The sequence below is a fragment of the Lactuca virosa genome, chromosome 6, assembly GCF_052849685.1.
Source record: "Lactuca virosa cultivar CGN04683 chromosome 6, Lactuca_virosa_CGN04683_v6, whole genome shotgun sequence".
NCBI lineage: Eukaryota > Viridiplantae > Streptophyta > Magnoliopsida > Asterales > Asteraceae > Lactuca > Lactuca virosa.
The window spans coordinates 196,399,061-196,471,149 of record NC_136431.1 but is presented as its reverse complement, the minus strand read 5'-3'; the positions used below and the strand labels follow the sequence as shown (position 1 = coordinate 196,471,149).

The following is a 72,089-nucleotide window of genomic DNA, read 5'->3' as shown; positions in this document are numbered from 1 at the left end:
ACTAGCACACAAAGGTGGGTAATTGTATAACAAAAACTAGTTAGAATACATACCTTTTCTTGTAGCTTGATTCCTTGGACCTTTAAGAGCCTAGCACCCCAAAAGTGATGCCTCAAATGCTTCACACAACACCACCAACAATGGAGGACTTTGAGAGAGAATACTTGCACTCAAAAATCGGCTATAGCTCTTCCAAGAACACTAGGGTGTCGATTTTAGGAGCTAATAGGTTTCTTATATAGTGTGGCAAAACTAGGGTTACATCATGTAAACCCTAATGTGCATGACCTTCCATATTCCTTATGCTCCATGGGTTTAACCCTCCATGGACCATCCATGGGTTGTGACATTGGTTTAGCCCAACTTAAAGAATAATGGATCATTGGCCCACATTATAAGAATCAATTATTTACACAATCAAACCCCATATATTTAATTAGTCTCTTTTGATCACAAAATTAATTCCAAATTAATTCTTGATCAATACTAATTAAATAATATGATTTCATATTAATATATTAGAACTTATAATATATTAATAAATCATAAATAAACTCTTCTCAAAAGTCCATCCTTCAGATTGTTCTAGTGCCCTGCAACCCAAATGGACCATGCTACTCTCGGGTAAAGTACATACCAAATATAGTTATGGACTTAGACACCTTATCCAACAATCTCCCACTTGGATAAGTCTAATAACTATAGTTGCAAGTATGACCTCAAACACCGACTAGCAATCGTAGCTATTAAAAGCCTATGTCAAACCATAACACGCCATTTTAGATAAGTGGTCATATAATCCTCTGTTCTCAAGATATCAGTCGGACAAATACATGGAACAACGTCGTACTTATTGTCCAGCGGTTTGTTTCCCAATTTCCGATTTGTTTGACATAGAACTTAATCGAACACATCAATTTAGTTCTGACCGGGCCCAGCACATAAGTCAAAACAAAATCATCGAGGGGCCCAAGATATCGCTTTTAATCCTCCAAGGACGAAACGGAACAGATAAACTTCGACTCATATGCTTGTACTAACTACTCATTAAACTGTACACAACAACACATTTTATAGCATCAAGTTACTGAAGCGGTTTCGTACTATCAATGTACAACCAACTCATAGTCAACAACTCATGCCTGTTGGCTTGAAGACTTATATGATATTAATGTCTCTCGATCAATCGAGATAAATTCCATGAAGTGATACAAGTGAGCGTGGGTTTAATCCAATACTCAGACCTTATGAGCACTCATGAATGTTGCAACAAACTTTGTTATGTCTAATACAATTCAGACAATCTACATGCCAAATTCATGACAGTCTTGCCTCAATACCTACTTCCAACGTATGATCGACTGTGGATAGTTTGAATAATGTAATTATTCTGGAAGTCAAAACATGCAAAGTGAAACAATAGTAAATGATTGACACAAGATAGTAACATTACTTATAAATAAAGAACACCTTTTATTTAATCATCAAAGGTCAATTAAATTTCAACTATTACAAGTTTCAAAAACTATCTAATCATTAAAACTAATATCGTCCTTCAGCCCGATGCGCCTCGCATGTTGTAAGGGCTTAACCCTACTCAGTCCCTTCGTGAGGGGATCTGCTAGGTTCTCCTCTGATAATACCCTCTTTGCTACGAGGAGTCCTTCTTATATTCGATGTCTAATGAAGTGATATTTTCTGTCGATGTGTTTGGATCTACCATGACCTCTTGGTTCCTTGGCTAAGGCAACTACACTCTCGCTGTCACAGAAAATCTCCATAGGCTCCTTTATAGCTGGTACAACTCCAAGGTCTCCGATGAAGTTCTTCAACCATATTGCCTCCTTCGCCGCCTCGCTTGCTGCTATGTACTCTGATTCGCACGTTAAATCAGCTACAGTCTCCTTCTTGGAACTTTTGCAAGTTATTGCTCCTCCATTCAGGGTAAATACCCAGCCCGACTGAGAGCGAAAATTATATATGTCGGTCTGAAAGCTGGCGTCACTATACCCCACCAATTTCAAGTCATCATTCCCACTGAGGGTAAGGACCCAGTCCTTAGTCCTTCGCAGGTACTTGAGAATGTTCTTTACGGCAGTCTAGTAAGCCTTTCCAGGATTCCCTTGATATCTGCTGACCATGCTCAAAGAAAATGCCACATCAGGGCGAGTACAAGTCATAGCATACATGATCGAGCCAACCGCGGAAGCATATGTTATTCGACTCATCTCAGCTATCTCAACCTCTGTACTCGGACTCTGATTTTTACTCAGTTTGGCATTGCACTGGATCGGTAAGTCACCTTTCTTGGAATCCATCATGCTGAATCTTTTCAACACCTTTTCCAAGTAGGTACTTTGACTAAGTCCAATTAGTCTCTTACTCCTGTCTCTCAATATCCTTATCCCAAGAATACAGGCAGCTTCTTCGAGTTCCTTCATAGCGAAACACTTCCCAAGCCATGACTTAACCTCCTACAAGGTTGGGATGTCATTTCCTATGAGTAGTATGTCATCCACATACAACACCAGAAAGCTAAGTATGCTCCCACTAGCCTTGACATATACAGAGGACTCATCCTCACTTCTCGAGAAACGAAACTCTTTGACTTTCTCATCGAAACAAAGATTCTATCTGCGAGATGCTTGTTTCAATCCATAAATGGATTTCTCAAGCTTACACACTCTATTAGGGTACTTTGCATCGACAAAACGCTCTGGCTGACTCATGTAAACATCCTCAGCCAACTTTCCATTAAGGAAAGCGGTTTTGACATCTATTTGTCATATTTCATAATCATGAAATGCAGCTATGGCTAGCATAACCCTAATAGACTTAATCTTTGCTACCGGCGAGAAGGTCTCATCATAATCAACTCCCAGAGTTTGAGTGAAGCCCTTCGCAACCAGTCGTGCCTTATAAGTGTGTACCTTTCCATCCACGTAGCTCTTCTTCTTGAAGATCCATTTGCACCCGACTGTCTTATGACCCAGTACATTGTCAACCAAGTTCCAAACTTGATTGTCATACATGGACTGAATCTCGCTGTCCATAGCCTCTTTCCATTTAGAAAACTCGGGGCCTGCCATGGCTTCCTTGTAGTTGTTAGCCTCATCCAAATTTACCAGTGTGCTATCACTGATAAATGTATCACCTTCAGTAGTAATATGGAAACCATAAAACTCAGGTGTATTTCTAACTCTACTGGAACGCCTCAGAGGTAAGGACTCGTCAATTGGATCGACAGGAGTTTCCTCCTCAGGTTGATCGCTAGTGTTTGAGGTTCCTTCACCACTTGACTCTTGAAGTTCTTCAAGGTCAATTTGCCTCCTACTGTCTCCTTGGCCTATGAGCTCTCTCTCGCGAAAGAATCATCTACTCGCAACGAAGACAACATTGTCACTTGGTCTGTAGAAGAGATAACCAAAGGATTTCCGAGGTTCGAGCTTATCGTGAGTCTCACGGCTCACGAAAGCCTCACAACCCCAAACCTTGATGTGTGCTAACGAGGCAACCTTCCATGCCCACATCTCGTGAGGTGTTTTGGCAACCTTCTTAGTTGGGACTAGATTAAGGATATGGGCGGCAGTCTCTAAGGCATACCCCCAAAATGAGATAGGTAACGAAGCTCGACTCATCATGGAACGAACCATGTCCAACAATGTTCGATTGCGCCTCTCAGCCACACCATTAAGCTGTGGTGTCCTAGGTGGCGTCAATTATGAAACAATCCCACATTCCTTAAGATAGTCTAGGAACTCGATACTAAGATACTCACCACCCCGATCGGATCGGAGCATCTTTATCTTCCTGCCCAGCTGATTCTCCACTTCTTGTTTAAACTCTTTGAATTTCTCAAAGGTTTCTGACTTATGCTTGATTAACTAGACATAGCCATATCTACTGTAATCATCACTAAAAGTCACATAGAAGCGGTTAGCATCCCTTGTGGCGGTTCTGAAGGGCCCACACACATCGGTGTGTATGAGATCCAAGAAACCTTCACCCCTTTTATAAGTACCAGTGAAGGGTGACTGGGTCATCTTTTCAAGCAAACAAGTTTCGCAAGTGTCATCCGTCCTTAAGTCGAATGACTCCAAAACTCCAGCCTTTTGGAGTTGGCCTATGCGCTTCTTGCTGACATGTCCAAGACGACAATGCCACAAGCATGCCTTATCCAATTCATTGGAAGAATCAATGTACAACACATTGTTTCCTAAGTTGTCTACAACCATCACAGTTTCATATACACCATTACAAGGTAATGCTTTAAAATAAAACAACACCATTATAAAAAGTATTAATAGCACCACATTCATTATCAAATGAAAAACTAAAACCTTGTTTGTACAAACCATGAAAGGAAATAACATTTTTCGCAATTTCAAACGAGTAGCAACAATTATTCAAATCTAATTCTAACCCACTACTAAGAAATAAAGAGTAAACTACAATCTTGGTAACAGGTGAAACCTTCCTATTCCCCATGATCAAGTTTATCTTCCCATGCTCCACATCCTTACTTCTTTTTAGGCCCTGCAAATCAGAACAAATGTGAATTCCACAACTTGTATCAAGGACCCAAGAACAAGAATGTGATGATTTATTAGATAGAATAGTATAAATACCTGCATGGGTGGCCTTAACCTTCCCATCTTTCACATCCTGCACGTATTTGGGGCAGCTTTGCTTCCAGTGCCCTTTGTCATGGCAGTAGAAACACTCTACTTCCTTAGGAATGGAAGAGGGAGCAGCAGAACCAGCCTTGGTCCCACTTGAAGAGGATCCATCAAGAGACTTTCCCTTGTGGCTCTTGGAAGGAGCCTTCCTCTTCTTCCCTTTCCCTTGTCCAATTTCCAGAACAGGGACAGTAGTTGTAGGAGTGGTTACAACAGATTTTCCTTTAAGACCACTTTCGGCAGTCCTCAAAAGGCCTTGAAGTTTGCTCATAGTGACCTCCTCCTTGTTCATATGATAAGTCATACGAAACCAATCATAACATGGACGTAGAGAATGTAGAATGATATTTATGGCCAACTCTTCATCGAAGTTAACATTCCATTTGAGCAAACGGTCCACAAACCTTTTCATTTTCTGAAAGTGGGTCGTGATGGGTTCACCATCCTTCATCTTTGTTGTAATCATGGAGTAGATGAATTCATACCTCTCTTGACGAGCACTCTAATGGTATCTTTCCATCAGGTCCTGGTGCATATCAAAAGGGCAAAAGTCCTCATAGGACTTTTGGAGTTCAGCTGACATAGTGGCAAGCATGATACAAGCTACCTTGGTGGCATCCTTCTCATGCGCCATAAACTCAACAATCTCCTCAGGAGTAGCAGAAGACTCATCGATTTCCTTAAGCTCCTTATCGAGGACATATTCCTTGTCCTAATAGCGAGTGACCATCCTAATGTTCCTAATCCAGTCATTGAAGTTGGAACCATCAAAGATGACTCTCCCACAAAGGTTCATGAGAGAGAAGGAGCCAGTAGGGTTTGATCTAGAAGCAGTGTTGGAAGACATCTGAAAAGAAAGAAAGACAAAGTTTAGATTAGATAAGAGTCCTTAATATAACACCCAAATGAAATATTAAGGCTAGGACCCAACATAATATTTTACAATTTGGAAGAGGGATGTCGTAATCCAACTTGCAAAATATTTGAAGGTAGGTAAATGACGATTTACCAATTTCCACCATGAAAAACGAAATTGATTATTTAGTTTTAATTGGATTGAAGTTCTTAGATTCCTTTGAGATTCATTGAACTTTTCAATGGCATGTTTAAACCTCGATTATGCCCTTCAAGTTTGTGACTGGGATACCGAGGATCACAAACAAGGTGTGAATAACCATGCAAATTAACTTGGTACACTTGATGTCATTGATCACCTAATCGATGTGCCGGTTAACCACACACACTCCACCGATCTATGATAAACACCAAGCAACCCTTTTCCACCCTTACTAGTCCATGTTAGTGTGTCGGTTAACCACACACGCTCCACTAACGACTTGGTAAGGTGCAAAGTGCAATTTCATGCATTAGCATCAAATCCACATTTTCCTAAAGTAACTAAGATTGGGAATTTAATAAAAGTTTAGTTACTTTATAATTTTCATTATACTTTTAATGAGAATTAATGTCCTATCCTACCCGTTCGGCTAACGACCCCCCACCAGTCAAGGAATCGGTGGGTGAGAGTGGACACCCATTAAACTACCATTTTATAGGCAGTAACCTTATACCCCCCTTATAGACCGGCTTCGTGAATGAGGCCTACTAACGGTAAGACTGACTTTTCTTATACATATATATAATTATTAAACTTATAACATTATTGTAAGTCCCCAATCTGCTTGTGTATCAATCAGATCCGTTTGATGGTGCGGAATCCCAATCAAACGGATGATGCCAGATCACAATAAAAAGAGAAGGAGAAGAAGAAGATGATGAATCTTGTATTATTTGATGATTAGAATGTAGATCCAAATACAAGATTCACACACACTCTTCTTCTCTCTAGTTTCTCTCTCTACAATATGCTCTCTTCTCTCTCTCTTCTGGTCGTCCACTTGCATGCACTCCTCACCCTATATATATGAGACACCAGCCGTACACCCGTGTACGGCCGTACACAGGTGTGCGGCCGTACACACGAGTACGGCCGTACACAGCCACAAAATTACATATTACATTATAGAAAAATATATTTTCCTAGAAAAGCAAAGTATAAACCATATTTTTGACCCAACAATCTCCCCCTTGGTTTATAGCTTTCTTTTCTAATTGACCCAACAAGCTCCCCCTAAAAAGTAGCTGGCTCTTCTTGTCAATCTTCATTGGGAGCTTGGCTTCAGCGTTTATCTTCGATTTCTTCACAGCTTCAAGATGAACTTGATGAATCTTCAATAAATGACTTCATATTGAGCAGTTGGGCTTTTCTTCAGAATTTTACATTGAACACACATTTGGGTGAGGAGGCTTCTTGTACTAATTCTTGAAAGATAGCGCTTTCAGCTTGAGAATCTTCAGAGAGAACATCAGAGAGAACTAATCTTCTAGATCACTTTAGCAGGTTTATAAATAGCAGCAAATTGATTGAGGAGGCTTCAATGCAATCTGTCACATAATCTTCAAGTCAGCTTCACCTTGCTTATGGGGTTGAAGGATTGAATGTTGAAAGAATAATCTTCATTTCTTGCTCCTTCGAATGAGAATTCTTCGATGCTCACAGATGAAGCCTTAGCTCAGAAATTTTCGATTCAAACTCCACGAGTCTGATCTACACATGAATTCACCTTTCAAGACAAAACAAAACTAAAAGAAAACTTAGCACACAATATTTTTGGATTTTTCATATTTTCTGAAAAAGAAATAAAACAGAAATAACACTATTTTTGGATTTTTTTTTAATTTTCTGATTTTTGTTTGGTTTATTTTTAAAATTTTTAATTCTCCCCTGATATTTAAATTAGAAGAAAACTATGAACAAATTTAACAAAAATAAAAATGATATCTAACTTTAAGAGAGATTTGGGATCAAAGTTTTTAGACAGCCTTTATCTGTTTATCAGTACCTCTCCCTTCATGAATAGATCTGGTCAATCGTCGGTATTGTGGTCCACTTAAACACGAGAGATTGTGACAAAATTAGGACATACTATAAGTGACAAGACAATGTGATCCTAAGTTCCTAGATAATATTCCTTAAGGACCATTCAGCTGACGATGACCAAAGATATTGCTGTCCACCTAAATTGAGCAGCGAGATCTACAGACAACCTAGTGATTGTTCAATTTTAAATGTACTATAACATGTTTCCCGCTTCCTGACATACCCTAATAATCAGGAACTTCCAAATTACTCCTTACTTTAGGTGAGCGGACAATTATTATGAGAGAAGTCAGATTTAGAATGCATATGCTATACACCCAGGTCGGATCTCTTCCAATCTCGTAGAGGGTGAAACATATGACTAACCAGATTTAGAGGGATTTAGAAGTAGAATGGTGCATATGCTGTGTACCAGGTCGGATGGTTAATCACGCAAAGGAAAAAATCATATGGCTAACAGATAGAAAGAATTGCATAGATAGAAGATGCATAGAAATAGAGTTGCATATGTTGCAGTCCAGGTCGGATGTATTTCAATCACGCAGAGGAGGCAACATATGACTAACAGAAAGAAAGCAAGAAAATAATTTCCTACAGACCTACTTTATCGGAATTCCCCAGTCGCCCCATCAATACCAGAATTAAGGACAGAGTCCGTACATCGAGGAAGAGTTAAACCACAGTTCTAGATACGGATTACTTTAATGTGACCGGTGGATTATCATGTATATCTCCCTGCTCAACCTATCTGAGCGTCGTATTGTCAGGCTAAATGGATCTATCTAGGTCAAGATTTTTCAAGTCTCTATATTCCTTAAGTTCATTAATGCCTAGTCAAGTCCATTTTAATCTTTCGTGCCTACCAGCGCATCGAACACAGAGCCTAGACAATTCAGATTCAAACCCTTACACAAATTCAGATTGCCTATTATCACATGATTATATCACTTCCCATCACATCACTTGCAAGCACATTCCATAACCAACATATTTTTGGATTTTTTTTTTTTTAAAAATTTTCAAATTTTTGTTTTGTTTTTATTTCTCCCCCTAAATTTGTGCATAGGAGAGAAACGAAAGTAAATGCACAAATTTAAACTATCCTAACACAAAAATTAGTCTTTAAAGTGAATCAGCTTAAGAAAAACTCAGGAGTATCGAGAAGAATACTCAAACCGTAAGTCACCAATTGAATTTTTATCCAGAAGGTCTGAGAACAGCACGCGTAATCTCAGAACAGATCCGAAAATTCTTCATGTCATTAAGCACTAACCCCATGAGTGATCCCTTCCTTTCTTCCCTTCCCGCAAAGGACACATACTCTCAAATAATGTTCTGAGTGTTGTACAGTTGAGAGATGTCCCCTATCATGTGCCTGGAACAACCACTACCAACAAACCGAAGTATGATGATATGCCTCCATAGCTGCTCCGACACAGAGCGGGATTAGTTGGTCTTTGGAACCTAATCCAGTTTGAAACTGGGTCGACCTTTGTCATCTACGCAAGATACATTCTCCCATGACATGTCCTGTTTATCACAAACAGAAGATGTAGAAATATTAGAGTCATTAGTTGATTTGGGAGATTGAGCTTTCGGAACCCATTTGTAGTTGGGTTTGACCCATTTCTTTTTCGATCCGATGGGTGGCTCAGTACTTGCTTTTGATTTTGATGTCGGCCGTTGAGATGACTTTGACCTAACCGGTCTTTGTTTCACTGGAGCATCTCTTGGATTGGGCTTCTTGGCTGACATTCCCTTCTTGCCCTTGGGATTCGGATTCTTGGCCTTCTGCGCGTTCCAGTCACCATTGTCTGAACGTGACCTTGAGGGGTTTCTTTTGGAGTATCTCCCTCTTGGCGCGTTCTGCCAACCTTGTACATAGTAGGGAACGTATGCGCGATTAGGACAATTTCTGGCAATGTGTCCAGGTGTTCCACAATGAAAACATGTCTTTTTCTTCACTGTGAAGTTGTTTCTTCCTACCCCTGGTGGCGTATCCTTGCCTCTTCTCTTATTTTTCCCACAAGCACAATTACAACAGGCACTCTGTTTCACTGAAATTGGTGGCCTGTATTTCTCAACAGCAGGTTGATCAGAAGCAGCTGAGTTCGAAGCAACAAATTCAGAGTTCAAGGAGATGTTGGTTTGTTCAATGGTGTTCTCCTTGTTCTCATCCTCTGCTACTTTACCTGCACATGAAGTAGATGTGCTAGAAACAGGAACATCAGTATTTTCAAACAAATCATCAAATATGTCAAAAAAATTTAACTCAACATGATCCGGAGCAGAAGCATCACAAGATGTATCATTGATTTTAACATCGGAATTACAAGATTTTTCATGGGAAACAAAAACATTAGGTTCAGACTCAGTTTTATTATCAGAAACAGATCCTTCAACTTCGTGCTTTGACTGATCTAAGGATTGATCTGCATGGGAAGTAGAAACGTTAGTATTTTCAACATTAATAAATCCTCCTGAAACAAAACCAGATGGCTTGCCATACACCATGAATGGTTCGTTGGCAATCTCCTCTTTAGATAAGGGTTGATACTGATATGTATGATTAAAAGGAGGAGGTACATTATCGTATCCTAAACCCTTTTGCTGGTTTCGTTTGAACTGCAGGCAATGGTCAATCATGTTGGCAACTACCTCGCTTGATACATCAAACCTTTTAAAATCAAAATTTGCAGTTTCAAATTGTCTCTTTAATGTATCAAGCTCAGTAATTAACTCATCATTATGTCTCTTGATATAATCATAATTTTCACATTTTTCACTGTAGTCTTCCTGAATTCTCTTAAAGTCCTTTATTTTTTATTCTAACTGGGCCTTTAGGGGTTTCTGTCCTTTCCTGAGTTGATATCCTTCATATCTCAGGTCCTCAACTTCTCTTTTTAATAAATCAATTTGTTCCCGAAAAAACTTAATCGTAGTTTCACAAGATGGAGTACATGAAACTTCATTGACTGGGATGTTTGCGGAACTCATTGTTTTTCCACACTTAAAAGCGCCAAGTTCTTCAATTACAGCAGCAAGACTAAGATGATTGAGATCTTTTGTCTTCTTGATGACAGCCACGTTCATATCCCACGATTTCGGAAGTGAATTCAGCAGCTTTTTGTTTATCTCAGATTTAGTCAAGAAAATCCCAGCTATATTCATCTCAGTAGTAAGTGTAGTAAATCGCTACAACTGAGCTTCCAGGGTTTCTCCAGGGATATAATCGAACATGTTGAAATTTTGTCTTAACATATCCTGACGACTCTCTTTCATGTCTTTAATTCCCTCGTAGACCTCAAAAACCATTAAAAGCACAACTAGAAGCCAAAATCAAACTTAAAAGTCAAATTTAAAAATGCCCTTTGACTATAAACCTCAAAAGTCAACCTTAAAAGTCAAATTTAAAAAGTCAAATTTAAAAAGTCAAACTCAAAAGTCAACCCGAAAAGCTAAATTTGAAAATTTAAAAGTCAAACGAGAAAGTCAAAGTTTAAAGTCAAAGGTCAAACTTGAAAGTCAAAGTCAATTTTTGAAGTCAAAAGTCAAAAATAAAAGTCAAAAATTAAAACCTAAAATTTTTGGAAGAAAAAGGAATTTAAAAATAAAAGAAATTGATTTTTGGGTTAAAAATGTAAAAAATTCGAAATTAGAACCGAGAAGGACGCCTTATGAATTAAATGTGAGAGGAGTGACACAAGGAATCAGCTAGCCGAGTTGGGTAACGCGCTGGGTTTATGAACTAGAGGTCCCGGGTTCGATACCCCGCACCCTCAATTACGCTTGCTTTTTTTAGTGAACGCTGCTGCGAGGCTGTTGCTGAACGAGACGAGGTGGGAAGCGAGGATCGGACCGTACACGAGACCGAGCCGCACACCGAGACCGCACACGTCCGAGCGGCACACGTCCGAACCGCACACTCCGATCCGCACACCGAGCCGTACACTCCGAGCCGTACACCTTCAACTGGCCGCACACCTTCAATCAGATCGCGAAAAAAACGACATTTTTCACCATTTTTGCTCCAAAACTCGATCCAGAACTCGTTTTTATGAAAAACGCGAAGAACAAACCCCCCCTAATTTTCAGAGATCTATCCAAAAACGCAAAAATCTTTTCAAAATAAGATCAAATAAGCTCCAGATCTGACAAAATTGATTGATACAATCCAAGCTCTAATACCAATTGTAAGTCCCCAATCTGCTTGTGTATCAATCAGATCCGTTTGATGGTACGGAATCTCAATCAAACGGATGATGCCAGATCACAATAAGAATAGAAGGAGAAGAAGAAGATGATGAATCTTGTATTATTTGATGATTAGAATGTAGATCCAAATACAAGATTCACACACACTAACACACACTCTTCTTCTCTCTAGTTTCTCTCTCTACAATATGCTCTCTTCTCTCTCTCTTCTGGCCGTGCACTTGCATGCACTCCTCACCCTAGATATATGAGACACCAGCCGTACACCCGTGTACGGGCGTACACAGGTGTGCAGCCGTACACACGAGTATGGCCGTACACAGCCACAAAATTACATATTACATTATAGAAAAATATATTTTCCTAGAAAAGCAAAGTATAAACCATATTTTTGACCCAACAATTATAATAGTATAAGGGTGTAATTTTAAACTTTTAAAATTCTAGGGTTTGGAATTAAAGTATTCTTAAGTGTGACTTTACAAATTCCAAAACTTGAGGGCAAGTTTTGACACGATTCAAAACTTTTCATTTTCTTAACTTATGAGTTTAATGACTTTTATGAAAAAGACTTTTGGTTTTCCATAACTTGAGGACAAGTTATGGAATCCATTAAAAGGCATTTAGATCAACATTTAAACTAACAAGAAGTGTCAGATAATATCTATGATCTAGCAAAACTCATAAGCAAAGATAATTCACATCAACAATTTTCAAGAAATCATATAAACTTATAAAAATCTTGAAAGTTTGACAATTATCTTTTAATTGGACAAGCATGATCATTACCTTATGAAAAATAGGTTTCATAGTTCAAAAAACAGTTTAGGGTGATGATCCTAATCCAATTTCTGGCCAAAAGTCGAAAATCTGCCCACTGGAGCACCAACTCGGCGAGTACATGAACTGGACTCGTCGAGTTGGTCATTTACAAAGGGACTCGGCGAGTCACCCAGTGGACTCGGCGAGTTCACCGGGCAGAAGGCAGAAATTCGATTTTTTTCACTTTGAAAATCAATATAACATCAAGTATAATAGAAAACAATCCTAGGCTCTGATACCGCTGATGGGTTTTGAGCATCCTAACAACCTTAAGGTGCACATACAACCCTAAATGCTTTGGATCTATGTTTTCTCTAATTATACATGAAAAATTATTTTCCAAAGCATTTCCCTAACTAGCATACAATGGTGGATACTTGTATAACAAAAACTAGTTAGAATACATACCTTTTCTTGTACCTTGATTCCTTGGACCTTTAACAGCCTAGCACCCCAAAATTGATGCCTCAAATGCTTCACACAACACCACCAACAATGGAATACTTTGAGAGAGAATAATTGCACTCAAAAATCGGCTATAGATCTTCCAAGAACACTAGGGTGTCGATTTTAGGAGCTAATGGGTTTTTTATATAGTGTGGCAAAACTAGGGTTACATCATGTAAACCCTAATGTGCATGACCTTCCATATTCCTTATGCTCCATGGGTTTAACCCTCCATGGAACATCCATGGGTTGTGACATTGGTTTAGCCCAACTTAAAAAATATTGGATCATTGGCCCACATTATAAGAATCAATGATTTACACAATCAATCCCCATATATTTAATTAGTCTCTATTGATCACAAAATTAATTCCAAATTAATTCTTGATCAATACTAATTAAATAATATGATTTCATATTAATATATTAGAACTTATAATATATTAATAAATCATAAATAACCTCTTCTCAAAAGTTCATCCTTCAGATTGTTCTGGTGCCATGCAACCCAAATAGACCATGCTACTCTCGGGTCAAGTACATACCAAATATAGTTATGGACTTAGACACCTTATCCAACACTAAGAAACTACTAAGCAAGTTAGAGACTTGATTACCAGAAAATGATGAGGATGAAAGGAAGTCTCTGGATCTACTATCTTCTACTTGAAACCTCAAGCTTCTCCTCTTCTTCACAAGCTTCAAAACACACAAGGTTCACTCAAAAATGGCTCACAAGCTCACAACTGCATTAGGGTTTCTAAAACTAGGGTTTGGGACTTGGAGGCTGGAAATGAGGCCAACAAGTAGGGATTAGGATGCTTAAATAGGGTGCAAAACCCCGAAATTAGGGTTTCATCCTGGCAGCCCTACTCGTCGAGTTGAGGCTATTAACTCGTCGAGTAGGCGACTTAGAACCCTAGGTCATATCTGGTTCGTACTCGACATGTTTAGGGCTCCCAACTCGTCGAGTTTCTCCATAAAAGTGAATAATTTATAATTAAATGTGTACCAGGAACCAGCTATTACATGAAGAAGACACCATCTCTGAGTTCCTAGAAGCCCTTGACGTAGAGCCACATCGGCCCGGACCACAGCCGAAGAAGACAAAAATCAAAGAAAAAAGTAATGATGAATTCACGAGCTCACGACGTGAGCATCTCAAGCTCACGACGTGGGGTGGGTCTGATCAGAATATTTTTTCTGATGTCGGAACTTATCATCCTCCGCTTCCATTTCCTTCTCGAGCTAATATGCACCCACTAGAGCAGGAACATTTGAAAATTTTAAAGCAAGTGAAGGATATTCCAATAAACACTCCTTTTATTGAATCAGTATCCCAAGTTCCTGAATATGCTAAGTTTTTGCAAGACTTACTCGATACTCGCCATCATTTAGAGAAGAATTCCAAGGTGAACCTTAGTGAGCAGAGTTCTAAAGTGATAATAGGCGAATTACCAAAGAAAACGGGAGATCCTGGACGCCTCACTCTTCCATGTGAATTTGGAAATAACATGAAGACTTATGCTTTAGCCAATTCCGGAGCAAACATAAATCTAATGCCTTACTTGTTCTATAAAAAACTAAATCTCCCGGATTTGAAGGCTATTAGAATGACGATTCACATGGATAATCGTTCAGTGACTCATCATCGAGGCATAGTTGAGGATATATTGGTCAAAATTGGGAAAAAAAATTTCCAATTGATTTTGTTGTATTGGATGTGAAAGAAGATACCAATGTCCCAATAATTCTTGGTCGACCTTTACTCAATACTGCTAGAGCCTTGCTAGACATTCGTGAGTCTAAACTTACATTACGAGTTGGAGATGAAGAAGTTAATTTTGGAGTGGCGGACGGATTTCAGAATAATAATGCTCAAGGTGAAGTTTTCAACATAGATGAAGAAAATGAAGTTGAAGAATTGGAAAAGCTAATGGAAGAAGAAATTCAATCAGTTCAACAAGTCAAACGTACGAAGCCGAGAGCCTCCATTCCAACAGTTTTTGAAGCGTTTTCCTACAAAACTCCAACACCTTTGGTAAGTAAAGAGAATAAAGAAGATTTAGTGTCCAGTGATGAGGAAGAGGGTACTTAGGAAGTAAAACAACTAACTTTGGAAAAGAAGGTTGAACCTATGGAATTAAAAAGTGGAGAAAAAGCGGAACCTAAACTTGTGGCAAATAAGGGAGTGAAAAGAAAGCTTGAAGAGGGTGATGCTAAGGGTAAAAAGGAGAACTCTAAAAAAGCTTATCTTAGAAGAATTCAGGCTTACAAGAAATGATGGAAGGAGCATAAGGTGCAATTGGTGATGGAAATTCCTGAAAATTCAACGTGAGGCAGCACAAAGTCCGACTCATGACTCTAACAAAAAGAAGCGCTTCTCGGGAGGCAACCCAAGCTCGGTTTGCAAAATTTTCTTTTCGTCTATTTGCATTTCTTAATTTTTGCATTTTTAATTGAATTTTAGGATATTAATCATCAAGTCATCTAAATTATTTTAGAACATAATAAAAATCAAGTGTGGGATTCATAAATATTGAGTGGTAAATTTTTATTGAAGTTTTAAGAAAAAAATGGACTTTTTGACAAAAAAAAAACCAGGATAACACGTCGTGGTCCAAAGCCCACTTCGTGGATAATTGAATTGGCCCGATTATTTAGCCTAGATGGACACTCACGTCGTGAGCCCGAAATCTCACGATGTGAGCTTTACAGAACACGGGACCACACCTTTAAACACTTCAGATGAACATTTTAAACATTTTTTCTTCTTAACCTACGACGTGAGCTCATCTTTTGGTCCCCCCACTTCGATTTCGGCTGTTTCATTTGCAAAACTCCTTCTCTCTTACGTAATCTTCACAGAAAGTAAACACTTCATGTTCTTAACTCCTTTTATTGACCAATTTTATAGATTTAGGAGTTAGGGTTTATGTTCATGCTTGAAATTACCCCCGATTTTGTGTGAAATTCGACTTGCATGTTCCTGATTTATGCTTAGAATAACTATAAGAAAAAACCCTATGTGTCAATTGGATTTATTTTGCCCTGAAAATGGTTCAATTTTGAGCACACGACGAACTATCTTCGAACAGAACGCACGACGTGAGTTTTAATACTCACAAAGTGAGAACTGAATTACATGATTTTTAATTTTCTGTTGAGGTTTAATGGCTGTTTGTGGTTGGGTTTTTGTTGTTTAACACTTTTTACAGGAATATGGGTCCAAGAAGAAATGTACAGGGAGCATATGGAGACGTTTTTAATCTACATCCGTTCTATGCGTTTCCTACTAACATCTCTAGAGAGGTGCATAATCGGTATATCAACATATTGGGGTGGCTGCATAGTCGCGAGTTTGTTGTAGCCCCAACAATAAATTGGAACAAGTTGCGGGAGGTTGGATTACTTGACCGGTTGAGCCCATTTCTCACTAAAACATTTGTGGGGAACGGGATAACTTTCACGTGCAAGGGATGGAGCAATTTATTTTCTATTCAGGAGCGGGTTTACAAAGAGCTATGTGTTGAGTTTTTCTCTACCGTGGCATTTAAAGATAATGTGGAAGACCCAATTTTTCCAAAAGCTCTAGTTTTTTGTTTAGGAGGGGAATACCAGGAATGTAGCCTTTCCGAATTTGCATGGAGGATGGGTTTGTATGAGTCACATGAAACAATGACTCTGGTATTTTCTGCATTTTTACGGGCTGTTGTAAGGGAGTACTCTAAGGGTGTATCCCGATATGAATTTTGGAGTAACATTGTTGCAGGGAACTTCAATTCTGGCGTTTCACCCGAAAGCAACATTAGATCCCCGATCCATCACCTTATCCACCGCCTCATCACATTTTCTATTCACCACAAGAAACACGGGGATAAAGTCACAAAAATTAATTTGTTCTTTTTATGGACAATCTTGGCACCCGGAGTTTGTTGCAACATACCTTACTTTCTGGCAAGGTACTTAGCAGAGCATGCGGTCAGTTCTCAGGCCGGGAGCCCGATATGTGGTAGACATTTTGTGACCCGTTTGGCATGTTCTTATGGAATCATCATTCCCGGGATCACTAGGACTCTTAAATGTAAGGATGGTAATGAGTTTTCTTTGGGTTATTTGGAAACAATGCTTGTGGTGGTTAATATGGGTACACATTTGAGTATACCGGATGATGATGAGGATTGATGAAGATGTTAAGCAATAAGAGGAATAGCTGCGGCAATGGGGAAGGCACAATGTTAGAGCTCGAGGAGAAGGGAGCCAACCACAACAACACCCTCCATCATTTGAGGGTGGAGTACCAACAAATCCTTTTCAAAGTCGGGTCGGTACTTATTTGGATAATATCCAAGGGGGTGTCAACTACTACAACCAAGCTATCGATGTTTTGTTTACGCATCTGCATGTGGAGCGGCCGCCAACAATGCCACCTCAATATCCTTACATTCCGACTTGGGAGGAGTTATGGACAAGGCGAGGAGATGGGGTCGGAACAAGCGGAACACGCGAAGAGGATGACGAATGATGAAATTATCCTTTTTATTTTTATTTTTTGTCATTTTTTGTCTTTGTTATTTTTGGTGTGTTTTTGTTTTATTTGGTTTGATTTTGTAACAAAACTTTGTGATTGTTATGTTTCTTCCATCCACGCTTTGGTTGTTTGTTTGCAGAAAATCGTGAGAGAAAAGCGAGAATAAGAGATAAGAGAGTATACGAGTTAATCCGTGTTGTATAGAATCGAGAGTCGAGACCCATAATTTTTAATAAGTGTGGGGTTAATCGTGAGAGAAACAAGATTCGCAGTGAGGGAAGAGTCAGTAATTATAGAAGTTTTAGAAGGGTCTTAATCTAGTAAGACATTCAGTTGCATGATGCTTGATAAAAGAAGTTTTTACACAACTGCATTCTGGATGACTCAGTTCTCACAACGTGAGTCTTATTTCATCATGTCGTGAGCTCGTTATCATCATTATTCCGAGCCTGATTTCATACCACGGCACGTCGTGAGTTTTATTCCTCATGTCGTGGGCTCAATTTTTCTACAATATTGGAAACCTTTTATTCCATATTCATGTCATGGCTCACTATTATCATGACCAGAGAGATCATAAAGCTAGATATGACTCTTTCTTTCAACCATAAGATGTGGCGTATGCTTTCCCACATTGATGAATTGTGCTTTGAAGATTTTCTACACTACATTTGTTGAAGATTCAAGTCTCGGATTCACATTTTGCCGGCACATTCACATATCTCTAAAGGTCGAAGTTCCATTCTGTTATTCAAGATGTTCAAGTTATCCACACGCGTTCAGAATCGATCTCTCCACCACTACCCCACGGGAGTCTGTTCCTTTTTCTCCCTTTTCTTGTTTTCAAATTATTTTATGCATACAATGAGGGCATTGTATGTGATAAGTGTGGGGTAAGGGGTTGAAAAAGTAATTGCAAGAAAATGTTAAAATTAATTTTTTTAAAAAAAAAAATTTAGAAATAGATTTGAAATAATAATCTAAAAATTGAACCTAATGAAATTAAAAAACTTTAAATTTAATTTTTTTTTCAAATTTAGAAATAGATTTGAAATAATAATCTAAAAATTGAACCTAGTGAAATTAAAAAACTTAAGTTGCTAGTGTTGTGTACGATGATCCGATGCGAGCTCAAATGTTTAATTGAGCCAACATATGTTATAGTATATTTGTGGCTTCCTAATTCCTAGTGAAAAGCCATGAGATATGAAAGATAATCTGGTAGTTTATATGGCATAATATGTTTTGCAGCCTGAACTTGAAATCTATCCAGGAGAGCTTATGTAGTCATTGCACTTAGACTAATACCTCTAACCAATAAAGGTTGAAGTTAAGCTCCCATGTAGGATTTGAGCGAAAAAAGTGTCACAACTAACATTCTAGCTAGGAAATTCTATACTCTTGTAAACATTATCTACTGTAAACTCGTAAACCCTAATTCATGTTATGCTTGAAGTTCAACCTATGGAAACACATTCAAACCTAGGTTCATCAAGTAAAGTTGAAAGCCCTAGAAATCCCGGTTTAAGCCCATTATGGATTAGGATTTCCTTATTGGGCCTAATGGGCCAATAAACTTCCAATGTGACTATTTGGGCTTAGAACTCGTAATTGGGCTCTATTTCAACCCACTTTCATGAAACTTAACTTTTTGGGCCTTATAAGCCTAAAATGGACTAGTTTATCTCTAATGGGCCTTATTGGGCCATAACAAATTCAATTAGCTTTAATGGACTCAAATCCATTCTCTTATACAAAAATTGGGCCGTGACCTACTCTAAAGACCCAATGGGCCAAAAACCATCAAATTGGGCTTCATATTATGGACTCAAGCATAAAAGGCCCAAGTCATTCTCTTCTTTCCCTCTCTCTCGGCCCAAGTAGAAAACAGAAAAAAAGAGGGGAAATGAGGGTTGACATTTGTAGTGTCACCTCCTTATTACACTTCATACTTCCATGCATGGACCAACATACATCTATAAGCGTCACCTCACTCTCTCTCTTCTTCTTCTTAATACTTGCGGCCGAGAATCAACACACATCTCCGGCAAATCTTGGAAACCCTACGGACCGAAAAGTTATACGCAAAACTCTCTAAGTGTGAGTTCTGGCTCCGTAGCGTAAACTTTTTGGGTCATGTTGTCAGTCAAGAAGGGATACATGTGGACCCTTCTAAGATCAAAGCCATTGAAGGATGGGCAGTCCCAGCGACACCCACATAAATTCGTCAATTTTTAGGTCTCGCAGGCTATTACAGGAGATTCATTCAGAACTTCTCCAAAACAGCCAAGCCACTTACCATGCTTACACAAAAGGGGGTACCATTTGAATGGACAGAAAAGCATGAGGTTGCCTTCCGAACTCTGAAGCAAGCTCTATGTAGTGCACCAGTACTATCACTACCAGAGGGAACAGAGGACTTCGTAGTTTACTGTGATGCTTCGAATCAGGGTTTAGGCTGTGTACTCATACAGCGTGGTAAGGTGATAGCTTATGCATCCCGACAACTAAAGACACATGAGGTGAATTATACCACCCATGATCTCGAATTGGGAGCTGTGGTCTTCGCCTTGAAAATTTGGAGGCACTACCTTTATGGTACCAAGTGCACCATTTTCACTGACCACAAGAGTCTCCAGCACATTTTAAATCAAAAGGAGTTAAACATGAGGTAGCGAAGATGGGTTGAGTTGCTAAACGATTATGAGTGCGAAATCAAGTACCACCCAGGCAAGGCTAACGTGGTAGCTGATGCCTTGAGTCGGAAAGAATACTCAAATCGTCGTGTGAAGTCTCTTTCAATAACCATCCAATCCCATTTGTCCTCACAAATCAAAGCAGCCCAGTTCGACGCAATGAAGACAGAAAACAGAACGAGCGAAGCGTTACGTGGAATGGAAAAGAACTTCGAAGTCAAGGAGGACGGAACATATTATTTCATGAACCGAATTTGGGTCCCTAAACTTGGGGGATTCAAAGAAGTAGTCATGAATGAAGCTCATAAGACAAGATACTCCATCCATCCAGGGTCAGATAAAATGTACCTGGATGTCAAGCAATGCTATTGGTAGCCTAACATGAAGGCAGAGATTGCCACATACGTTAGCAAGTGCCTCACTTGTGCTAAAGTGAAGGTAGAGTATCAAAAGCCCTCGGGACTATTACAACAGCCGGTAATACCCGAGTAGAAATGGGAGAGGATTACTATGGACTTTGTGACCAAATTACCCAAGACAACATATGGATTGGATACCATATGGGTAATAGTCGACATGTTGACAAAATCCGTTCATTTCCTGCCAATAAAGGAGACATACAAGATGGAGCGACTAACAAGAATCTACATCAAGGAAATTAAGAGACTCCATGGAGTACCAATATCTATCATCTCAGATCGAGATAGTAGGTTCACTTCACTCTTTTGGCAATCGCTACAGAAGGCTATGGGGACACAACTCGACATGAGCACTGCTTACCACCCACAGACGGATGGTCAAAGTGAGCGAACCATTCAAACGCTTGAGGATATGCTTCGAGCGTGTGTGATAGACTTTGGAAGGTCGTGGGATACCCGCTTACCTTTAATTGAGTTTTCGTACGACAACAGTTATCACACAAGCATCAAAGTTGCTCCTTTCGAAGCATTATATGGTCGTAAATGTAGATCACCGTTGTGTTGGACAGAGGTAGGCGACACTCAACTGGCAAGAGGGCAGACACCAAACAATGCATTAACAGGACCAGAAATCATACGCGAAACGACAGAGAAAATAGTTCAAATCAAAAATTCGACTTCAAGCATCACGCGACCGACAGAAGAGCTACGCTGATAAACGGTGAAAGCCCTTGGAATTTCAAGTCGGGGATCGGGTGTTATTAAAAGTCTCTCCCTGGAAAAGGGGTGATCCGTTTCAGGAAACGGAGAAAACTAAACCCACGGTATATTGGACCATTCGAGATTCTTGCTCGAATCGGTCCCGTGGCCTATAGACTGCAGCTACCTACCGAACTCAGCAGTGTACACCCCGTGTTCCATGTTTCCAATTTGAAGAAGTGCCTGTCCGACGAAACTCTCGTCATTCCATTGGAAGAAATCGAAATCAACGAGAATCTCCTGTTCGTGGAAGAACCCGTCAAGATCATGGACAGGGAGGTGAAGCGTACTAAGCAAAGTCACATTCCAATAGTGAAGGTTCGGTGGAACGCGAAACGTGGACCAGAATTCACGTGGGAACGCGAAGACTAGATGAAGCAAAAGTACCCTCACCTACTCTCGCATTCTCAAATCTAGCTTCAAAAAGAATTTCGGGACGAAATTCCCTCTAACAGGGGGATGATGTCACAACTAGCATTCTAGCTAGGAAATTCTATACTCTTGTAAACATTATCTACTGTAAACTCGTAAACCCTAATTCATGTTATGCTTGAAGTTCAACCTATGGAAACACATTCAAACCTAGGTTCATCAAGTAAAGTTGAAAGCCCTAGAAATCCCGGTTTAAGCCCATTATGGATTAGGATTTCCTTATTGGGCCTAATGGGCCAATAAACTTCCAATGTGACTATTTTGGGCTTAGAACTCGTAATTGGGCTCTATTTCAACCCACTTTCATGAAACTTAACTTTTTGGGCCTTATAAGCCTAAAATGGACTAGTTTATCTCTAATGGGCCTTATTGGGCCATAACAAATTCAATTAGCTTTAATGGACTCAAATCCATTCTCTTATACAAAAATTGGGCCGTGACCTACTCTAAAGACCCAATGGGCCAAAAACCATCAAATTGGGCTTCATATTATGGACTTAAGCATAAAAGGCCCAAGTCATTCTCTTCCTTCCCTCTCTCTCGGCCCAAGTAGAAAACAAAAAAAAAAGAGGGGAAATGAGGGTTGACATTTGTAGTGCCACCTCCTTATTACACTTCATACTTCCATGCATGGACCAACATACATCTATAAGGGTCACCTCACTCTCTCTTTTCTTCTTCTTAATACTTGCGGCCGAGAATCAACACACACACACAAAACATTTCATACTCTCTCTAAGTAAAACATTCAAGAACATCCCTTCCCTCTCATCAAGACTTTAAAGAATTAGAAGCATTTCAAGGAGATTTCATCCAAAAATCACTTCAAGCTACACTCTAGTGGTAAGATCTTGCAAACATAGTTCCTTTCTACACTCATTCACTCTTCTTACCACCTTAAATTCTTGATCATACTCCTAGAAACATACTAAGTTCGAGATCCACCCAAGAAAGCTTGCTAGGGCCGAAAGTAGCATCAAACTCCTCCATTTCTTTCTTCAAATCGAAAACAACAAGCAAAGGTGAGTTCATACCCCTCTATTTTCGGTTTTCATATGATTTATGGGGGAGAATACAAGTAAAATGTGAAGATCTATGTGTATATGTATGTTATGTGTGATTTCTTGTGTTTTTGTGGTAAATATGTGCTAAAAATGAAAGATATTTCGAGATCTATAGTTCAAGAAGGAAAAATATGTGATCTAGGTCATATTTCACTTAACATGTCAAGATAAACTACTATACAAGCTTTAAAATAACACACTACAACATATAACTCATTATTGGACTATTTTTGTCAAATAAATAAAAGTTTGGGAAAAAGTTGTCATTTACGGTTTTTACAAGGTTCAAAATGTCAAAACAGTTAAAATGGAAGTTTCTATGAACATTATGTTTTTCAAAGGACTAAAAATGAAATTTGTAGCTTATTGGGCTAAAATTTTGGGCTTTTCGACCCATAGGCCCAAAGTTGCGAAAAAAATGGTTTTAAGGGGCTGAAATGGTAAATTTCTCAAAACAGTGGGTAGAAAAGTAAATGAATCTATTTCTGCGGTTAAAATGACCTTATTTGCCAAAAAGGATTGAAAATGCAAAGATTTTGGATTTTGGGTAAAAAGTGTAAAAATTGCGAAAAATGTGAATTAAAATGCAAGTCTTTTAACTAAAGGGTTGAAACTTTCCAAAAATTTACTTTTGGGCTTAAAACATTATTTAAATAAGTGTTTGGGTCAAAAATGTCAAGAAAAATAGTTCAAGGACCTAATATGTCATTTTTTTAAGGACTAAAACTGCCAACTTTACAAAATAAGGGGCTGAATAGGTCAAACTAATGTTTTTGGTCAATTATGTTAATAATAATAATAATGGGGTCATAATATACAAAACTTTATAACTTATGGGTTTTAAATAGAAAAATAACTATTTTTATAAATCTATGAATCGTTATAAAACAAATTCGTGATTTTTACGACATATCGATTAAAAAACTCGTAACATTAATACTATACAAAACAAGTAAGCATTCAAATGGTTGGGCTTGAGAGATTCTAATCATGCTTAATGGGCCTTCGTACTCATTAACATGACTTTTGGGCCCACCATAAATAATACATGTTATTGGGCCTCCTGTGACCCAATTACATGCTTAAGGGACCCTCAATGGTTTTTACATGCTATTGGGCCTCAGTGGCCCATTTGCATTACTAGTAAGGTCCAAATAAACCTTATGCGAAATGGGCCAACGCGCCTTTCGTATACTCGTCAACCTTAAATGACATACGAAATTAGTAGGGCCTAGTAGTCCTCTTCTCCTCGTCTGTTAGGCTTACCTTCTTTTCAAGTAAACTAAAATCAGGTCATTAATCAAGGTTAATCAAATTCATGTGGATTAAGTGAGTAATAACGAGTGACACCACTAAGTGTCGGTCGTAGTCTGTAGTTGTAATCAAAGTCTCCTGGAAGGAGAGCGAGAGTTTGTGTATAGATCTATACGGGGGTGACTCCCCCACACCTAAGATGTTCGCTACAGTTAGACTCGGCCAGTCAAGGGTGACAAAATCTTAAGATCAAATTTTGGTGTTCATTAGAATGCCAAGACAGATGAACTAGTCATTATCATGCATGATTATAACGACTCACATAGAAATCCGATATCATTTAAGTAATCAAGGGAAATCATATTCATTCGATGTGACGATACAATACTGTAAAACCATCATAACTTTTATCGGAAAACATCGGGTTTTCCGGGGAAACCAATCTTGCTCATTTGTACTTTCAAAAACTATAATGAAAAACTTCTCATTTATTCATGTTTTGAAATCATTCACGCATATACTTACAGGATCATCACAACATTTTCAAGAAAAGTCTTAATACAGAAATATCGGATTTTCTGGGTTTTACGAACGACATAAACTATTTTACATCAAACACACTTATGAACTCACCAACATTATATATGTTGACCGTTTTCAAAATAACTTGTATTCTCAGGTAATCGTTAGACAAGGAAGCATCCAGTGTGTTGAAAGTTTCTTTTGTAGTTGCTAATCACCAAACACTTTATATTTTGGAATCATGTAATGTAAACCTTGTACTTGATGTAAACAATGCCAGTTGTACTATGTAATGTTTGGTGATGAATGTGTTATGTTTCATGTATATTCATTGTGATGATATTTCAATTTAAGTCACGCGAGCCCTCGGACGTTTCCGCCGTCTGGTTCGGGGGTGTGACAAAAAGTGAGATATTTAAAAAAAAAAGAGAGAGAAAATTATAAAAAAGTTGTTAGAATTTTGGAGTTGTCAAAGTATGAATATCAAAAGATCAAAATTCTGAAGAAATTCAAAAAGTTGAAGATACCAAAAATCAAACAAAAAAAGGGGTGAATTCAAAGAAATCAAAGATCAATTATTCAAAGAAGTGAAGAATTTCAAGAGCTCCATTGTGGTATCTCAAAATTGTAATTCTTTCTAGATTATGTATGCTTGGGTAGTTTAACTAAAAAATACATTGAGGTTAAGAAATATTTCTGAGGATTGATTCGGAGGGTTATAGAAATGAGTGTCGTATAAGCTAAGGGGTGAAGGTTCATAAGGATTGTGTGTAGCTAGGATTGGGAAAGTTGTTAGGACCTTAGAAACAAATATGCACATTGAGGTCTTGGTATAATGGTTGAGTTCAAAATGGATTGTTTTATGTGATATTAGTGATGAGAGTTTAACTTAAAATTAATTTGTTCTGCTTGAAGGAAAACAAAAGATAAATGTGGGGTATTTGATATTGCCATATTTAGACATAATTTTAAGCAATATTTGAATACATTTTTATGCATATTTTGGTTATTTGCAAGGATTTAAGATACTTATAAGATTGAATTGTATTTTGCAGCCAAAATGAGCATTCTTGAAAAAAAAGGACCAAAAGCGACAAGGATCGGAACTTTGGAGGATTGGAGCTTAAAAGATGAATATTTCAGCTAAAAGACGACCTCACGACGTGAGGAATTACCTTTCACGGCGTGAACTACAACATTCTAGAAGATAAACATCCGGAGGAAAGAATACATGTTCGATACAAATTATAACTGAGCTCACGACGTGAGCTTCAATGTCTCACGACGTGAGCAGGGTAATTACCAGAAACTATATATATCCTTGGTACTTACGATTTTGGGAGTGGTGCTGGAGATTGAAGGGTTTAGAAGTCGAATTCTGAAGGAAATTAAGTCAGAGAGTGTTAGTGCTAAACATCCAAGGAAGTAAAAGTGATTAAAGATCATAAATTTTACTTTAAGTTGTTACAATAAATTATGTTTTTATACATTGAATTTGTGTGCTTGATTTTAGCTATGAGTAGTTGAATCTAGCTGCTTTTGTTTAGCTATATGAAGCTTCAACCCACGGATTGGTTTATTAGTTATGGAACTTACTAGTTGGTTAAAAGCTTGTATTTGATTGTTAATACCTAGCATGCTAATATTTGATACTTAAATTGCTTGAATTCATGTTCTGTGCAACTAAGTGACTATTAATTTGCATGAACTTGACACCTAGTAATTTAGTGACCATTAGATTACTAGAGTTAGGATTGAACCAATTTTCGATAAGTAATTAAAGTTATTAAAGTTGGCTGTGCTGGAGAACATATATTGTGACTATAATTGTGTTTGTTTAATCAATCTTACATAGCTCCATTCATAATTCATAATCGATTCTGTGTTAAATTATGTGTGACCATGCATAGTTCTACATGAATTGGTTAAGCATTCGTATATTTGGACTTAAATTAATAATAATATTTAAACTAGTAACCAAATGAATTATCCATAATAAGTAGCTAACCATTGAGGAGAAGTGAATTCGAACTAAACAGAAGTGTTTTTAGTCATTGACTGAATTTGACAATTGAGTGAATAAGTTTTTCTGAACTTGCAAAATCGGATAAAAACCAAATTAACTTTTGATTTTCTTAGATTAATTATTAGTAGATAAATTAGTTCATTAAAACCATCATTGGGTTTGATACCCGACTGTTTGTGATATACTATTTGCGAAAAGTTCCACTGCATTTAGTCGAACGCCTAGTTAGATAGTAGGTAAAATTAGGTGTAGTAATATTTCGACACCAATATACTTTAAAAAATATTATTTTATGAAAAAAATCACATTTTAACAATTTTTTTATTTGACGCGATCAAATATTAATAGCTAGTATTAAGTCTTACATTTGAGCGTTTTAGAACATTTGTACACCTTTTAATAAAACTTCATTTTATAAAATAAGATTTAGAGTTTGATAAGTTTATAAATCTCTATTTTAAACTTATATAATTTTAATCCCGAAATTTAACGGTTACTAGTTTTAACGATAAAACTTGTTTTAATTTTAAAACTATTTTACCATCTTATCTTAGAAGGTAAATATCATTAAAACCAAACTCCTGTGTGATGTTTATTTATGTTCAAATATTATTTTTCATTTAAAAAACTAATTTATCAACCATAACATAACAATAACAACATAAATATAAAACAACACAAGCATGTTATAAACATATGTGCATAAACCAAGCCAACTAATGACATTTTGTAAGCCATCACAAAATGCCAAGTCTATTCCTAAAGAGACATTTAAAGGGACCAAAGTCTTCTAGTAATGTTGTTGTAGAAGCTTCCACTTGAGAAAACACTCATTGCTTGCAAAAGGTTGAAAAACTTTTTGAAAGTAATAATTCAACAACATGCAACACTTTTCAGAAAAGGCTGCAGAAAAGGTTGCATTAGGTCCAACAGCTCCAAGGGAAGCTGCCAACAACAAAACCTTTTGCAAGAGTTTGCAGAAAGGTTGCATTTTCCCCTGCACACTTCAAACTTGCGAAAATTACCTTTTGGTCTTCAAAAAATGGCCTCATCTTCATTTTTTGTTACATTTTATACAAATAAATTATTTCTAAAAACTAATCTATTCGTTACAAAAATAAATGAAGAAAACTAACCTATTTAATTATTACATACTATATGAATAAATAAATATTGCAACTAATTTTCAACAAATCAACACAAACAACAACACAAAGGTCATTGGCTAGTTTATGCACATCATACACATTTATATACTCAAAATTATATAAAACAACTCTTTGTTTTTATAAGACAACTTTTATGACTAAAAGGATGTATGTAAACTTTTAGTAAAAAATAACAATTATAAACATTTTGAAGTTGTCATATAAAATATGTGTGGATTTTTCTTGCAAAGAGAAAACCATCCATGTTTTCCAAAACCAAAGATTTCATCAACTTAACAAATAATCTAACTAATCTTCCAAAAAATGGCTTTTGATACCAATTGTTGGGTTTTTATTCAAAATTGTTTCAAAAATATAAACATGGCAACGAAAGACTTTGATTTTGAACAAGATAAAACTAGTTTTATTCCCATGAGCGTCTGAAGTATGTTGAGAGACCGATGACGATTCTAGATCGGAAGACGAAGGCCTTGCACAACAAGGTACTACTTTTGGTCAAGGTTCAGTGGTAGCATCGGAAGGGTTCCGAGTGGACAGGGGAACTTGAGGCAGAGATGCGTGAGCACTACCCTAAGTTATACACAATTGAGAACTTCGAGGATGAAGTCTGATTCAAGTGGGGGAGAATTGTAACACCCGTTCTAGGCATGAATTTAATTTACAAGTGCCAAATGTTATTCTGGGTGGCCACGACGTGGTGGAGTCTCACCATGGCGTGGAAATATTTTGGCAGCTGGCTTTTAATGGACCACCATGGCGTGGCTTTAGGTTCCACGGCATGGCAGCCGCTGTTGGTAAAAACCCTAATTTTTTTAGGGTTTGAGCCCTATTTAAGCATCATTAACACCCAAGACTTTTTCCCTCATTAACCTCTATTGCCCACTTTGTCCCTTACAAACCCTAATCTCCATTTGTGGTTTCTTGAGCTCATTTTGGTGTTTGGTGTCCACTTTTTAAAGAATGAAGCCATTAGGAAGCAAGAAAGGAGCTCCACGCTTTGTAGATATGAGCTTTTCACTTATTGAACAACCCCCAGAAGGTATAAAGTTATGAACTTGATGATTATCTCTCTAGATCTTACTAGTTTTAGAAGTTACGTGCTTTTAGCCCCATATTCTTACTCTATGTGAGTTTGGACTGCTCTAGACCAAATGAGTTTCCCTTTTGGACGCTTTGGGATGTTTAGAGTAATAAAAACGGGATCTTAACCCTTCACTTTTCTCCATGCATGTATTATGTGGCTTAGAACATTGTGAAATGTTAAGGTTTAAGATTTGGACACCTTATAGCCATGAAAAGTCATAAAGTTGGAAACTTTATGACTTAGAATGTTAATTGAGACTAGAACTGAGTTTTGGACGAAATGACTATAGGGATTAAGAGCTTATTGTTTAAGTCATGTTGAGCTTTTGCTCTTTTTGTACTTAGAATGGAGATCTTTGCTCATGGGAAGGACTTAAGGGATAAAGTTGGAAACTTTATTAATTTAGACCCTAGAATGGACCAGATCTGGGCTTTGGATCCCTTAGGAATAAAGAAATTGACTTAATCCATTAAGTTGTTAAGGGAATAGTGACCACGACGTGGCTTGGACTGCCACAACATGGCGATTGGGCTATGACCCATCTGTTTTGGCGATTTGTGGCCACGATGTGGCCAAGGAAGGCCACGACATGGCAGTCAACTGTAGGTTGACTTTTGATTTTTGACCGTTGACTTTAACCTAGGGGTATTTTGGGTATTTTAAGCAGTAGTTTGAGACTAGATCATTGTTTGATTGTATAGGTGATCGGTAGAGTTGGCATTTGGAGCAATGTTCTTTCTGCTATCATATTAGACTGTGAGGTGAGTTTTCCTCACTATACTTGTGGGTCGAAGGCACCAAGGCTAGCCCACTGGATTTTATATCCTGATACACTAGATTAATGTTATGCTGAGTATGTGTTAGACTGGTAGATCTGTATAATTATATGTGTTGCTGGTTATTGATGGTTATTATATATATGTCGACATGTTATGGTTTGTTGGGTTGAGGCGGTCCTTCTTTGTGCTGAAGGCCAAGACACCCGGGGCAGTCCGGATAGACTGAAGGCCTGCGAGGCGGTCCAGTCAGGCCGAAGGCCCGGAGAGCGGTCCGGATACACTGTATGCCCTACGAGGAGGTCCAGTCAGGCTGAATGCTCATATATGCATGATGTTATATGTATTGGTTGTGTGTGGTATTTTGGGGGGACTCACTAAGCATCGACTTATGGTTTAAGTTTCATGTTTCAGGTACTTCAGATGATTGTGAGAAAGCAAATGTATGATCGTGCACATCCTTCTGGTTTTATGTTATTGGATTCTAGAGATACTCTGATTTGTGATTATTGTTTTTGAGAATAATGTTTTGTAAACAATTTTGGTTTTTGGTTAGGTTTTAAAAATGAAAATTTATCTTGATTTTTGGGATGTTACATTTATCATCTGAAATACTTTTGATATATTGCTTAGATTTTGTGTTATTTGATTTATAGGTTAGGTTTACTCCTTTATGATTTAATATGGATTCATTTTCTTTTGGTTATAGAATCAATTTTTATGTGTTTCTTTGTTTCTTTAGAAGTTTCTTTTGGTTATATAATCATTCTTTGGGTTTCTTTTCTCATTTGTTCTTTGAAGGTAGTGTGATTAATGGGTTTTTTGGTTTTTTAAGTTTGTAAAAAACCTGGGTTTCTTTGTTGAAAATGTATGAGCCTCAAGATTTTGTTGGTTGTGGTGGAAGATGGTGGATGTTGGTGGTGATGGGAGGAAGGTTAGAGGAAGCTTAATGATGGAAGGCGATTCATAAAAACTAAAGACAAACTGACATGGATAATTAATGACATATCAATTCGAGCAAAATGGTTTACTTGACAGGTTATAACTAAATTTAATGACCTATTACATAGAAAAAACATTAATAACCAAATAAGATAAATAACAAATGTTTATTGTGACACAATAACATTTTTTTATAAGGGGTATAGAAAAATTGGTTTTTAAACGTTTTAGAAATTATAAATTAAATTGCTTTTGAAATGAACATTAATCCCATATTTTTTTTTGAAATCTGAAGAAATAACACGAGTGATGAGAATTCTAGTGATATGTTTTTCACTATTTCTCAATGGTTCACAAAAATTATTTACATTAGTTATTTATATAAAGATCAAACAATTATTTCACTTGACAGTTTGAACAATATCAAAAGTATATTATCAACAATATGATAATATATTTAGGTTCTTGTTCATTTTTCCCAAATTCTATTATAATTGTTACATTCATTGTGAAATAAAATACATGGCAAGTGTTGATATTTTATAACTTTATAAGTGTATTGATTGTTTTCTTTACCCATCTAGATTATCCGCCTAAATATTATTATTTTTATTAAATTGAAATTGTTGAAATCATATATACACTCTTACAAAGACATAACAACTACTTAATAGATTAGCTATGATATTATATTTATAAATCTATTATGTGTAATCTTCTATCAAGTATTTTATCATCCATACAATTTTGAATATGTGCCATTTTTATATTTCTTCATCACTTTTTATCAACCAAATGTTCCAACGGCACTCAGATTCCATTCACACAAGATTTCCGTCACGTGGAGGGTGCTCCGAATTGCCCGCTGCCCGTTATAGCCACACCTCCCCTCTTTTAAACACACCAATTCCCAATTTCGTATCACAAGTCGAAAATCATGGAGAAAAGCTTCGCCTCCTTCACCATTATCACCTTCGTATTATTCGCCGTCTCCGCCGCACGTATCTCCTTAAATCCACCGGCGACGAATCTGCCTGCTCTACAGTGTAGTGGTAATGACGAATCGAAGACTATGAAGGCTCTGCCGCGCCCTGCCACAACCGAAGATTCAAATATTATTCTCCCGAGCGACACGCCGAAATCAAACTCCGATGAAACTGGTAAAACGTCGGAAACGAATAAGGCTCGGATGCATAAAGTTGATTTGACTCCACGTTCGGATTTCGCTAGATTTCATGCGATTAACCGTCATTTCTTCGATCAATCTCGAATTCCGCTCCATTCCGCTCATCACCGACGTCCTAACCGGCATTCTGTAAATCCGTTTCCTCGACCGGAGATCTCGCGTGGAAAAGAAGCGGTTTTGTTTGGTGAAAGTGAAACCAGTAAGGTTGATGCAGAGAATTTCCACCGGAAAGGTCCATTGAAGCGGATGAACTCCAAACATGATTACGGACATCGTCGCCAACGCCACCGATACCACCACAACCTTCATCGTTACAACAATGGCGTTTCCCCTAAACATATGTTCAGTCGAGAGAAAGTGAAGAGTTTGGTGCGTCAACACAAGGAGAAAAAGAGTCGGAGAGAGCATGAAGCTGAAGCTGGTTTCATGAAAGGCATCCGTAAATTCTTGAAGCACGCTTTCGACTGATGGCTATTCATTCGATCAATCGATCGAGGTATTCTCGATAATGTATGTACATGAACTGTTATCTAAGCAGTTTTTAGTCATGTCGCTATAATTGTTCCTGTATTTTCAAGTTTAATGCATCCGATTGAGATGTAGTAGTATAATTAGCTATAATTAATTGATTTAATCAAATGTTTATGTTTTCACCTCAATTCCAACTCCATCTCCTCTTCCCAAGATCAGATCACATGTTTCCATTTTTAAGTATCCAATGAAAATTGGAGATAACAAAAGGAAAAAACTTAAATTATGTATTTCCTAATTTGATGAACATGGTAGTCACTATAAATCGAAAGTAAAGTAACATGTCTTAAAAAATTTATCACTCTTTGCACTTTATGCCTTTATGTGCATTCTATCTATTGATCTGCCAGGTTGTTGAGCTACAAGCTTTATGGATAATGGATCAAGCAAGTCAGTGGGGATGATGTGATCTTCATTTCCCTTCCTTTCACGTTGAAGGTATTTCTTATAAAATTCATAATTCTAATGAATTTCAAGCTTTTATACAATTCTATGTTATAATAAAATTCAGTTACATGTTTTGTTGAGCTTGATTTCTATTAAGAGTATCATTTACCCATAAATTAAGAACTCAAGTCATTCAAATGTATAGTTAAGGAGTAAAATAGAGGATGTATGTGTTTGCTTTTGTATAAGAGTAAAGAAATTCTAATAAATAGTTAATCATTAAGTTCAATTTTAAAATAAATGGGTTTTCAACAAAAAACCACCAAATAAAAAGAAAAAATTAGACTAATTTCTTTGAAAACTAATGAAAACAAGCATGTAGGCCCATTTTAATATTTGCGAGATTATTGGTGTTTTTCCGTAATCATCGCAACAATATATGTTAGGGTTTAAAAAGCAAGCACGCCGATAATTAAGTAATCTTGGTTGTTGTCTTTGTTTTTAGGTTATTAACTTAAAGTTTATATAATACGACAAGCATGTTTGATGTTATAATTAAACCTAATTATAAACGTTGAAATAAATAAAAGCAAAAAAAACAAAATAAACATTTGGTTGGTTTGGCCCCATTCATCCCACCTCATATTTCTCGTCCTCTTCCCATTTTGAAATCTTTTGGCTCTTTTCCATTTCTATGATAATTTTTAAATTTCTTTGAATTGTGTGGTAACAAGTTTTTATTGGTTTCATCTTATTTGGTTATAGTTTTGTATAAGATTATGGAAATTTGTTTATGTTTTATTTACATCTATTGCTAAAATGCTTGTGTTTTTTACAAACATATAATGTCGTTTGACAGAACCATAAATTTCATTTGCATGTTATTCTTTTAAGGTTTTAATTTAATAAGATGTATTTTGCATGTTTGGTTTAGAATAGTGGGTTTTATCTCGATTTGACACTAACAGTGTAGGGTTAAAAACCCCCCAAAAAAATGAATATTTTGGTTCAAAATAATAATAAAATATCAATAAACTAAATCTTCAAATTTATAAGTTAAAAATGCAAAAATGTCAATGTTGTTTGCTGTTTTCTTTGGGTTTAGTCCAACTAACTATAGATTAGAATATTGTTATGCTTGAAAAAGACTATTATACTTTTCCGATTTATCTTGTATATATTTCAAATAATTTTTTAATATCTATTAGGTATTAAATTAGAAAGGTGCTCACCCACACCACCCCTTTCTCCGTTTAATATCTATTAGGTATTAAAATAGTTTTAGCTCGCCTCTTCTGTTTCATGATTCATACATAAAGATCGGTGAATCAGAATTAGGTTTCCAAGTTAGTTTCTATTGTATGCATGAAAATTGATTTTGAGAAGCTTGGATATAATCCCGTTTAAAAAATCACAATTTCTAAAATAAAGGAAAATTATTGGTTTAGAAATGGAAATATAAATGAGATAAAGACAATGGAACTTCAGGTTATAAAAAAAGCATTTTTACAATGAAGTCGTCGAGTATGAATGCATTTTATATAAGGAAGAATTTTGTTTATATCTTTGTAAATTTTTATAATTATGTCTATATACATGTAAAATTTCAAATTACGCGTATATCCTTATAAAACTATAAACTCACATATATACCTAAATATTTAATTGAATGATAATTAATCTATTTAAAAATTAGAAACATTATCTATAAATTAGATTGTAAATAAAATTACTAAAATACCAATTTTCAATCATTCTCATAATCAATTTCTTTATTCAAGACCTAATAATAATTTTCTTATAAAGACGACTCTCAAAATATTTGGTACTAAATATCCATTTGCAATTTTTCCTATAATTGATCTCATTATTCATGACATAATCGATCTACTACCTTTATCTTTTTCTTTTTATCATCTATGTAATCATGCAACATCCTTGTAGATAAAGAATGTTTCATTTTGCTGATGAATCCTACATCATTTTCGACATGGGACATCCAATTTAGATCTACAATGTGATGCCCTAAAATGTGTGCTCTCCATATGTCATCTAATACATTAGATATAGGGATGTTATTCGGGTCAGAACCGGACCGAACCGACCTAAACCCGAATAACCTGAAAACCGAATAAGGGTAATTGCATGAACCGAAAACCGAACCGATTAACCAATACGGGTTCGGTTTGGTTCGGGTATTAATCGGTTCGATTCGGTTATTACCCGAATAACCCGAATAACGTGTACAAGATGATTAAGGACCTAATATAACCGAAAAAACCGTATTAGGATTCTATAACCCGAATAACCCGAATAATAGAATAACAATGTATTTTTATACATCAACGTAAAATATTCAAAGATTAACATAACACAATAACACATTGAAAGAATAGCATTTACATAGTAGATTAACATAATGAGAATTAATTTCTTACTTGAGTTTCTTGAGTTGAAGCCTAATTTTCTATGACTAGACAAAGTAAGAATTTGTGAATCCTTAGATACAATAGGAAGGGTTGATTTTTGAAAGTCTGAAACAAGGGGAAGGCTCGACAGAATTGATTTCGAGTTTGGAAATAGTTGAGAAAATTGGTCGATTTTGAAATGACGAGAACGAGCGTACGGTTTTTTCTGTTATGAACGACAATGACAGAAGTGTGAATCATGATTTTGATTTATGTCGATAAGAGAAAGGGGACGAGGAATGCTTATTCAGGTTGAATATTTAGAACCGAATAAGCTCTTATTTGGGTAACCCGAACCGAATAACCCGAGAACCGAATAAGCATAATATAGATACCTGAAACCCGAATCAAATTGCTTATTCGGGCCTAATTCGGTTCGGTTCGGTTCGGGTTTTTGGGACACATTCTCATCTCTAATTAGATAGTCTAATTATATAAAATGCATTTGTTACACGGTTCAAACATGCAAGAAAGGAATTGTTAATTATTAATATCATCCGGTTAGCCATTGATGCTTATGGCTACGGTTACTCTTTTTCCAAGCTTTGATAAATTACAACAACTTTGCATCGAATTTACCCTAATAAATGAAAACCTTTTGCCACATATCATTTTCTCCTTCCTTTTGACACATGTAATTTTTTGAGCATTTTAGAATTATTTTATTTCCACATGTCATTTTAATATTTATTTCATTTCCTTTTTTTGCCACATCATCAAATTAATTAAGAGACACCATTATAGTAATTATTAACCCAATTGATAATGCCAGCTAAAATTTTGGTGATTCCTTTGTATAACCGTATTTTGTTCTCTATTAACATAAATAATACTATATAATTATAAAAGGTTATATGATTTGCTTAAATCAAGGAATTATTAGATGAATACTTTCCAATATTGGATGTGCTATTGTTTTTCAGATGGAATGAAATCGTTTTTTATACAAATTTCATTCTTGAGATTATATTTCATATATACATGATTCTTATCTGAATCCTTTCTCTACCTTCGTTGTCTTGGATCTGTAAAACAACTTCGAATCAAAATTTTAAAGTAATCGATGCATTTTAGGGTCCTCCTTTGGTTCTCTTATCTTAGTATGTGCTCCTATCACCACTCACCATCATATAGTTATCCTCTAATTTGGCACCTTGAGTCTCTTTTGTTGATGAAACATTCATTCATGTCATACTCATCAGAATAAGCCTTTTTCTTTTGAGATTTCATGCTCAAATGATATGTTTATTCATTTTATTAATGTTTACGGAAGACAGAACGTTTTGATGTAACTCACATTAGCTTTTTCTTTTTTATGTTATTAATGAATTATTGCAGGATCGTAGCAACATTTTGTTCTGGAGTCCTGTAATCTTTAATTAGTAGCATAGGGGGTCCTAATTAGGGAGGAGGGAGTCGCCCACTGAACCCACTGCCACATCAACTTTTCTCTTTGATTTTTCTTTATCTTTCCGAACCCACAACACACGGAAATCCTATCTTTCTCAACCCACTCAATTAAAAAAAAATACCAAATAATTAAGGTACAAGTCTTAAAACACATGGTACAAGAGAAAATGAGAGAGAGAAAGTAGAGAGAGGATGAAGTGGGTTAGTGAAAACCAATTAAACAATCCGCCGAAAAGGGAGTGGTACCGGTGGTAACTCTATTGCTAATTAAGATTTTACCTTGATTATTTTGTATTTTTTTTTAATTGAGTGGGTTGAGAAAGATAGGATTTCCGTGTGTTGTGGGTTCGGAAAGATAAAGAAAAATCAAAGAGAAAAACTGATGTGGCAGTGGGTTCAGTGGGAACGACTCCCTCCTCCCTTAGGCTGCAAATGTAGTCACATCCGGTGTCTTCTTTGCTATCGATCATGGTGGACTATTTAATCTATATCTTTATTCATTTGTGGGTGCCTTGAGTTGGAAGGGAAGGAAAGTAAGTTTTCAATTTTACAATGATACCTTTAACATATAAAAAAGTTAGGGGTAGGTTTTTCATTAACAGAATCATACAATCTTTCATATCTTCTATCTTCAACTTTCCCTTCAAGTCTTTAACTTTTCTTAAAAAAATGGAGAATTCATTTTTTCTTTTAAATTTTCTTTTTGTCCCAAATCACTCATTTTAACTGGAGTTGTACTCTCTTATTGCTAACAAAATTACAGATTTTGTAATATAGTTATTCAGTTATCTATGAACAATAATATGAATAATTATAATGTTATCCGTTCTTTAGTTTCAGGAATTAAGGTAGGAGAGCTTTGTTGCACATCTCATAATGCATGGTATGTCTTACTGTTTTTATCTCAAAAGGGGTAAAATAGTAAAGTGATCTTACATTGTTGATTTACTTTTTGGTCTTATTCAACCTTCATTGAAGGGGCATACCCTCTTCACAAGAACAACCAAGGTAACACTCTTTTCCATGCCATTTGTGTGTATAAATAAGAATGAACTTTCCTAAAACGAATTGTCAAATTTGCTATTAGTATCAGAATTATGTAATTAAAACTTTAGTATATGAATAAAAGAAAATATGTATCAAATTAATGTTTTGTCATTCTTTAGTCTTAGGAATCAACGTTTCATGTTGCCATCCTTATTAACGAATGTATAATGCTATAATATGATAGCCCTTGCTCCCTGTTGACAGATTTATACAAATGATATAAAAGAATTAGTTTTTTCTTGGTCTTTTTTACTTCTGGATGGTTTTGCCGTTGCTATTGGTTGATACACGGCTTAGGCAGATATCACATTAGGGGTTGGTGTTGTTCAAAGATGGTCTAGAATTTTGAATGATCAGGGCATGACAGTGCCAATTTGCAGCTTTTTTATTAAGTTGTTTGTGTAGGGTCCCATGGGTAAATATACTTTGTGTTATCTTCGTTATTATACTTCCTATTATCCCAAGGCTGCGTGTCATATGTAAATATGCAATCGTGTGCTTTAAATACACTTCCTGTTATCTTCGTTATTTACATATATTTTATAATTATAATTTTATTTTACATTTTTATATCTTTAATGTAAAGATAGGTAACAAATCTCTTATTTGTGGCACTGTTTGTACACAGGTTGTCAAGAAAGTTAACAAAGCTTTGATTTGGAACACTGTTTGTAACGAATGGAAACATTTCCTTTATCTTTTACTCATATATTACATGGATTAGCCTTTTGTTTTGATTGTTACTAAAATCTACACATATTTTATAATTATAATTTTCTGGACAGTTTTTCCCTTGCTGTTGGTTGACACACGGCTGAGGTTGAGATCATATTAGGGGTTGTTGTTCAAAGATGGTCTAAAATTTGGAATGATATTTTTCTTTTACAATCTAAATCTCTTATATTGGTTTTAAGACAGATTTACCCCTGTTGTTGGCAATTTTAAACCTCTACAAAATGTTATGTCCACCATTTCAAAAGGTAATTGATTCAAACGACCCTAAGTAATGTCGCAAACATAGAAAATAAATTTTGGATACAAGAAAATACAATGTTATGTCCACCATGTCAAAGGGTAATTGTTTATGTATTACTAAATTTCATTTGACTGTCATTTGCTTTTTATATGTAAATTCTTTTATAAAACCATTGTTTTATATCATATCACTATTTGTGTCACATAATTAATAAATTATCTTATTAATTATTGTTACTATTATATATTAATTTTTTTAGATAAACCCGTGTAGTACACAGGTCTTACACCTAGTACAGTAAACATATAAAGAGTTATTGATTCAAAGAACAGTAGACGGAGCTAAATATCATGCTTCATTAAAAAACGATTGTAAAGGAATATTGTAGCTAATTTAGTTATAATCTAATTTAAAGATTATGTTTTTAATGTTTAAATAACTTTTATATATATATATATATATATATATATATATATATATATATATATATATATATATATATATATATATATATATATATATATATTGTAACGCCTGTGTTTCAGGGGCTAAGCATTAATAGATGATGTGATAGGCTAGGTCAACTATTGTAACTCTTTTTGAAGTAATAAAGATGAATTATTTGAGTATTATGTGAATTATGTGAATTTATGTGTTTTATACTTAATTATAAAGATATAAATAATAATAAATAAAAATAAGCGTCAAAATTAAAGTGTGAGATAAGCCCTATATATTTACATAAAGTTGTAGTGGTCGAAACAAGGATTCCGGATATATAAAGAACGCCGAAATCCGAGTTATAACGAAGAAGTTATGACCCGTTGAAGTTTTACGGCAAAACCGACACGGCACCGGGAAGCGTAAATAGTGAATTTACGATAGAGCGACTTTTGGCCTTAGTGATCTAAACAAAAGTTGTAGTATACGTTAAACCGAGAACATACAAAAAAAAAAAAAAGAAACGCCCAAATCTGACTTCATATGAGGAAGTTATGATTTTTCTAAGATATGGCTTATCAGTGAAAACGGAGTCCGTATGAAGGAGTTACAAATTTTATCGCGGTCATTTAACAGTTTAATCTCCTCCTACTGTTAAATTTAAGATTGGTCGAGAATTAGCCGACGGAGTATAAACGAAAGTTGTAGATTATGATCCCACTTACATGTGGATATAAAAACGTCAAAAACGGAGCTCGTATGCGAGAGTTATGATTTTTCTAAGTCGGCAAGGTGCTGTGCGAGTTTGGGTGACGTGGCGCGATCACAGCCGTTGCTTCCTCCCCAAGGCTAGCCACTAGATGGTGACACGTACGCCCAACGTAATTTTGAGTACGCTTAGCGTAACCCTTAAAAACCCATTACGCTCAGCGTAATTTTTGAGTACGCTCAGCGTACTCGGCGCTGGCAGCCTATAAATAGATGCGCAAATCTCCCATTTTCTTCACAACTCTCCACTTCTTTCCTCCCAAATACCCCCAAACCTTCAAGGTTTTTCCCTAGCACCTCCAAGGTGTTAGAAGCAAGTCCCGGAGCACTGGAAAGATCCGAGAAGAAGAGCGTTCGGTTTAGAACCTCTGCTTCGGCGGAGCCCGGTTTTGAGAAAAACCCGCTGTAAGTGAGCTACGTCTACCCTATCTTTAGTATAGCTTATGTTTTAATATAGTAATGTTATTAGGACCTTATAATGAGTATTTAGGCTATTATTATGAGTTATATAAGCGTCGTTATAATGTCTTTTTATCCACTCGCGGCACGGGGAATCTGGTTTGGAGGGTCGCTTGGGTTGTTGGATTCAGAAGTGCTTTATGCCAAAATGATCCTGCCCTACGGTGTTTTATGTATGGCTCCTGTCTGTACATTGTGGTTGGAAAAGATTGTTTAAATGCTTATATAATAGTAATAATAGCTAGACTATTAATTAGTCGCAGTTAACGTTAGACTAAACCCTAGTGGTATTGATACTAGGTTTTATCAAGGGAAAATTGTTTTGAGATAACGAAGTGCTGTCTTAGTTCGGAATCACCACCTTAACAGGTGAGTGCATAGTCACTTTCATCTTACACATAGATATGAAATATTTTATATAAATTACATGCTATGTGTGCATATTATCTATATACTTGCTATCTATGCTGGATGAACGATTTTTATACATGTTTTAAATGATTTAAACTGTATATGTATTTTATATCTACAAAAATGTTGGGGTAAAACATGGGTAGATGTAATAAACGATGTGTGATAAAATGATAAGAGGCCTCGATGTTGTTGTTGTTGATTTTGTCATCTAGCGGAGTATAGATGACGACCACAGACTCTTCTAGACAGTCCAGTGGAACGCTAGCAGGCTCGCAACCTGTAGGTGTTTGTGAACGATGTGTTCACCGGTGTACTCCATCCCCCTCATGGTTGCCTTAAGGACATTTATTGCTGAGGAATCCCCTTAGCAGTAGTGTCCATCCCGATGATGATCCTTAGGCTAGGTCCCTTATGATAGGTGTTTAGGGACGTAAAGTGAGGATAATGGCAACGGGTAATCGGGTTATTGTTGGTTGATGAAATTAAATAATTTATTTATTGTGGGTTGAAAACCCTATGTGCTCACCAGGCTCACAAGCCTGACCCACTCAGTTTCATGTATTACAGGTAGTGGCGCTCCAACATAGATGTGATGTTTTGGATGAGGGATTACAGATATAGGCCTATAAATATGAATAAATGTAGTAAGGCTTATATTGTACTGTTTATGCTTTTGATCTGTATCGAACATGACATCCCGAGGTTTTTAATGAAATACATTTCTACGGAAATGCTTTGATAAATCTTTATCATATTTTATTTTGGGAACAAATTCCGCAACACTTTTATTTAAAATGTTACTCTGATTTTTAAACAAAGCATAAACAAAATCGGTTTTTTCTGGCCGTGAAAATGGGGATGTCACAGTTGGTATCATAGTATTAATTTAAGTGAACTAGGAAATTGTAGGATTTCTAGACTTAAACTTATAATGCTAAGCGCTGATTGTGAGATGTGAGCACTAGCTTATTTAGGAAAGTATGCCTAATATGCTTTATGTGCTAAATGATTTATGCCTTATATGCTGTTATTTGTTCGGATCTATGGTCTGTTGCCGACCGGATCTGGAAACCTTATGTGTTTAGGATTCTAAACGTACGACTATGATATTAGAACTAGCATGTAAACGTTTCGGAGCGATAAGGTTGATTTAAACGTCTATCCTAAATAAAGATCTAAATTCACCTTATTCGGTGTATAGATCAAAATGGCAAGAACCCGCAGTGGAGCTGGGAATGCAAATGGGAATAGGAATCAACCCCCAGTGATTCAGTAAATACCTGTTGTATCAGATGCTCCTGAGCCAATCACGATGGCCGGAGTACAAGCGATGATCCAAATGATGTTGGATCGTCAAATGGAGGAAACCAGACGTTTGCTTCAACAGAATCAAGAAGAAGCTACAATACTGGTTGAACAGCCCGAGCTGAATGATGGGCAATCAGAAGGAGGGAACTACAGTGAGACTGTTGGTCAAGCCAACCCACCGATAGTTAGACGAAACAACCAGGATGGAGGAAATGACGGATGTGGATGCAAGTACAAGGATTTCATGGCATCCAAACCACCGTGTCTATCTGGAAACCCAACACCGGTGGAAGTCATGAACTGGATCTCCGAGATGGAGACAATGTTTGAGAGTTGCGAGTGTAGCAACAGACAGAAGACCGCTATCGCGGTTCCTCTATTAAAATCTGGAGTACTAAGCTGGTGGAAGCTACTAGCTGATTCAATGCCCAAGGGTGAAGCAAGCAAGATGTATTGGGAGGATTTTCTGGTGCAACTGAAAATGCAATACTGCTCAGAGCAGGATCTTCTGGAAATCAACAATGAGTTCCAGAATCTGAAGAAGGGAAGAATGAGCGGCGCTGAATACGCTGCAAGTTTTACAGAGAAAATGAAGCTTGTTCCGTACCTAGTTCCAACCGAACTCTCCAAGGTTAACAACTTTGCCCACGGATTACCAGCGGACTTTGGTCCGATAGTCAAGCAAGCAACCACTCTGAAAGCCGCCATCTGGGCTGCTAAGAATGTGGAGACCCAGATTCGAGAGAAGGGTCTAGAGAGAGCGGAGGTTGGTGAAAAAGGAAATTTGATGGATCCTCGAGGTCCAGCAAGAAGAGTAAATTCTCGAAGTCTGGTTCGAGAGGAGGAGGAGCCGAAGCAAAATGGTGCGAAAAATGCAAGAAGAAACACCAAGGAAAATGTAACGGAGGGGTCACCTGTTTCAAGTGTGGAAAGCCCGGGCACTATGCCAACGAGTGCACGTTCACTAAGAAGGTCTGTTATGAGTGCAACGAGGAAGGGCACATTTCGAGGGACTGCCCGAGGAAGAAGGAGGCAGGAAGACCCAACATTCCACCAAAGCCAAAGGCAAGAGCCTTACAGATAACGCTCGAGGCTGTAAAGGAGGCAGCAGATGTCGCTTCAGGTACCTTTCTTGTAAATGGTTTGCCTGCCAATATACTGTTTGATTCCGGAGCAAATTACTCATTTGTATCGCATAGATTTAGTGGGAAACTAGCATTGCCCGTAGAAAAACTTGATAATGCCCTGATTGTAGAAGTTGCCAGTGGCAAGTTCGTACCTGTTAGTGATCGTATTAAGAACATCGTCATCGACTTAAACGGAAATGAATTCCACAAAGAGCTGTTGCCCATGGAGTTGAACAGTTTCGACATCGTTCTTGGAATGGATTGGCTTAGCGCCAAGGATGTTGAGATTCTTTGCAGGAAGAAGATAGTAAGGGTGAACCCACTCGGAAAAGAGTCATTTATGGTGTACGGGGACAAACACAGAGTAAATTTTGGAATCATCTCCCTGATGAAAGCCAGGAAATGTTTGTCCAAGGGATGTGCATCGTACTTGACATTTGTTATCGATGCTTAGAAGGAAAAGAAGGAGGTGCAGAATATACTGGTGGTGTCTGATTATCCGGAGGTCTTTCCCGAAGATCTTCCTGGATTACCACCTGATAGACAAGTAGAGTTCAGAATAGACTTGTTACCAGGAACAACACCGATAGCGAAGGCACCGTACCGATTAGCACTGACAGAGATGAAGGAGCTTATGACGCAACTTCAGGAGTTGTTGGACAACGGTTTCATTCGACCTAGTTCATCACCCTGGGGAGCTCCGGTGCTATTCGTGAAGAAGAAAGACGGAAGCATGAGAATGTGTATAGACTACCGAGAGCTGAACAAGGCAACGGTGAAGAACAAGTACCCATTGCCGAGGATTGATGACCTATTCGATCAGCTGCAAGGTTCGAGCTATTTCTCAAAGATCGATCTCAGGTCAGGATATCATCAGCTAAAGGTAAGAGAACAGGATATTGAGAAGACTGCATTCAGAACAAGATATGGACACTACGAATTCTTGGTTATGTCATTTGGACTAACCAATGCTCCAGCAGTGTTCATGGATTTGATGAACAGGGTTTGTAAACCATTCCTCGATAAATACGTGATCGTGTTCATAGATGACATTCTGATTTACTTGAAAAGCTAGGAGGAGCATTGAAAACATCTACAAGAAGTGTTGGAAGTGTTGAAGAGGGAGAAACTTTATGCAAAGTTCTCCACATGCGATTTTTGGATCCGAGAAGTCCAATTCTTGGGTCATGTGGTTAACCAAGAAGGGATAATGGTTGACCCAGCAAAGATCGAAGCTGTGATGAAGTGGGAACGACCGAAAAGTCCCACGAAAATTTGAAGCTTTTTGGGACTAGCCGGATATTATCGAAGGTTTATCCAAGGCTTTTCTTTGATAGCTGCTCCATTGACAACTTTGTGTTGGATTAGTGTCTAAGCCCATAACTATAATTGGTATATACTTGACCCGACCCGACATGGTCCATTTGGGTTGCATGACATCGGGACATTTGGATAGACCTTTTGTGAGAAGAGGATATTTGTGACATATTAATATATTATAAGTTCTAATAGATTAATATGAAATCATATTATTTAATTAGTGTTGATCAAGAATTAATTTGGAATTAATTTAGTGATCAAAAGAGACTAATTAAATATATGGGGATTGATTGTGTAAATCATTCATTCTTATATATGTGGGCTTATGATCGATGATTCCTTATGTTGGGTTTAACCCATGTGGTGACCCATGGATACTCCATGGAGGTTAAAACCCATGGAGCATAAGGAATGGATAAAGTCATGGTTACATGGTGTAACCCTAATGTGCACACTATATAAAGTCCCCATTGGTTGGTGAAATCGACACTAGTGCATACACAAGAGGGCAAGCCGATTTCTAGAGTGAAGTATCTCTTCTCATGGTTATTCCAAGTTGTTTTGATGTTGTGTGAACCATTTGAGGTGTCACACTTGGGGCACTAGGCTCTTGAGCTCCATGGAATCAAGCTACAACAAAGAGGTATGTAATTCTACTAGATTTTATATTACATGTACTTTATATTATGCTAGTTAGAACAATACATTGGAAAATTGATATTTTCATGTATAATAGAGAAAACATAGATCCAAGGTATTTAGGGTTACATGTACACCATAGGAGTGTTAGAATGCTCATAACCCAACAGTGGTATCAGAGCCTAGACTTGTTTTCAAGTTATACAAGCTGAAATAGCTTAAAAATCAAAAATTCTGGCTTCCTGGGCACTGGACTCGTCGAGTCCACTGATGGACCCGCCGAGTACATGAAGAAATTCATCCTACTCGTCGAGTAGGTTCATACACTCGACGAGTAGAAGCCCATGACAACATATTTTCGACTTTTAAGGCTGGAATTGGTCTAGAATCATTACCTTAAACTGTTTTGGACTTATAAAACCTGTTTTTGATGTGGTAATGATTATGGTAAACCAATTTCAAGGTTGTTATCAAAATTTCAAGTTTTATGTGTTTTTATGTAATTCTTGAAATTTTTGATATGGATTGTTCATGGTTATGAGTTTTGGTAGATTATAGGAATTATGTGCAAATTGTTTGTTAGTGTAATTCTTGATCTTAATGACATTGTATGGACTCCATAACTTGTCCTCAAGTTATGGATTACCAAGTTTTTTGTGTCACCTTGTTTTATGAGTTAATCTAGATTAATGGAAAAATTATGTGTTAGTTGTTTTCAATCCAAATTGATCTAAAAGTAGTTCATAAGATGTGTTTTTGTAACTTGTCCTCAAGTTATATGAAAAGTCACATTTATGAATCTTAAAGCTCATAAAAGTGCCATAGGTTACAAAATGAAGAGTCTTTTTCTCATAAATAGTTTTATGGACTTCATAACTTGTCCTCAAGTTATGGATGTTTAAGAGTCTCTTCATTAAAGTTTTTAAAACTTTAATTAAACTCATAAGTTATGAAAATCCAAGAGTTTTGAAAAGTTTCAATACTTGCCCTCAAGTTTTGGAATTTTTAAAGTTTTGCTTATGTATGCTTTAATTCCAAATCAAACCCTAGAATTTTAAAAGTTTAAAATTCAACCCTTATACTATTATTATAATTTTAATTATATAGATATGTATAAGATAAAGTCAATCTTACCGTTAGTAGGTCTCATTCACGAAGCCGGTCTATAAGGGGGGTATAAGGTTACTGCCTATAAAATGGCAGTTTAATGGGTGCCCACTCTCACCCACCGCTTCCTTGACTGGTGGAGGGTTGTTAGCCGAACGGGTAGGATAAGGACTATAATTCTCCCTTCATTAAAAGTATAATGATAAATACTAAGTAACTATACACTTATAAATTCCCAATCTTAGTTACTTAGGAAAATGTGGAAAGATGCTAACCAATGAAATTGCACTTTGCACCTTTGTTAAGTCGTTAGTGGAGCGTGTGTGGTTAACCGGCACACTAACATGAGACTGACTGATATGGGCATATTTAGTCATAAGAATCATGCATGATCTTAATACTTTATGTTAATTTTATCTCAAATAACGAACCAAAGGTGCTTAATTAGCTTAAATATTTCATTTTCAGCAACAAAGACATGCTCGAAAGGAAAATGAAGCGGAATTGGCGATTGGAAGCTTGGATATTGGATTTTGAAGAAAGAAGGATGTTGTTGGACAGCTTGACCCCGCGTCAGTGTTTTGGCCATATCTCATGAACCGTAACTCTGATTGACGAGATTCAAAATGTTCTGAAAACTAGACACAATTTCGGACGACTTTCATGTTTTGAGAAAATGTTGATTCCAAATGGACTCGACGATTAGGCCATCAACTCGATGAGTTGTTCAGAAGTTTCGCGATTCTTGCCTTTGCCTTGCCGTACACGGGATTTTAAGTGATGGACTCGCCGAGTCAGTCACTGGACTCGCCGAGTAGCCCCTGTTTTCAGAATATATATATAGAAACGCTTCTCATTCGAACCCTAACGAATGGGGGAACCCTTGGGGGTTAATTTGCGACTGGAGGTGCAGCTAGAAGCCCTGGAGCTCGTGGAACAACCCTAGCTTTCAATTTTGAGAAGATAAAAGGCGATTTAGGTTTACTCTTTACTTAATCTTTTGTTTGAACTATGTGTAAACTATTAGATTTCGTTTTTGATAAACTTTCTGCTGTAATCATGAGCAAAAACTCATATCTTCTGTTTAGGGTAGATGAATTTATGACTATGTGTTGATTTTTGTGGTTGGATTAATTGAAATTGGTGAATTTATTTTGTTAAGCTTGTTAAAGATCCTCATGTGTTAACAACAACTATTTTCTGTTAATTAGCTAAGTAATTAAGCTGCATGAACATCTCTTAACTGCTTATCTCATGTGATTTATGTGAACACATTGTTATGTGCCTAGGAATAATGAATGTGAAACTAGGGTTAACTAGAAAATAGGTAAATTAATGTGTGAGCCTTGTGTGACGAACCATCAACAAGAGGTTAATTGAATTAGTAATTTGATTAGCTAATTACAAGTCTTACTTAACCCGAATCAATAGTCTAGGAAACTCATTAGTTTAACCAATTGGCCAATGTTTGAATTAATTTGTTTACTAAGGATTAGTAATAGCGAACGTGAACCTAATCACACTAATCGGTAGCCAATAACGAATAATCCATTGCACTTACCATAAAATCAACCATAGGAGTAAATGAGTCGAACCTAAACAGAAGTCTTCTCCATTATTGAATTTAGTGATTGTTTATTTTCTTTAGCTGTTAGTTGCTTAGTTTGAGTTTTATTTCATTGTTAAGTTTCTAGTCTTGCAAAACTAGAGAAACCCCCCTTTCTATTACTTGTTTTATTTAGATAATATTAGCATTTATTTTAATTGTTTACCGTTCCCTGTGTTCGATACCCTACTTGCTTGAACTATATTACTAATCGATAGGTACACTGCCTTTCGTGTGTTTATTTTGTGTCTAAGTTAGTAGGATTAAAACTAGTTCGTTTCACACACATCAAGTTTTTGGCGCCGTTGCCGGGGAACGGTTCTAAATAGTTAATTTTATTTGCTAATTGTTATCATTTGTTTTTATTTTATTTGTTGATTAATTTTTTTTATTTAGTTTAATTTTTATTTTTTTATTATTTATTATGTATTTTCCAAATCTCGATGCTCTTGATGCCTTTCTTGAGGAAGTAGTACAGGAAATTGAGCAAGAAGATGAGGAGTATGACTCAGATGATGATTTGAAGAAATTTGGAAGATGGTTAGATAACATCTTGTCTAACGAACAAGAGAAATCTGAATCACAAGAGCTAGAGTTAAAAGATGAAGAATTCAATCCTGAAAGAGACTTGGAGGAGCTGGAAAGATTGCTGGCAGAGGGGTCAGATGGAGAACAAGAACATGCTGAGTTGCAGGAACCAAGCCGTGGTTTGACCATTACCACGACATGGTCCCCTGTATTTCCAGTTTGTGTTTCGAAGCATGGGGTGACGATTCCAACTTTGGAGAAAGTTCTGAAGCGCGATCCATTTCTGATTAGTACCCGGCCGGTCCCAACCCTTGTCAGAATTCTTGGGTTTTATGTATTCAAGCTCGTTTGGCCAATTTTAGAAGCAAAGAGCCAAATTTTACAAATTGGTCCAAAGAAAATATTTAATGCAACGGATGGATTAGCATTGAGTTTATTGGAAGTTTATTAAGTTGGGAGTCCAGCTCAAGACTCGCACAAAAAGAAGCGCTTGCGGGAGGCAACCCGTCATTAGAGTTTGCTTTTCTTTTTCTTTTTAAACTTCTAGTTTATTAGGGTAATTTAGGAATTTAATTTTGATGTTTGTTTTCCTTTTTTTATTACTTGTGTGTTGTTTTGATCTTTTCAGTTTGAAGCTTAGGATTGCATGTGAGGGTCTAGAGTCAAGGCTAACGAAGCGAGAAATCGAGTCTAGGCGAGAGAGGAAATGAAGTTTTGAGTCAAGCTATGAGTCCAATTGATAGAAGGGTTATAGAGTGTTTATTCCCTGAAGAAAAATGAGGGAAATTATTAGTTTATATAACCCCCATACATCAGAAATGGACTTGGGCAGAATAAAATTTTTGTCACACAGCGGTCTACTCGCCGAGTGCATCTTATGGACTCGCCGAGTCCATGTGAAAATTCACGATTCTTCTGCCGTTTACGCTTCAACTCGGCGAGTCTACATACTTACTCGACGAGTCGCTCATTCTTCTTACTTGTGAGCTGAAGATTTGATGACATTTGATATGGGCATTGGTTCTATTCTTTGAAGATCATTTTCCGAGCATTTCCAAGAGTTTTCCCTTATATTTTTAGCTTTTATAAAGACTGTACCACACGAGATTTTGACACCCAAGACATGGATGAGCTGTTCCCATGTCTAAAGTCAATTGAAGATGGAGCTGAAGAGAAGAGATATCAACCTCGACACTACTATCCTAGGGGAGTTTGTTCCAATTCTCTCCTTATTTTTATTGTTCTTTATCATGCATGATATGCAATGGGGACATTGCATAAATTAAGTGTGGGGTAGGGGGTTGGTTACATTAGTTAAAATTTTTAGTTAAATTTTGAAAATTTTGAAAATTTTGCATTAAAATTGCTAGGGCTAAATTAGAAAATTTTGGTAAAAGCAATTAGGGTTCATGCTAGTATTATATTTGATGATTTTATGAAGACCCAAATGTTTAGTTGAACCAATATACGTTCTAGTGCATTTGTGGCCTCCTTTATTCTAGTGAAATCATGGGACAAAAACACAACCTCGCTTAGTTTTAGGGACGCAATATCTTTAGCATCGTGTACTTGAAATGTATCCAGGAAAACTAATACTTTAACCAATAAAGGTTGAAGTTGAGTGCCCTTGCTTAAGCATGTAGGTATTGAGTGAAAAAAAAGTGAGTTACATGTAAAAAAAGAGAGAGAATTACAAGACAAGTTGTAAGAATTTTGGAGCAGTTAAAGTGAAGATCAAAATATCAAAATTCCGAAGATTCAAAAAGTTGAAGATACCAAAAATCAAACAAAGAAGGTGGTGAATTCAAAGAAATCAAAGATCAAATTATCAAAGAAGTGAAGAATTCCAAAGAGCTCCATAGTGGTATCGAAAAGAGTTGTAATTTTTTCTAGATTATGTATGCTTGGGTTGCTTGACAAAAAATACCTTGAGGTTAGGAAGTTTTCTGCGGATGGATTCGGAGGGATGCATAAAATGAGCGTTGTTCAAAAGAAGTGGGCGAGTGTTTATGAGGATTGTAAGTATTTAGGATTAAGGGGGGTCCTTAGGAAACATTTTAGACATAAATGCATGCGTTGCGGTCTTGACATAATGGCTGGGTTTGATTGGGATTGTCGTATGTGATATTGGTGTGCTAAAATTCAGTTTTGCTTGGGGGCAAGCAAAAGTCAAGTGTGGGGTATTTTGATATGGGCATATTTAGTCATAAGAATCATGCATGATCTTAATACTTTATGTTAATTTTATCTCAAATAACGAACCAAAGGTGCTTAATTAGCTTAAATATTTCATTTTCAGCAACAAAGACATGCTCGAAAGGAAAATGAAGCGGAATTGGCGATTGGAAGCTTGGATATTGGATTTTGAAGAAAGAAGGATGTTGTTGGACAGCTTGACCCCTCGTCAGTGTTTTGGCCATAGCTCATGAACCGTAACTCCGATTGACGAGATTCAAAATGTTCTGAAAACTAGACACAATTTCGGACGACTTTCATGTTTTGAGAAAATGTTGATTCCAAATGGACTCGATGAGTAGGCTATCAACTCGACGAGTTGTTCAGAAGTTTCGCGATTCTTGCCTTTGCCTTGCCGTACACGGAATTTAAGTGATGGACTCGCCGAGTAAGTCACTAGACTCGCCGAGTAGCCCCTGTTTTCAGAAGTCACTAGACTCGCCGAGTAAGTCACTAGACTCGCTGAGTAAGTCACTAAACTCGACGAGTTGTTCAGAAGTTCTCATTCGAACCCTAACGAATGGGGGAACCCTTGGGGGTTAATTTGCGACTGGAGGTGCAGCTAGCAGCCCTGGAACTCGTGGAACAACCCTAGCTTTCAATTTTGAGAAGATAAAAGGCAATTTAGGTTTACTCTTTACTTAATCTTTTGTTTGAACTATGTGTAAACTATTAGATTTCGTTTTTGATAAACTTTCTGCTGTAATCATGAGCAAAAACTCATATCTTCTGTTTAGGGTAGATGAATTTATGACTATGTGTTGATTTTTGTGGTTGGATTAATTGAAATTGGTGAATTTGTTTTGTTAAGCTTGTTAAAGATCCTCATGTGTTAACAACAACTATTTTCTGTTAATTAGCTAAGTAATTAAGCTGCATGAACATCTCTTAACTGCTTATCTCATGTGATTTATGTGAACACATTGTTATGTGCCTAGGAATAATGAATGTGAAACTAGGGTTAACTAGAAAATAGGTAAATTAATGTGTGAGCCTTGTGTGACGAACCATCAACAAGAGGTTAATTGAATTAGTAATTTGATTAGCTAATTACAAGTCTTACTTAACCCGAATCAATAGTCTAGGAAACTCATTAGTTTAACCAATTGGCCAATGTTTGAATTAATTTGTTTACTAAGGATTAGTAATAGCGAACGTGAACCTAATCACACTAATCGGTAGCCAATAACGAATAATCCATTGCACTTACCATAAAATCAACCATAGGAGTAAATGAGTCGAACCTAAACAGAAGTCTTCTCCATTATTGAATTTAGTGATTGTTTATTTGCTTTAGCTGTTAGTTGCTTAGTTTGAGTTTTATTTCATTGTTAAGTTTCTAGTCTTGCAAAACTAGAGAAACCCCCCTTTCTATTACTTGTTTTATTTAGATAATATTAGCATTTATTTTAATTGTTTACCGTTCCCTGTGTTCGATACCCTACTTGCTTGAACTATATTACTAATCGATAGGTACACTGCCTTTCGTGTGTTTATTTTGTGTCTAAGTTAGTAGGATTAAAACTAGTTCGTTTCACACACATCACTGACAATGTGTGGCAAATGGTAACTTAATGTTTATCATAGATTGGTGGAGCGCGTGTGGTTAACCGGCACACCAATTAGGTGATAAAGTTAAGGGTACCAAGTAAATTTGCATGGTTATTCACACCTTGTTTGTGATCCTCGGCATCCCAGTCACAAACTTAAAAGAGCACAATCGAGATTTAAACATGCCATTGAAAGTTCAATGAAGCTCAAAAGATCTAGGAGTTTCAATCCAATTAAAACTTAATAATTTATTTTGTTTTTCATGGTGGAAATTGGTAAATCGTCATTTACCTACCTTCAAATATTTTATAACTTGGATTACGGCATCCCTCTTCCAGTTATAAATAGTTTGTTGGGTCCTAGCCTTAATATTTCATATTGGGTGATATATTAAGGACTTAAATCAACTAAACTTGTATTTCTCCCTCATAAATGTCTATTTCAGACAACTATGGTCTTCCTAAATCTTTAGGAACAAGCCTTTCTAATGAAGATGATATCCCACATGGCAATCAAGTTGAAAGATTAATCCCTTTGTTGTGCATTAATGGGACTGGAAATCATGCTTCACTTCCTCCACCTCCTCCAATAATTCTCCCTATCCCACAAGTTTCAAGACTTGAAAAGTTCTAAGTCACTCAATCCCTATTGGCAAGCAAAGACTATATGTGCTTACATATTGGAGGTTAAGTCACATATTGGCAAGCCGGGAGAGTCGGGTGTCGAAGTCTCGAGGTAGTTGGTTGTTGACTTGGTTCTTCAGTCACTCCCTGATGACAGATCACGACATGACCCTTAGTGATCTTACCTATTTGCTTGATGCTGCTAAATCAACAATGATTTGGAGCATTGGTAAAGCAAATTAGATTGGAAGATCTACTTCCCAAACCTATTTGGACATTGACAATGGTGACATTGGAAGTCCAGAAAAGCTTTCTCTTCCTAATAGAAAGGGGTTGGCCATGGTCAAGTCATTTGACCAATGGTAAAGAGAAAGGCTAAGTGTGAGACAATCAAGTGTACCATTTCCAAAAGGTCCATATGTTTCTTTTGCCAAAGGAAGGGACATTGGTTGCGAAGCTGCCGAATTTACCTGAAAAGTTCATAAGGATGAAAGTCAAAAAGTTTGACTTTGCTTCAGGTAAAGTCCATTATCTAACTCTATCAAGTCTCTTTTGGAGGTTCTTAATACATGATATAATGTAAATTACATTTTTATTTTTTGGAAGAACCAAAGGAAACCTAAAGAAAGAGTATGTTGATCTGATCGCGAAGATGGATCTCGATCGCATGGTTCGATGATCAGAATTTTGAGTTGCTGCTTAAGAGTTATGATATATTGCTTAGGAATAGATAACAACATGTTTTTCATATGTATTTGCATTGTAAGGATAAGATTTTTCTGCAAGTTTTAAAATAAAAGAAAAGGTTTTGATTTATTTTAAGTATCCTAACAATGACATTTGTGAAAAATTGTTGTTTATATGTTTCCATTGATAAGCAATATTGGAAAATGGATTTGAGTCTTTCATTTGTGGTAGTGTCATAATTTACTAAATATGGAAAGATTCTTATCACCCAAGTTTCAGTTGGATAGAAACTTGGAATCATGCAAGTTGTATTGTGTGATGAATGAGAATTTTCATCTTTGGGAAATTAAGACTAAGTCCTTGCTCACATGTATATGTGAGTAAAGTGAAGGACTAAAGGATTGGGTACACTTGGTTGTGCGCTGGTCAAGTTGACCACAAGGAATGATAAGATTATTCGTCATGATTTACTAAAGTTTAGTAAATATGGTTATACTTACAAGTTTAAGTGTAATTCTGAAACATTGGAAAAGTTTCAATGTATGGCAGGACGAATGAGAAGAATCAAATTAGGCAGAAAGATAAAAGTTTTCCAATCTGAAAAGGTGGGAGAGTGCTTAAGTATCTTGGTTTATGGTTATCTTGGTGATTATGAAACCATATCACAATTGATCCTCTAAGGACACCTTAGTGCATTTGTTTGGCTAAGGAAAGGAATCGTGAATTATTGAAATGGTTAAATCAAAAGATAAATCATACTTCGTTCCAAAATCAAATCTTAGAGTCATACTCTAAGATTGTAACTTGAGTGACATAATCTTTAGAAAGTTTATAACACTTGTCAAATGTAGAGTAAGATGTTTCCTATTCTTGTACATTTGAAGCTGGTTAATTGTGATGTTTTGGATAAAACAAAGACCAACTAAGACCAATTGTATGAAGTGTTTAATTTGATAAGAATCTGCACTAACTCTTGAATATTTGTTTTGTCAAGGAATGGTTCTTGACAAGAGAATCTTATATGTCAAGAGGTCAGTGGGAGTCTTAGAAGATCTTGAGAAAGTTTTAAGAACTAATCAAGAGTATTGTTAATCACTTGCCCACGACTTGAAGTTTGTAACCTATCGTGTTGACATATTCTTATTTCTGTGCCTATTCCAGTTAAAGTTGACTATGCTTGTGAGTTCTATGAGTTCTCAATTGTTTGCATAACAATGTGGAAGCAATGGTAGGCCCTTGAGCTGCCAAGTGGCAAGAAATTAAGATTGAACAAGTTCAGTCCATATGAGTTTGGGTTTGTCACTAACCCTGTCTTGTGAATATGTTTTTGACAAATTCACATGGATAGGAATACATACACCATAAAAAAATCTAAGTGTCATAAGGTTTCTCTCCGATTCATGAAAATGATGGTGATGAAACGCTTTCATTAAGTAGACAATAGGTATAGACAAACATGTATCAGAATGGCAATAGGTATAGACAAACATGTGAGCTATCTAAGGAAAGGTGTATGATTTTGATAAAGTCTTATCAAAGCAATCTTGTATCAGAAATTTGAACTTTGGCAAGAAAGTCAATAAAGTATTGATTTCTAGAAGTCCAGTTGATTTCTAAGTACATGTCAAAGCTAGTGGGAGCATAAGTGTTGTGCTAGTAAGATAATAATCATTGTGCTAGTGGGAGAATGATTATTATGGTAAGTGTTGCAAGTTAGCAATGTTAATTATAGAAAACAAAAGGTTCAATTCGCTTTGAAAAGTTGTTTTGCTTTAATTAAGGGAGAGGATTTATACTTCATTCCAATTCTAAAAGCTTAGATTGAGATTTTAATCAACTTTAGTTAAGGATATATATGAATGTTATGTTGGAATGGTTCAACATAAGGAAATTCTATATATGTTGCATTCTCAAAATTCGATTATGATTACGACATCCCTCTTTATAGTTCGAATTTTGAGAACATGGCAAAAATAATTTTTTTTATAGCATGAATCGGGTCCCATATGCTTCGGGTATAGGATCGATTACATGTGATATAATATTTATCCATTCTAAATTTTCAAAATGCCTAGGGCGTTAAGAGGGAAAAAGGAATAGAACTGGATTTGACTAAAATGATTAAGCAATTGTCGAGGACAATCTGAGGTTTGCCAAAGTTTGGTTGCTCATGGACAATTGGAAGTATAGAGATAGGACCATATTGACATATTCTGAAAGGAGGCAACTCTTGTTTAGAAGTGATAGTCAAAATGGGAATATGGAATTGTCTCCATAGGTGGAAGTTATTCTTTGAATCTGTGTAAGATTAGAGAACTTAATGCAAGAAGGGTGTTCAAAGGAATGTACTTTGAATGTGAGACTTCGTTTCCATGGAATTGCTCTCCATTGGAATACTTTGTAATGTCTGTTGCCAAGTCTTTATTACTTGTGTGCATATTCATTGCAAGGGGATCATTGCATATAAGTTTAGAATCTAATAGATTATAGTAAATGGCAAGAGTTTGGTATTCTTACATTTACAATAAGGATTGGGATTGTGAAATGAGCATCATTGAAATATTGTCAATTGATCTGTTTCACAAAGTAAGGATCATAAGACAAACATAGTGTGCATACTTGGAGTATGGAATAACTATTGTTTAGACAAACATAGTGTGCATGCTTGGAGCATGGCATGACTATTGTTTTTATTCAAGTATTAAGTTGATAAATCGAAACATTATACAATGAATAATGAGTAATCAATATGGTGCTTAGATAAAAGGTGTTTTATTTACACTCAAAGTGTTGGGGCCATATAGGATTAGTATTATTCTTGTGTTTCACTTTACATGTTTTGACTTCCCGAATAACTAAGTTATTCAAACCATCCACAATTGATAATACGTTGGAAGTAGGTATTAAGGCAAGACTGTCATGAAGTTGGCTTGTAGATGTCTAAGGTGTTGGACATAGCAAAAGTTGCTGCAACATTCATGAGTGCTCCTGGAATGAGATTCAAGTATTAGATTAAACCCTCGCTCATTTGACTCACTTCATAGATTTTATCACGAGTGATCATGAGACGATAATATCTTATATTCTTCAAACCTAGAGATATGAGTTGTTGACTATGAGTTGGTTGTACATTGATTGTACGAAAACGCATTAGTAACTTGATGTTATAAAACGTGCCTTTGTGTATGATTCAACAAGTAGTTAGTACAAGCATATGAGTCGAAGTTTATCCACTCCTTTTACCCTTGGAGGGATAAAAGCAATATCTATGGGCCCCTCGATGATTTAGTGATGACAAACGTAAGTGCTCGGCCGAGCCTGGATTGATTTGATTTGTTCAATTAGTCGATCGTCATAAATCGAAAATTGGGAAACAACAAATGGATAGAGAGAATGATTATAATCCATGTCTCATTCCATATGATATATAGAATGGAGGAATTCACTTATCTAATGGACGCGTCAGTGATTTGTTCAGAGTTCGACAACAGCTTTTAAGAGCTACGATTGATGGTCAGGTTGGAGTCATACTTGCAATAATAGTTATTAGACTTATCCAAGTGGGAGACTGTTGGATTAGTGTCTAAGCCCATAACTATAATTGGTATATACTTGACCCGACCCGACATGGTCCATTTGGGTTGCATGACATCAGGACATTTGGATAGACCTTTTGTGAGAAGAGGATATTTGTGACATATTAATATATTATAAGTTCTAATATATTAATATGAAATCATATTATTTAATTAGTGTTGATCAAGAACTAATTTGGAATTAATTTAGTGATCAAAAGAGACTAATTAAATTTATGGGGATTGATTGTGTAAATCATTCATTCTTATATATGTGGGCTTATGATCCATGATTCCTTATGTTGGGTTTAACCCATGTGGTGACCCATGGATACTCCATGGAGGTTAAAACCCACGGAGAATAAGGAATGGGTAAAGTCATGGTTACATGGTCTAACCCTAATGTGCACACTATATAAAGTCCCCATTGGTTGGTGAAATCGACACTAGTGCATACACAAGAGGGCAAGCCGATTTCTAGAGTGAAGTCTCTCTTCTCATGGTTATTCCAAGTTGTTTTGATGTTGTGTGAACCATTTGAGGTGTCACACTTGGGGCACTAGGCTCTTGAGCTCCATGGAATCAAGCTACAACAAAGAGGTATGTAATTCTACTAGATTTTATATTACATGTACTTTATATTATGCTAGTTAGAACAATACCTTGGAAAATTGATATTTGCATGTATAATAGAGAAAACATAGATCCAAGGTATTTAGGGTTGCATGTACACCATAGGAGTGTTATAATGCTCATAACCCAACACTTTGACCCACAAAGGAGCTACTTATACATGGAGTGAGAAGCACGAAGAAGCATTCGAGAAGCTAAAGAAGAAATTATGTGAAGCACCGATTCTTTCTCTACCCGATGGAGTTGAAGACTTCGCGGTCTATAGTGACACATCTGGAGTCGGGTTAGGTTGTGTTCTGACCCAAAGAGAAAAGGTGATAGCATATGTATCTCGACAATTGAAGGAGCATGAAAAGAACTACCCCACTCATGATCTGAAGTTGGCAGCGGTAGTTTTTGCCTTGAAGATATGGAGACATTACCTCTATGGCACGAAGTGCAAGCTTTTCACTGATCATAAGAGTCTCCAGTATCGCTTTAATCAGAAGGAATTGGACATGAGACAACGACGCTGGCTAGAGTTACTCAAGGACTACGACTGTGAGATACTTTACCACCCCGGTAAAACAAATGTTGTTGCTGGTGCTCTCAGTCGGAAAGTCAACCTTGAAAGGAAAAGGCCAAGAGCGTTGAGAATAGATGTTGTCTCAACGATTGTGGAAAGTATCAGGAAAGCTCAAGAAGAAGCTTCAGAGAAGGATGACCGAAAGGAAGAACGTTTGGGCAAAACGTTAGTGTTCGGTACAAACAGTCAAGGACTGAAGGTATTCCAAGATCGGATTTGGGTACCTAAGACGGGAGGAATAAGAGATCTTCTGATGGAAGAAGCGCACAAGACCATGTACTCGATTCATCCAGGTAGTACTAAAATGTATAGGGACCTAAAACCCTACTACTGGTGGCCGACGATGAAGCTCGATGTTGCAAAGTATGTGGTCGAGTGCGTAACTTGTGCAAGAGTCAAGGCACAACATCAGAAACCATACGGGAGTTTAGAACCTTTACCTATACGCATGGGTAAATGGGAAGACATCACCATGGATTTTGTGACTAAACTGCCCAGAACGAAGAGCGGTCACGACATGATTTGGGTGGTCGTCGATCGTTTCACGAAGAGTGCACACTTCATAGCAGCCAACGAAAGGTGGTCTATGGATAAGCTCGCAAATGCTTACGTGAAGGAAGTGGTAAGACTTCACGGTGTTCCTCTAACGATTGTATCGGATCGTGATAGTCGTTTCACGTCACGGTTTTGGAGAAGTCTACAAGAAGAATTGGGTACGAAGTTGTGTTTGAGTATAACTTACCAACCACAGACTGATGGTCAGAGCGAAAGAACGATTCAAACACTTGAAGATATGCTGAGAGCATGTACCCTGGATTTCCAAGGTAACTGGGATGAGCACTTACCTTTGGTAGAGTTTTCCTACAACACTAGTTTCCACTCGAGCATCAAGATGGCACCTTATCAAGCTTTGTACGGACAAAAGTGTCATACGCCGTCTTGTTGGCTTGAGGCTGGGGAAAAGAAGTTTATGGGCCCCGAGATAGTCCATGAGACTGCTGAAAAGCTGAAGGTGATTAGGGAAAGGATGTTAGCAGCTCAGGATCGTCAGAAGAGCTATGCTGATAAGAAGAGACGACTGATGACATTCGAAGTTGGGGATTCGGTTTTGCTTAAAGTCTCACCGTGGAAGGGACTTATAAGATTCGGGAAACGAGGAAAGCTAAGTCCAAGGTTTATTGGACCGTTTAAAGTTCTTCAGAAAATTTGGAACCAAGCTTACAAGCTCGAATTACCCGAAGAACTAGATGGTATTCATAACACCTTCCATGTGTGTTATCTAAGGAAGTTCACGGGAGAAGTTCCCGACATAATTCTAATCTCAGAGTTAAGGATGGATGAGAATAAGAGGCTAATCGAAGAGCCCGATGCAATTGTTGACCGTAAGACTAAGAAGTTGCGACGCAAGATGGTCGATTTAGTGCTAGTCCGTTGGAAACATTCAAATGGGCCGAATCTCACTTGGGAAACAGAGAGTGACATGATGAGTCGCTATCCGCATCTGTTTGCTGATGCATGATTCCGGGACGGAATCATCCTAAGGGGGAGAGAATTGTAACGCCCGTGTTTCAGGGCTAAGCATTAATACATGATGTGATAGTCTAGGTCAACTATTGTAACTCTTTTTAAAATAATAAAGATGAATTATTTGAGTATTATGTGAATTATGTGAATTTATGTGTTTTATACTTAATTATAAAGATATAATTAATAAAGAATAAAAATAAGCGTCAAAATTAAAGTGTGAGATAAGCCCGATATCTTTACATAAAGTTGTAGTGGTCGAAACAAGGATTCCGGATATATAAAGAACGCCGAAATCCGAGTTATAACGAAGAAGTTATGACCCGTTGAAGTTTTACGGCAAAACCGACACGACACCGGGAAGCGTAAATAGTGCATTTACGATAGAGCGACTTTTGGCCTTAGTGATCTAAACAAAAGTTGTAGTATACATTAAACTGAGAACATACAAAAAAAAAGAACGCCCAAATCCGACTTCGTATGAGGAAGTTATGATTTTTCTAAGATTTGGCTTAACAGTGCACGGCCCGAAACTCGAATTTTAGTTCGAGCGGTTTTTGGCTTACGCGACCTAAATGAGAGTTGAAGATCTCATTAATAGAAACTCAACGGTAAAACGACAGACGAAAACGAAGTCTGTATGAATGAGTTACAAATTTTTCGCGGTCATTTAACAGTCTAATCTCCTCCTACTGTTAAATTTAAGATCGGTCGAGAATTAGCCGACGGAGTCTAAACGAAAGTTGTATATTCTGATCCCACCTACATGTGGACATAATTAACATCGAAAACGGAGCTGGTATGCGAGAGTTATGATTTTTCTAAGTCGGGAGGGTGCTGTGCGAGTTTGGGTGACGTGGCGCGATCACAACCGTTGCTTCCTCCCCAAGGCTAGCCACCAGATGGTGATACGTGACAGATTACGCCCCAGCGTAATTTTGAGTACGCTCAGCGTACTCGGCGCTGGCAGCCTATAAATAGAGGCGCAAATCTCCCATTTTTTTTCACAACTCTCCACTTCTTTCCTCCCAAATACCCCCAAACCTTCAAGGTTTTTCCCTAGCACCTCCAAGGTGTTAGAAGCAAGTCCCGGAGCACCGGGAAGCTCTGAGAAGAAGAGCTTTTGGCTCAGAACCTCTGCTTCGGCGGAGCCCGGTTTTGAGAAAAACTCGCTGTAAGTGAGCTACGCCTACCCTATCTTTAGTATAGCTTATGTTTTAATATAGTAATGTTATTAGGACCTTATAATGAGTAGTTAGGCTATTATTATGAGTTATATAAGCGTCGTTATAATGCCTTTTTAACCACTCGCGGTACGGGGAATCTGGTTTGGAGGGCCGCTTGGGTTGCTGGATTCAGAAGTGCTTTATGCCAAAATGATCCTGCCCTCCGGTGTTTTATGTCTGGCCCCTGTCTGTACATAGTGGTTGGAAAATATTGTTTAAACGCTTATATAATAGTAATAATATCTAGACTATTAATTAGTCTCGGTTAACGTTAGACTAAACCTTAGTGGCATTGATACTAGGTTTTGTAAAGGGAAAATTGTTTTGAGATAACGAAGCGTTGTTAGAGTTCGGAATCACCACCTTAACAGGTGAGTGCATAGTCACTTTCATCTTACACATAGATATGAAGTATTTTATATAAATTACATGCTATGTGTGCATATTATCTTTATACTTGCTATCTATGCTGGATGAACGATTTTTATACATGTTTTAAATGATTTAAACTGTATATGTATTTTATATCTACAAAAATGTTAGGGTAAAACATGAGTAGATGTAATAGACGATGTGTGATAAAATGATGAGAGGCCTCGATGTTGTTGTTGTTGATTCTGTCATCTAGCAGAGTATAGATTACGACCACATACTCTTCTAGACAGTCCAGTGGAACCCTAGCAGGCTCGCAACCTGTAGGTGTTTGTGAACGATGTGTTCACCGGTGTACTCCATCCCCCTCATGGTTGCCTTAAGGACATTTATTGCTGAGGAATCCCCTTAGCAGTAGTGTCCATCCCGATGATGATCCTTAGGCTAGGTCCCTTATGATAGGTGTTTAGGGACCTAAAGTGAGGATAACGAGAACGGGTAATCGGGTTATTGTTGGTTGATGAAATTAAATAATTTATTTATTGTGGGTTGAAAACCCTATGTGTTCACCAGACTCCCAAGCCTGACCCACTCAGTTTCATGTATTACAGGTAGTGGCGCTCCAACATAGATGTGATGTTTTGGATGAGGGATTACGGATATAGGCCTGTAAATATGAATAAATGTAGTAAGGCTTATATTGTACTGTTTATGCTTTTGATCTGTATCGAACATGACATCCCGAAGTTTTTAATGAAATACATTTCTACGGAAATGCTTTGATAAATCTTTATCATATTTTATTTTGGGAACAAATTCCGCAACACTTTTATTTAAAATGTTACTCTGATTTTTAAACAAAGCATAAACAAAATCGGTCTTTTCTGACCGTGAAAATGGGGATGTCACATACACACACACACACACACATATATATATATATATATATATATATATATATATATGTATATATATATATATATATATATGTATATATATATATATATATACATATATATATATATATACATATATATATATATATATATATATATATATAGACACACACACACACACATACATATAGGGTCCGGTTCCGGTGATGACTCATTTTAAAGTAAGGATTCGGGAGGACACCTTAAAAAAATTGAAAAAAAATCTAAAAAAAATAAAAATCATAAAATCGAGCATAGTACTATATCCGGGAGAAACAAAATTGGATTTTTTTTGCAGCATTAAAATTGAATCGTGGATCATAAAAATGATCAATGCTTCAATTTTAATGATCCAATTTTTTTTTCCAAATTTGTTTTCCTCTCCGATATAGTATTATGCTCGATTTTATGATTTGTATTTTTTTCAAATTTTTAAGGTGTTTTCACGAGTCCTCACTTTAAAAAGAGTCCTCACCCGATCCTGTTTATATATATATATATATATATATATATATATATATATATTCTTTAACAATAAACCTATACACCCATATATATATATATATATATATATATATATATATATATATATATATATATATATATATATATATATATATATATATATATATATATAGAAATCTCCAGAAAAGTCCTAAAACTTTACCCTAATTTACGAAAAAGTCCCAAACTAAAATTTGTTTACGAAAAAGCATGAATTACGGGTAAAAATGGCGATTTGACCCCTTTTTTCCGGTTTACCGATTTTATTACTTACATATTTCACTAAAGTCCAATTATTTTACCCTAATTTGCGAATAAGTCCCAAAATAAAATTTACTGATGATTTGGACATTTTCTTCATGTAACATACATTTTATCAGTTTCATTGTTGACTTAGACACCTAGTCATTAAATTAGTTGATAAGATGAATACGATGGGTTATATAATGTCACGTTTACTATAAAATTTGATATCCATCTCATCGGCTCATTTATGACTATATATCTACGTCAGCAATGAAACCAATAAAATGTGTGTTTCCAAGAAAAAAGGGTAGAAAATGAGTTGATGTCTGATGAGATGGATATATTGGGTTACATAAGATTAGATAGACAATTTGATATTTCTTATAAATGTAAAAAATAACGCAGTTGTTGTTAGTTTATGTAATTATCGTAGTCTTCGTTGGATGCATTTTATGTTCCAAAAAGATATACAATACATCAGGATATCAAGTTTTTATGCTAAACATAACATTATATAACTCAACATATCCATCTCATCATCTAATTTAACGACTAGGCGTCCGGGTCAGCAATGAAACCGGTAAAATGTATGCTACATAGAGCAAATGGCCAAATCATTAGTAAATTTTATTTTGGGACTTATTCGCAAATTAGGGTAAAATAATGAGATTTTAGTGAAACATGTAAGTTATAAAACCGGTAAACCGGAAAAAAGGGTCAAATCACCAGTTTTATCGGTAATTCATGCTTTTTCGTAAACAAAATTTAGTTTGGGACTTTTTCGTAAATTAGGGAAAAATTTAGGACTTTTCTGAAGATTTCCCTATATATATATATATATATATATATATATATATATATATATATATATATATATATATATATATAGGCTTAGGTTATTCTATTTAAACTAATTATTATGTTATTGTATGCATAAATGTGGACCAATCATTTTACTTGATTTAAGAAAGTGATTAATATATATTATTAAATTAAAGATAATTGAAAAATACCATTTAATATCATTCTAAGGGTATTTTAGACAATTGAGATAAATTTAAAAAAGGAAAATTCCATATTTTTTGGGATAATTAACTCTCTTGATTTTAAAATTCTAATTTTTTTAATTACTTTAATTTTAATTATAACGTAATTTTTATAATTAAACCCGATTTTATTCTGTTAAAATCTTATTCTCTACGAATTTCAGGATACATATTTCTATTAAAATGATATTCTATGAGAATGCCAACAGACTAATAACACATTTTTGGATACAACTTCAAATATTTCATTACATTCTTAAAAAAGTAAAAACTTTATATAATATTCTATGACAATGAAATACTCACTAATAACAAATAAAAATATGTATATTATTCGACCAGAATATTCTAGCAGAATATATTATTACATATACTCCATATCTGTCAAATGAAGCAACCACAACTTCGGAGATATATATATAGATATATATATATATATATATATATATATATCTATATATATATATATATATATATATATATATATATATATATATATATATATATATATATATATATATATTGCTATCTCGTAATGTTCATCATAATAGATACTTTGGAGAATCGTAAGAACATATAGCAAAAGCTTCGGATAAATCAGTTACAAGAGGTATTAATATTTAACATCATCGGATTTAACAGAGAAAATGAAGATAGTATAGAGAGTAAATTAAGGCATGAAATCGTAATATGATAAATTTCAACTACAAAACTGAAGAACTAGTAACACATTGCATTAGGCAAACATGAAAAAGAAAAAGTTACCACAAATTCGTGATCTAAACAATCGAAATTTTTGTGCCAGCTCCTTCAAGTTGTTTCATAGCCTCTTCTGCTTCATCTCTCGATATTCCTTCCTTGAATTTCTTCGGAAGTCCTTCAATAAGCTCTTTGCCTCCTTAAGCGCCAGACTCGTCAAAGCTCTAACGACTTTAATCATCGCCATCCTCGCGTTACTAGGAACCTCATCAATCACAACATCGAACTCCGTCTTCTCCTCCACGGCAACAGGTGCTTTAGCTTCAGCGCCAGGTGCGGCAACAACTGCAGCAGGAGCAAAGGAGGCGGCGGTGACTCAAAGCTTGTCTTGGAGGTACTCAACTAGCTTTTGTGCATCTGCAAGGGTTAGGTTTGAAATTTCATCGCCTAGCTCTACAACCTTCCCCTCGGCGACGGCGGCAACGGGGCGGAGAAATGTCAATCGGTGGGAGAGTTTGGGGGTTCGGAGGGGGAATTCTAGGGTTTGTTTGGGGGAAAAGACTGCGGGAGATGCAGCTTGAGTGGTAGCGGCGTAAAGATAGGGGAGAGGCGAGTATGCTTCATTGATCGACGAAGATTGAGCCACTGCCATTAATTTTCATCAGAAACTGTAAATGGTATTAGGAGGAAGAAGCAGTGGCGAGGAGAACGATTAATCGGTGATGGAGACAATGAGGAAAGTGACCTACGACGCAGAGAGGAAGAAAGAGGCGGATTTAGGATTTAGTTCACCGGTGTGATCCTATTACGGTGTAGGTGGATTTTAATAGGGTTAATAATAAACGGATCCCTAAAATAAAGGGACTATTTATAGAATTCATTTATCAAATTACTAAATAACCCTCATTGATTTATTTAATTATTTATTTTTATTTTAAATTTTGATTGGCCCATATTTATGCATACAATAACACAATAGATACATTAAACACCTGAACCTATCTCTCTCTCTCTCTATATATAATACATATACATATATATATATATATATATATATATATATATATATATATATATATATATATATATATATATATATATATATATATATATCCCAAATACCATGGTCTAATTTGATAATGTTGTTTGCGAGGGTAAATTTAGAAAAAGAAGTGTTAGACTCGAAAATTTTCAAAGGAAATAAATTCTTTAACAATAAACTTATCTTATATGATTAAGAGAAAATCGCCAAAATCTCCTTGTGGTTTGCTATTTTATATAGGTACCGCCAAAATTCTTTTAACTTGCAAAAATAGTCGCTTTGGTGTGGTTTGATGTAAAGACTATAATTAAAGATGAAGGCACAAAGTACACCTACAAGAGGATTAAAGCCCTAATGACTCGTAAGATAAGGATATGATTAACATAATGAAAATTGAACACAAAGTCTAAGAAGACTATGAATAAGTGTAAGTGTAGTAAACTCTAGATAAGTTTTATAAAGCAAGAACTGAAAGGGAGATACCCTTATACAAATGCAAGGAGTATAGTAAAGTAGATCATTATAACAAGATAACGAGTGAGGTTGGGATCAACAATAAGATAAAATGTGAATTTAAGAGATGTTGTTAGACATCTCGAATAGATTCCGATGATGGAATCTAAGGGGTGAAGATTGTAATGATCAGAAAATCATTACTAATTAAGAAAATGATTAAACGAAATACAAAGGTTATTAGTGAGTGATTACTAAAGAAAAGTTGTAGTTCTCCCAATGATGATTATGTGGATATAAAGTTCGTCAGAATCACAGTCCATATGAGAAAGTTATGGCTGTTCGAAAAATACGCTTCTATTTGAGAAAAAGTCAAAAAATTGGAGAAGCTCGACACGCTTCTTATAAAGCGCGACATGCCTTGTGTTGAGTCAAGAAAAACACGCGTAAACGGAGATTAAACATGGCAATCAACAAGACACATAGCAGCTCCAGAATTAACACTTGTCCTTGGGCGCGACACGTCTACCGACTAGTCAACCTTTAAATAGGCGTCTTCCGTCATTTTTATATGTGTTGCTGACGAAAGCTCCAGACAGTTGCGTAGCGTTACATAGTGTACGGAAGTATGTGCTAACACCGATATATAGGAATCGATATTGAAACAGGGTATAATCGTTGTTTCGCAATTTAGTTATTCGATGTGTTATTTACGATATCGTAGTTATAAAACGAGGGTTGGGACCCGAGTTAAATTGTCATGTCTATAATACGGTGTTGTTATAGACTTAATAACATGTTGGATAGTTGAATTCCACGGTGGGGATTCTTAACCTGGTTAACGAGGGTTATAAAACATATGTTACAAGATAACCATAAGTGAGCGATCGAGCGAACGGTTTACGTGGTTGAGCCGTTTAGAAGTTGTATTACGAGACTCGATGAGTCAAGTAACAATTTGTGACATCCCCTATTTTCCATAACCGAAAAGAAACTTTTTCTTTATGATTTAAAAACCATAACATCTTTCTTTATGGAAAATCCCAGTATATTAAAACATTTGAGTACAGATGTTTGTTTTCAAATTAATAAAATCGTAAGGATGTCATAATCAATACACAACATAGTTACAACGTAAAGAGCTAATCTGTCACACCCCGGCCGTCGGCGGAAACACCGGGCAGTGTAACATCATTTCTCGTATCATAGTTATCAACTTCCTGAAAACACATGCAATTTAAAAATACGTCAACATAAAGTTGGTGAGTCCACAGGTTTTGACTCCATATAAAAATAATACATTTTCCAAGTTCAAAAGTATAGTTTTGAAAGTATCATTTTGACTCTCCAACGTTTAGTATATATATCCTAGGTATAAAAGTTTACTTACCAAATAAGTAGTTTACCTATAAGTCTCATATACTATGAATATAAGTGTTTGTAATTCCATACAAACGAAAGTTGCTACGTATAAATCTTATTTCAATTCTATACGAGTAAAACCGCTACGTATAAATCTATTTCAATTCTATACGAGTATGTGTGTTAGTTTCAATTCTATACGAGTATGTGTGTTAGGTATAATTATCTACTTAATATACAAGTAGTACCTAGGGTATAAGTAGGGGGAAACTTATACTTAACATTAATACTTGTATAACGACAAAGTATAATGCTTCTAACAATTTGCTACCATGAGTCCGTAACCGCTGCTTGACAACAAAACCTCTGACAAAACAATACACTCATGATTTACCATGAGAAACAATACACTCATGATTTACCATGAGAAACAACACCACGCGCTTCATCGACGCCGAAATAAAAATAAAAAGAACGAATCGTCACTCGCTTGTCTTGGGTTGTAATTAACAACCACGAGTGGGGTCGTCAACCCGTATCTTATTCATACACGACTTCCTCGATCACACGAGATTAACGGTTACAGGTCAGAGGACTTCCACTAAGATCCCCAATCTTAGTTGATGAATGAGGTAGCTCATGTAGACTTTGACGGCTTCCTATAGCTCTAACAACAAAAGCATTTTCATGTCTAAAACCCTAAGTCACTAGACTATGCTTTTAAACATTACTCCTAACTTCATAACATTTAGGCAGTATAACAACTATATCTTGGAGTAAAAGCAGGTTTTATATTGACCTAAAACCAATAATAACAACATATAACGTTCCAAGTTTTATCTTGACATAAAACTATCAATAGCAATACTAAGTTTTATCTTAACATAAAACTAACAATAACAACATATAACATATCCAGTTTTATCTTGACATAAAACCAATAACAACAACATATAACATACATGGTTTTATCTTGACATAAAACCAATAATAACAACATATTTATCAATTAACATATAGAACTTCCGAGTGTAACTCTGGAACTATATCGCACACATAATATATATAGAATCCTAAGTATAACTCAAGATCTACATTAGTACACTACTATAACAATAACATGCTAACAACTTTACGATAGTTGTATACTTTCAAATATGAAATAACTATATCCCGGTTATTATAACTATCTACGTTGATACTAATATACTATCATATAGACATAATAATAACGTATATATAATATTTAGCATGCGTTTTCCCCCGAAAATATTAGAAAGTCGGGCCGTGAAACTCACCTTAGTAGCGTGATTATAGAATCTAAACGGTCAGAGGCTCGTCGTTGTCAGGCTCGAGAAGGGAAAACGGCCTTCGGAAACGAGAGAGAATGAAAGGAGAAGGTGTAAGGATTGAATGAGCTTTGATCGCTATTTATAGGGTGTTCTGGGGCCATTCACGTCGTGAACATGATAGGTTCAAATCGTAAACTTCCATGAGTCACCCCATAGCCTTAACGCGTGTTTTCTAGCTCCGATTAGTGTCTGTTGACTCCTCACGTCGTGAATTTTTGATGCTCACGTCGTGAGTTCAGTCAAAATAGGGTTTCTGACAGCTTTATCTTCGGAAGGCCATAACTTTTGCATACGAACTCTGTTTTCGGCGTTCTTTATATGCACGCGTAGGTAATTCCGAGTACTACAACTTTCGTTTAGACTCCAATAGCTAATTCTAAGTCTATTTTAAATTCCTCTTGTTATAAGGCATTATAGCGTTAGAATTTATCATAACTTCTTCACGCGAAGTCAGATTTAGATGTTCTCTATATTTTTGTAATCGTATGAACGTATACTTTGAGTTGTATCATGAAAGTTCATACTTTAACGTGAATTACATAGTAAGTTTATCACATTACTAGTTTAACAAAATCACATTACATGATTGGCATAATCACATGTGATTGTTATTGACCTAATTTTGACGGGTGTTACATTCTCCCCCCGTTAGAATAATTTTGTCCCGAAATTTATCTTGTGGATGGGGTTTTGTTAAATAGTTGGGGGTATTTTTGTTTCATCTGATATTCACATTCCCAAGTATATTCAGGTCCTCGTAAAGAGTTCCATCGAACTTTCACTATGGGAATACGACTTTGTTTTAATCATTTGGTGTATCGATCCATGATTTCGATAGGTTCTTCTACAAAGTTAAGTTTGGTATTGACTTGTATCTCGTCGAGAGGTACAACAAGAGTGTCATCGAATAGACATCTTTTGAGATTTGACACGTGAAAAACATCGTGTACATTGCTTAGCTCTTGAGGTAACTTGAGTTGGTATGCGACAAAACCAATTCTTGCTAGAAAAAGGTCCTATATACCGTGGGTTTAGTTTGCTTCGTTTCCTGAATCGATTTACGGTTTTCCAAGGAGAGACCTTCAACATTACTTTATCTCAAACTTGGAATTCTAAAGGCTTACGTCTTACGTCAGCATAACTCTTCTGACGATCACGTGCTGCCTTGAATGGATCCTTAATTTGCACGATCTTTTGAGTTTGTCTTGTGGATTATTTCTAGCTCGGCACATAAGGTATCACCTATATGTTCTATGGCCAATTGTGTGTCTCCAACTTCTGCCCAACACACTGGGGAACGACATTTTCATCCATAAAGAGCCTCAAATGGTGCAGTCTTGATGCTGGCGTGATGACTATTGTTGTAGGAAAACTCAATTAACGGTAAATGAGTATTCCATGCATTTCCAAAGTCAATAACACAGGCTCGTAGCATATATTCTAAAGTCTGAATGGTTCTCTCACTCTGACCATCAGTCTGTGGATGGTAAGCTATACTCATATCTAGACGTGTATCTAAGGATTTTTGTAGAGATTGCCAAAATTGTGAAGTGAATCTACTATCTCGGTCAGAAATAATAGAATTTGGAACTCCATGCAATCTGACAATTTCCTTAAGATAAACTCTAGTCAGCTTCTCCATCTTTCCGTTCTCCTTAATTGGTAAGAAATGGGCGGACTTAGTCGATCTATGGACTATTACCAAAATAGTGTCGAACCCACTAGGAGTTTTGGGTAACTTAGTGATGAAGTCCATTGATATCTGCTCCCATTTCCATTCAGGTATTTCCGGTTGTTTGAAGTAAACCTGAAGGCTTTTGATGTTCTGCCTTTACTCTAGAACAAGTCAAGCATTTGCTCACATAAGTAGCAATTTCAGCCTTCATGTTTGGCCACCAATAATGTACTTTTAAGTCTAAGTACATTTTGTCAGACCCTGGATGCACGGAATATCTGGACTTGTGGGCCTCTTCTAAGACCAAGTCCCTGACTCCACCGAACTTAGGCGTCCAAATTCGGTTCATAAAGTGTCGCGTTCCGTCATCTTTTTGTATAAGTTGCTTTTCCATTCCTCGCAAAGCTTCCTTCTTGATGTTTTCTTCTTTCAGAGCCTCAAGTTGAGCTTCTCTAATTTGTGTTGCAAAGTTAGAATGGATAGTTATGGTTAATTCTCGTACCCGACGGGGTTTAATATATTATTTCCGGCTCAAGGCATCTGCTACCATGTTTGCCTTTCCGGGATGAAAAACGAATCTCACATTCGTAATTTTATAAAATTTTTGCACTTTAACAAGGACTTTATTGTTGCAATCTTTTAGTAGTTCAATGTCTTCAGATTTTTAGTGCAAAAAAAAAAACTACAGCTCCCAATTCAAGACCATGGGTAGTGTAATTATTCTCATGCACCTTAAGTTGTCGTGATGCGTAGGCGATAACCTTTGCTCTTTGCATCAACACATATCCCAATCCTTGATTTGATGCGTCACAGTATACGACGAAATCTTCGGTCCCATATGGAAGAGATAGGATTGGTGCACTACACAACATTTGCTTCAGTTTCTGAAAAGCAGCTTCTTGTTTTTCTTCCATGTTGAACTTCATATCTTTCTGGGTTAGTGTTGTAAGTGGCTTGGCTATTTTAGATAAATTCTCTATGAATCTTTGGTAATAGCCAGCAAGTCCTAAGAATTGACGCACTTCTGTTGGCGTCTTTGGTGCTTCCCAATTCTTAATTGCTTCAATCTTGGAGGGTTCGGCATGAATCCATTTGTTACTAACTACATGTAAAAATTTGTACTTCTCTAATCCAAAATTCACATTCGGAGAATTTGGCGTACAACTTTTCTTTTCTTAGAAGTTCCAAGATTATTTGCAAGTGTTGACAGTGTTCTTTCTTGGCTCATGAATATATCAATATATCATCGACAAACATAATCACGAATTTATCTAAGTACGGTTT

At 36.4% G+C, this 72,089-nt stretch overlaps 1 protein-coding gene, 1 long non-coding RNA gene and 1 pseudogene across 3 annotated transcripts; 2 read left to right on the top strand and 1 right to left on the bottom strand.

Moving 5' to 3' along the window:
• Positions 1 to 31,589: 31,589 nt before the first annotated feature.
• Positions 31,590 to 32,952, top strand: LOC145118637 (uncharacterized). 2 transcript variants are annotated; one of them, XM_079054336.1, is made up of 2 exons: positions 31,590 to 32,460; positions 32,846 to 32,952. In XM_079054336.1, the coding sequence occupies exon 1, from the start codon at positions 31,716 to 31,718 to the stop codon at positions 32,430 to 32,432; it is 717 nt and encodes a 238-aa protein (XP_078910462.1). In that variant the 5' UTR covers positions 31,590 to 31,715; the 3' UTR covers positions 32,433 to 32,460; positions 32,846 to 32,952. The 2 variants fall into 2 exon arrangements, with proteins under 2 accessions (XP_078910462.1, XP_078910461.1); XM_079054335.1 differs by having other exon boundaries at positions 31,591 to 32,474.
• A 4,246-nt stretch (positions 32,953 to 37,198) lies between these two features.
• On the top strand, positions 37,199 to 38,744 carry LOC145118640 (uncharacterized). Its single transcript, XR_013713388.1, has 3 exons — positions 37,199 to 37,293; positions 37,595 to 37,768; positions 38,436 to 38,744. It is a non-coding gene; the product is annotated as an uncharacterized LOC145118640 (long non-coding RNA).
• A 26,257-nt stretch (positions 38,745 to 65,001) lies between these two features.
• Positions 65,002 to 65,573, bottom strand: LOC145122202 (large ribosomal subunit protein bL12c-like; annotated as a pseudogene).
• Positions 65,574 to 72,089: the final 6,516 nt, after the last annotated feature.

What these genes read in the sequence shown, in the direction of transcription:
- LOC145118637 (XM_079054336.1), top strand. Translation starts at nt 31,716, where the DNA reads ATGGAGAAAAGCTTCGCCTCCTTCACCATTATCACCTTCGTATTATTC.